Source organism: Fundulus heteroclitus, chromosome 23 (assembly GCF_011125445.2).
Source record: "Fundulus heteroclitus isolate FHET01 chromosome 23, MU-UCD_Fhet_4.1, whole genome shotgun sequence".
NCBI lineage: Eukaryota > Metazoa > Chordata > Actinopteri > Cyprinodontiformes > Fundulidae > Fundulus > Fundulus heteroclitus.
In genome coordinates this window covers 25,388,117-25,460,205 of record NC_046383.1, presented here as the reverse complement: position 1 = coordinate 25,460,205, position 72,089 = coordinate 25,388,117, and the positions used below count along the sequence as shown (strand labels likewise).

General features: G+C 41.1%; 2 protein-coding genes across 2 annotated transcripts; both read left to right on the top strand.

The window, feature by feature from the left end:
• The first annotated feature begins 24,842 nt into the window (after positions 1 to 24,842).
• neurl1b (neuralized E3 ubiquitin protein ligase 1B) lies at positions 24,843 to 40,476 on the top strand. The gene is made up of 6 exons (XM_012862895.3): positions 24,843 to 25,284; positions 30,209 to 30,453; positions 30,522 to 30,855; positions 34,778 to 35,512; positions 37,808 to 37,933; positions 38,264 to 40,476. The coding sequence occupies exons 1-6, from the start codon at positions 25,254 to 25,256 to the stop codon at positions 38,509 to 38,511; spliced, it is 1,719 nt and encodes a 572-aa protein (XP_012718349.2). The 5' UTR covers positions 24,843 to 25,253; the 3' UTR covers positions 38,512 to 40,476.
• A 9,906-nt stretch (positions 40,477 to 50,382) lies between these two features.
• On the top strand, positions 50,383 to 69,066 carry mtnr1c (melatonin receptor 1C). Its single transcript, XM_012874457.3, has 2 exons — positions 50,383 to 50,940; positions 66,958 to 69,066. Exons 1-2 carry the CDS (start codon positions 50,748 to 50,750, stop codon positions 67,821 to 67,823), a joined length of 1,059 nt encoding a protein of 352 aa, XP_012729911.2. The 5' UTR covers positions 50,383 to 50,747; the 3' UTR covers positions 67,824 to 69,066.
• Positions 69,067 to 72,089: the final 3,023 nt, after the last annotated feature.

The following is a 72,089-nucleotide window of genomic DNA, read 5'->3' as shown; positions in this document are numbered from 1 at the left end:
GTGTTTAAGGTTTAATTCAACAACTATACCCCCGCAAGTCTAGCTGACAAAAACTGCTGGAGCAAACTCAAACATTGCTTTTATTGTTAATAAGTAACAGCGCTTGTAGAGAAGAGCTCCAACAAGCCCGCTGCGGGAAATGTCACCATTTAATTCAGTCCATATTTGCTAAAGATAAGGATCAGCATGCTCAGCTTACAACAAGGCCAAAATGTATCCTCAAATGCTGTTTGCGATGTGAAATACAGAAAATTTCATTTTTCTGGCGCTTGATATCTACAGTCGTGGAAGAAAAAGAGCAGTTTATTAAACGTTTAGTTCTTTGTTAGGAAATGTTCACATATTAATGTGCAATCTATGGAAAATAACGTTTTTTTGTGTATGTGTGTTTGTTTCTTTCTATTTGTACAGCCCATTTCAGGTCACCTAACAAAATCTTTAGCGTAAGATAGGATTTGACTTGAAGCAGGACTTCTTGGTGGAATAACTTGCATGTTTTGGGTCAGAGTCATATTGCAGGGTCCAGTCCTGACTTGACATTTTTTCCAGCTTGACTTAAAAAAAAAAAAGCGAGATCTGGCAAGTCCATCATGAACTCTAACATGTATCAATTAGTGCCTGAGGAAAACGCAAGAATAAATAAACTAATTATAATTAAAAAAAGAAATATATATATATATATATATATATATATATATATATATATATATATAATTATTATTATTATTAGTTTATTTATTCTTGCATTTTCCTCAGGCACTAATTGATACATGTTAGAGTTCATGATGGATTCTTAAGTGATGGACTTGCCAGATCTCGCTGCAGCAAAGCATCCCCACATCATGATACTTTCAGCTCTAAACTTCAGAACTGGTATGAACTTCTTTGTTTGGTTTAGGCCAAACATCTTCCGTCATTCTTGTGTTAAAATTATTCCGTTCTAGACTCATCTTTCCACTGGACATTATTCCTGAACGTGTAAACTACTTTCCGTACAGTGAAATTAGTCTTTTTTAATTATTTTTTGAAATCTAGAAATCTCTTATCAGATTCATAAGCTGCTCTTTGGATACCCTCATGGTGTTCACTCCCACTTCAACAGCCTGGAGAACCTTGAACCAAATGTTTGCTGTTCAAACAGTGCAAACCTATTACAAAATGTAGTGAATTTCTTATCATGTGCACCCATGTGATTTCATCCATTTCAATTAGGAATAAATATGGGGATGCTCCGACTGACCAGAAATGTTGCTTTTACATTAATTAAACTTTACAGAAATTCTTACGGTCGTACTTGACTCCACATGAATTTACCAGCAAAATTGATAGTAACCGTTCATATGTAGAAACATGTTAGGAAAACATACAGGCTTGGTGAGAGTTCCTTTTTTCACATGAATGGATAATAATTATGTTGACATGTTACTGAGAGAAGTTAGAAGCAGATCCAACAGCATCGATTAATGATTTCGTCACTTATCCAGAACTTAAAGCTGTCCGCTATGGTGGACAAAGTGGGATGGATGGATAAACCTGTTCAGCTTATGTCCATATAAAATGTCTGACTCCTTACCTTGCTAAAAGCAGCAAAAAACCCTTGTAGGCAACTACAGGACAGGGACAAGGACAGGGTGGCTGTCGTTCACACCCACTCTTACTCCTTCTTAGAAACTGTGATGTGGGGCTGTAACACAGGTCAGCAGACTGCAGCCACGTGAACTTAACGGTTTTACCACACACACACACACACACACACACACACACACACACACACACACACACACACACACACACACACACACACACACACACACACCTTACCGAGGACTGTGCCTTGACTTCCATTCATCTTCAAGCCTTTCTATAACCTAACCCTAACATTTACCCTAACCCTAAACCCAAACCTAACTTTTACTAGTATATGCCTAACCCTCATTTGACACCTTAGCCCTAAACCCACCCTAGCCCAGAAAAAAGCCGAGGACCTTTTTACAGTCCTGACTTTACATCAAAATCCTCACTTTACTAGTAAAATGAGCAAAAAAGTGATCTCGCTCAGCTGCTATTACAAGTACACACACACACACACACACACACATACACACCCACGCACAAACATTTCCCCCACGTGTTAACGTCTGTTCATTCTGAGGTGGGATTTTATTGGTCGAGCCGAGCAGCCAAGCATGGCCACGTGCCCCTGTTTACATACCTTCAAATTTCAGGCGGGATCAGATACAGTAAGTAAAACAGGGCTGTTGTCGCAGAGCAGGCTCAGAAACCCGACACCTTGCAGAGAGACCACCAAAGAAACCCCTCGCTGTAGTAGCAATACCGTTTTTATAGAGGCCGACACGATGGGAAACGGCGAGTCGTCAAGTTCTAAGTTTCCATCTGGTTTCTGCAAACTCCCTTTCCCCAGCACACAAGAGAAACCTGGCAGCAGCACAGATGGTAAGAGGCCTTGTTTATCCCACTTCTTCTGTTTTTAAAATCATTTTGTCCGTTCACTACAGCCGTGTGTGTAGACTGTGTAATGAACAGAATAAAAAAGTAAATAAATTGTAGATGTGATTTAATCCTTTATGTAAATATCCTGTATGATAATATGAAGTGGTTTACATATGTAACTATACACCTTGAAGTCTTCCAACTTTTAAAACCAAAAACATCATGGGATTTTATTGTGATTTTATATGATAAACCAGCCAGCCCAAAGTGCTCTCCAACAGCTTTGCACGTGCACAGACGGAGATTTCTTGCTATCTCTTCTTTGCAAAATAACTCCAGCTCAGTCAGACAGGATGTAGAGCGCCAGTGAACAGCAATCATGCCCCAGACTGAACTACAACGCCTTTGTAACGCATGGCCGTGCTTTGAGGTTAACCAGTTCCCTGTTGCTGTGGTTGGACGTTTAGGGAACTGAACCTCTGCCACAGTCTCAGGTCTCCTGCGACCCTAACAGGTTGTCTTCAAGGATCAACTTCGTCTCCACACATCATGGAGCTGTAGAAACCGTACTGTGAGAATAGTGTAGTTCAGGGGGATGCACCCCCCATGCAGCGTTTATCATGTAGGCCAAAAAGGTTCAGTTTTGGTCTAGTCTGATTAGAGCACCTTCTTCCACATTTCTGATATGTTAAAATGCTTAGTTATGAGTACGGGAGCAAAATGGATGAATACAAATGGACCTAGCCTTTCAAAAAAAAAATTCAATTTCCATACACTGCACAAATGTACTACTTTGTGTTGGTCGACTGCATAACACCTCAATACGGTAAGCTGAAATTTGTGTTTGTAATGTGACAAAATGCACATTGCACTTTAGGATAAGAGCGTCAGAAATAATTATCAGCATTAAGTCGTTCCCATGTAAATGATCTTCTGCTATTGTAGCAGCTGTATGTGGATATCATTTGACAAATTGTGACTTTTCAAATTTGAAAATACAAGAGACATCTGTAGGAAGTCATAAGATACTTTGTTATACGGAGGCAAGAATGATTAAGAGTATTTTATACAGCCTCTATTGTAAAAACTAACATACATATTAACAGGCTTTAGACTTCTATAAAATCTTTTTATTTAATTTTTAACATTGCTACGAGGTACCAGGTGATAGGAACCTGATATGCTGTGAAACCATAAAGCCTGTTGGTGAATCTGTTAAAGATTGATCTTAAATGGATCTCTAAAGCACCCGAAGGAACAAAGTATTTCTTAATCATTTGCTTTTTTTTGCTTAATTTCACTTACAATTAGCATTTGTAACTGTTTATGCTGGTAGCTATTGAATATAAACAAAAGATTGTCATAGAGAAATAGTTATCTGTTGCAAAGAAAAAAATGTACTAAAAAGGATTAATGAGCCGTCTGAAGTTGAAGTTACTGATGAACTCAAGGTATGGATGGAGCAGATACGTATAGTTTTTAAACCGCCTGTTTGTGTTTCAGCGCAGCCGTTCTCACACCATGCTAAAATCCATTCTGCAGCTCCAATATTCAATCTTGATAGTGTCATCTAGCCTTTCTTTAACTGTGTTGTTTTGGCCTGAAGGCAGAGAGGAAATGCCTGTCGCTCATTTGCTGCTGGGCTGAGCAGCGGTTGCGTGGCCCAGGGTGGGTCGCAGAGGCCGTGGCATAACTTTCCCAGACCCCTGGAGACTGATGAGAAAAAGACAAAATGGTTGTGAGAATAGAAAAGGAACTCGCCGGTCAAGAACCAAAAATAATCCACGAGAAAATAAAACAAACCAGTGCAGTGTTGTTTCAAGACTTTTGGTGTTTTCTTTATGTTTCTGTTTCTCCCCCTTTCCTGTGTTTATGGTCTGATCTGTGCTGTTGTTGCTCTTGTATATACTTAACACAACACCCCAGTTTAAGAGCTTTACTGTAGTTTTAAGAAAGCTTTAATAGTGAATTTCTTAGTGATTTTCAATAACCCATGGCAACAAGATGATGTAATGTTTCAGACTAAGTTCACGTTTATATGCTGTTATTCTTTTTTCTTTTTTTAGCTGAAAGTAATCTCTGCGATCAGTTTAAGTGTTTTTTTTTTTTAATCACAGCTAAACTACAGTTTTACACTGAATCCTCTGGGACTGACATCTGATTTAAATGCAGTTTTCATGGCGTTGTGGAAAACTACAGTAGATGGCGCCCCAGTGACACAGTGGTGAGACGGCCACTAGAGGGCACTGCACCCCCTGGAGCAGACAGGGCAAGCACAGCAGATAGAGTCCACTGGGTGTTGCTGCCAAAGCTGAGCAGCTTCTTTCACCAGTTATTCTCCTGCATGAGGTCATGAAGCATCACCTTCGTTCAAACATCCTTTGTCCAAACTTTGCCCAAACGTAAACACGCAGAAGGCAGCATTATGAGGACATGTTCGCGTTGAGGTTTCACCCGTCACGTCTCGTTTCCTTCGAGCAGGTCGTCTGTGCTAATCTGACATTTGAAGGCTGGACGGTTCATTAAAAGCTCTCAGAGGAGATGCGCATGCACATTATGTTTGGGTCTGGTTAGTAAAGTTTGGCACCTATTTCTGAGCTGTGAGGTCGCACAGATGATGGAGTGGGGGAAGTGTTGCTTGCAGAAATTCGTCTGGACTCTTCTGATTACAGTTTAGATGGTTTCATTTGGATGACCTGTAACTGACAGGAAAATGTCATGTGGTTTTGAGAATAACTGAGGTCATATGTCAAGTAATAGGTCAAGTAAAATAGAGGAACTTGAACGTTCACTAAAATCATATTTATCTTAGACTCTTTGCGTGCATACACACTCTTTTAAGACAGGGGTATAAGAAGACACATTTTAACACGTACTGACCAAAATCAAGTCAGTCAGTTCCCATCCAGTGTTTTTTAAGGAGTGGAAGATCTCAATTACTGATAAAATTTGATCGGATTACATCCTAAAATGTTGATAACTGAGAGAGCCACATTAAATGTTTCATGACCCATGTCCTTAACATCTGCAGGAGCTAGTAAATTCGCCACTTCCCTTTTTGGCACACTTGCACATTTTGAACTGGATTTTTCCAGATGAAAACAGGAACTAGCTGTACTCAGCAGGCACCAATTTATACATAAAAGTATCTGTTATGGCACACAACGAGCCTTTAACTGATTCCCTTCACAGGATGAAGACACGATAAGATTGTGAAATTATACAGAGTAATAATGTTAATAATGTTAATGTCAGGCAATATTGCATGCAGTCTGACCGACTATATATTTAGTGTGCATTAGATGTGGGGCAGCAATGCATCAAATTCTCACTGCATGGTAAACTTGAGTAAAGACAAGTGTCATGGTAACACGATTTTAACCCTTAAAGTTGAAAAACAGTATGATATGAAGCAATCCTATTAAGTTTATTTGCTCCTACTCTGATTTTGATATCTAAACTTAAACCTTAGAAATGGTAAAAACACGCTGAATTTCATAGCCGCTGACAGATAAACATGTAGGATTTGGCATTCTGCTCTTAACAGACCAACACTGGTAGCTGATATTAGCTGCTTGATCAGTCAGGATATTGTCTCTGGTAGCCACCCCACAATCAGTTGACTAGTAGACTGAGTTTTAAAAGCAGTATTTCCTCAATAACAGTGACTCCAGTTTATTTCCAAACAAACAAGTGTATCCTTGCCCTAAGCAAAGTAAAGTAAAATAACCTTTAGCTCAGCTGACTGGCAGTGTGCAGCAACAGGTGTGGGAGGGGTAGTGCAGCTTTGTATTCCCTATACCTTTGGAGAACATTAACTCTGGTGCTGTATCTGGCAACCCTGAGAACATATATAATATCAAATATTTACTGTGGCAAAAGTTTTAATAACTTATGCGAGATTCCACTTCCCTTGCAAATACTCCTCCAGGTAAGATCTTTTCTAATACTGCCTCTGTAGTGATAGCCCGAGTGATAGCAGGATGGGCACAAACAGCAACAATGGGTTTGTCCTCAGTTGTCGACTTCCCAGCTCTTCATCGGAAAATGCTCACTACATCAGAAAGTGGAGTCTCTCTGATCGGTTGACACAAAAGTTCAAATTTTCCAATTCCATCACCTGACGCCAGAGTTGGACGCTTGAAATCTCAAAAAAACGTGCCGTACTCCATGGGTGAAACACGCCACAGGATCTCTCGACGCCTCTGTTCCTATTGGGTATAGAGCCTAATGGATCCAAATTTAGTTTGTTATAATGTGTTTAATCTGATAATTTTTGTTACAAGATGTAACAAATCATTAAAATCCAATTTATTTTTACTAAAAAAAAATCCAAAAATGACTTGTTTAATAATCAAAGTTATGGTTTATTCTTTTCCATCCATCCATTTGTAACTTCTTATGTAACTTCAATGGGTTTTGGGGACTTACCAGTACACTGTCTCTAACCAATGACCTAAATTGGGCTAAATCACTTATTTTTCTTTATTTTTAACAATTTTTATTACTATCGCAACATACTTTCCAATAAAAATATGTCCTCTACATGTAACCCATCCCTTGGGAAGCAGTGGGTTGCCACTATGCGGTGCCCAGGGAACAATCCGGGGCTGAGGGTCTTGCTCAGAGACATGGAGTGGCAGTCTGTCGGAGTCGAACCAGGAACCTTGCAGCCTCTCCAGGATGCAAACGCCTTGCTATCTAACGGCTAGGACAGCACTACCCCAGTGTTCTAAATTGGGAGAGAAAAGGAAGCTTTTCTAGAATTCACCAAACTCTTTTGTTTTTGCAGCTACTGCGTATTGCTCCGTCTTGTTGATAATCCTCTTGGATATCAGATATATGATAGGAAAGGAAGTTCTCATATTTACAAGTTCCCAAAATAGGCCCATCACCCAGCACTCTCAGTATATCAGTCTCCTGTCTGAAAGCAGGGGCCCCACAGAAGTTTCCCACAAGTCACAGGCCAATGTCATGACGAGAGAGCTGGGAGGGAAGACGAGGGTCAGGGAAAGAGGGTCTGGGGGGGTTTTAGAGATTAGCTTTAAAGAGGAGCGAAAACCAATAATAACTGAGCTTATGAAGTTCATGGCAGAAAGAGGCCGGGGGTTGCGCTAAAAGGCTGATGGCGACTGATCCAATGGCAGCGGAGGGAAAGGCAGAGCCGGAAAAGAGACACAGATGGACGGAAGTATTCAGCAGGGCGAATGCGGTAAAGGTGAACGGAGTGTCTGTGAAACTGACCTTAAGGTCTTCTCGGTTCAAATCACACAAAAAAGGTTCTGCAACACCCGCGCTTGTCTTTCATCTCCCGTTCCTACCTGTTTCAGGCTGTAGTTGTTTACCTGTTTGAAGCAGCATGCTGTGCATTTTAACATGTCACAGAGTCCTGAGCTCAGCTTACAGAGTGCACTCGCACAGGCCTTCCACGGCACTTGTCTTTGATGTCTGATATGCAGTCTGTGTCTGCAGAGAGTGTGCAGATAGTGGATAGCGCCCAACCCAACACGTTCCACATTTGTGTGATGGACAGTTTACCTTCACATGCTGGCGCTGTTCCTCAACCGATGGCGTGAGATTTATGGAAAGAACAAATACACCCTGCTCAAGACTCCGTAACATTGTTATGAAATCTACTCTACACATTATGAGTAGTTATCGTGTTGTACATATCAAGATGTCATCTTTTTCTCCAAATATTTTTATTAGAAAACCCAAGTTTACTCTGAATAAATTACATCTGCGCTGAGTGATTTTGGCCGCCTGGTTTGTAAACCTCATCCATCATCTGTTTCCGTCTGCAATCAGAGCGGGAACAAAGAATATAATTATGCACAGCGGAATTTTTTTTGACCCTAAAGATAATGCATAGAGTTTTGTTTGTTTTAGCACCGGTCCTGAGATGGTTGAACCAAAACAAAGGCAGCTTGGCTCTGTGGTGCGATTAAGCTGCTGCAAATCAGTCAAGAGGGAGAGGTCTTTCGACATGGCCTATGGTCAGATAGTAGACTGTAAACGTTCTTTGTTCAAAGCCTCTGTTTGTAGTTATAACAACCAAAAATGAAAGCGGCAGACAGTGCATGTAAACAAGGCACGTAACCCATATGAAGGTATGTCAGGGTTTGGGAGATTTTCAAATCTATTAAAATGTTCCCTCCTATCAGCCCTACAGTTTGAATTACTTTTGATAACATGACACAGAAAGTGGCAGAGGGTTTCTCCAGCTGTATGGCTTCTTGTCAGATGATTGAAACAGTGGTGTTACCCTTTTCCTCTGGTTGCACGAACAATGAGTTGATCCCCAGTCAATAAAAACATATACATCCGTGATGTAGAAACTAAAGCAGCACTTCCGGCCACTTTTCTTAAGTTAAAGGTGACCTATTATGAGAAATTAAGTTTTTACATATTTCTATGCTTCCATTTGGGCCTCTACTGCTTCTAGAAACAGTCCAAGTGCAAAAAAACCCACCAAAAAAAAAAAAAGCAAAATCATCCAGCTGTTTTTCTGGCAATAAGTAAATGTTTTGTTGATGTCTGGAAAACGAGCCATTTCAAAAACCTCCTGATTACAATCAGCTGACATTGCCCATCAACTAGCAACTAAAGCGAAGTACGTAACACTGTAACATACAAAAATTTAACAAAAGGCTTTTATTTCACATTGAAGTTATAATTGATATAGGAATAAATCACTTGCACAACCTAATGTTGGCATTAATACATGCAAAAGAAATTTGCATATAATTCCCTTACACTTAACTACAGCTGAAAAGACACGTAGAATTAACGGTTAGCATGATGCTAATTTGCAATGAAAATCTTGTAGGGCTGTTAGCATCTTATTTTTTTCTCAGATTCCTCCGACCTAAAACAACCAAAATACCTCCAAAAAGTAGGCCTATCTTACACAAACTTAATAAGAACATAGCACTCACGCACATATGTTTCTAGACAGTCGAGAAGATGTAACATGATAGTTTAGCACTGCAAAAATGTGGCTTTCACTGTAGCTCTGGAACTCTCTCTAAGGTAGCCCTGTAGTATTAGGGTATTACCATCCAGAAATTGTTGCTACATTCTTGCTGGTTGTGAATGAGGCTTCACTTCTTCAACTTCATAGATCTACTGTTGTATCATTGTACATCTGTTTGCAGTCATTTTCACATCTATAAAGTGCGAGTGTAAAGACTGAGTTGGGGGGCGTGGCCAGCTACAGCTAATTTTGAAAGGAGCTCAAAAGAAGTGGAACTCGTGAGATAAAATCTCATTATCTTAGTATGATTTTGTGAAACAACTGTAATGAACATGTTTTGCATAGCCCTCAGACCTATCCTAGATGTTTAAAAGGAAACATTATAGGTCACCTTTAACTCATACCTCTCAACTTTTGACGACTGTTGTGAGTGAGATTGTTGTCGGGGTGGGGAGGGGGGTGGTGGGCGGCTGGTGCTATCGGTGGATTGAAGACGGTCCAACGGAGGGGGGGGGGGGCTATCGGTGGATTGAAGACGGTCCAACGGGGGGGGGGGGGGGGGGGTGCTGTTGTTCGATTCAAGACGTTCACTATTTTAAACGGACTTTGCTTTCATGTTACAGTTTCTGATAACACATGACGACTTACAAGTGTGTACAAGTGTTTCACTTTGGATGAGGGAAACTTGTTTGCGCGGCGGCGGTCCTTGCAGCTGTGTTACCTCTACTACTGGACGTGCGGAAACCATTGTACCGCAAATTGGTTCCGCCATGACGCGAAGCGCCCGTACGCTTGCGTTTCAAGAGTGAGATTTTCATTGTAAGATTGAGATTTGCAAAGTAATGCGTGTGAGCGTGTGCAATTGATGAAATGCGTGTGTCACATGGTCAATGCGTGAGAGTTGAGAGCTATGGCCTTTAACACTGTTTTAAATATACAATTAGCAAGTTAAGCTAGTAGCAGCCGACTGCAAGCTTGCTACCTGAGCAGACAGCCTAACTGAGTAAACAGCCAATATCTTTCTATTTTTTATAGTGTTTTCAGGGTTACTCAAGAAATAGCAGGGCTGCGAAAAAAGTCTACAATTCTTTAATAGCTTTTTATAATCAGCCAATTTTTTCAGCCTGATGAATACCAGCAAATTGCTGTTTTAAAAAAAGCAGCTGTATTAGATTATTCACGACTGTTTAGTTGTTGTTTTTTTTTTTTTTACCTTCCCAGTCCTGTATTGGTGGCTCAACCAGTCACACAGCAGCAATTTCTTAGTTTGATTATAGAAAAGCATGAATGTATTCAGCGAAAGGCATTTATAGTGTGGTAGTTATCTGAGGAGGCAGGTTCAAGCTGTTCCATAGGAGCTGGGGATGGACGACAGCTGTCTCCCTGGAGACCTGTACTGAAGTAACAGGCCTCACTCTCTAATTACCAGCGCCCACCTAACCCAGTCAGCAACAAGGCGGGGAGTGCACCTCAGCTCAGACCCTTTGCAGAGAAATAAACAATGCCTTTTTATTACATGCAGCTGCTTTGTTCTGAAAATAGCTGGTTAAAGACAAATACATACTAGAAAAAGCTGTTCCTGCGTAACAGCGAGTGAGAATGCTAATCTGCAGAAGGATTTCAGCAGAAGATCCATGCAGAAGAGAAAAAGTAGCTGAAAAACATTGAAGAATTAGAAAAATTTGAAGTATTTGAACAATTTGAAGTAATTTGTAGTAGTAGTAGTAGTAGTAGTAGTAGTATCAGTAGGATCAGTAGTAGTAACAGTTGTAGTAATAGTATCAGCAGTAGTAGTAGTAGTATCAGTAGTAGTAGTAGGAGTAGTATCTGTTGTAGTAGTAGTATCAGTTGTATCAGAAGAATTTGAAGGAATTCAAAGAATTTGAAAGATTTGAAGTATTTGAAAATTTGAAAACAATTTAAAAATTTTAAGAATTTGAAAACTTTGAAGCATTTGAATCATTTGAACAATTTGAACACTTTGAACAATAAGAAGAATTTGAAGGAATTTGAAGGAATATGAAAAATTTGAAGAATTTGAAGGAATTTGCATTAATTTCAATGGGAGCAAAAAAAAGTACAAATACTTTAAAAAGTATAAAAGGTACCATAACCATGAGATATAGCAGTAATGTCAAGAACGAACCAAACGTTTTGGTACAAAAATCGTTGAAATCGGTTGAAGTATGCGGGAGTAGTTAGACGCACAAAAACGTACGGAATAATAATAATAAAGAAAAACAGGAAAACAGTAAGTGAGGAATGCTGTATAGCATTCTCACTGATAAAAGGTTCCTGCCCTGAAATGGCACATAAGCTGTTGCAACAAAATAGCCATTTTGCTGAAAATAACTTATTCAATAGCAGATGCTAGTATGCAGTGACCGTGCGTGTGACATTACGTCCGCTCGGTAATCCCAACCAAGTTTCCCCGGTTCAAGCAGCGAGCTGACCCTGTTGGCCTTCATTAAACCATGAGCTGAAAGAGCTGCAGGCCTTTAAATCGCCCTTGACACCAAAAAAGAACAGTACGTTATTACTGGACCGCGTAATGCAGCTCTGCCAAAGGCCTGAATATCTTTTTGATTCGAGTGACTCATGCAGCGAGGGCTCTGGAAAAACAGACTTGACTTATGTCTCTTCAGTGTTAGTTTATACGTCCTTCTTGATGTACACTCTTGTGGAGGACAAGTTGCTCTGAGATGTGGACTCCACTTTATTTTCATCATGCATTTTTATTCTGGTCGTCCGTGCTGGGAGATTGTTATAGCTCGCAGTCTGGAATGTTTTCATAAAAATAATAACTTGCCGTGAGCCATGAGGTGAAAGTCAAAATTGTTCAAATTCAGAGCCTTGTTAAAGGCTTCGCACCCTTTTAACGTTTCTAACAAAAGTGGAAATCCATACTTAACTTCAGAGCTGCTGTTCATCAGCTGATCAAAAATTGAGGATCATTTGCCAAAAAAAACAAAACAAACAGACCCCAAAATAGAAATAAAAGACTAAAGAAATGACTCAGTAATGAGTAATCCCACTGCTTGTTGACTACTTCAAAAAATGTGTTTACCGGTAGCTCTTAATGTTTGTCCTGCTTTTGTGAACATTGCTGTAGTAATGATGGCTTCATGAAGGGCCTATATGATCTGTTTTATAAGCCTCCTTCAGCATCTATTCTCTAAATATTTTCATCTTAAATTAGACTAGAGGAACATGTAGGATGGTTCAAAAGAGGGCTATTTTCTCCTAGAAGTAGTCCTCTGTCAATAGGCAATTATGTGGTGTCCAGCATGGTTCTGTTGAAAGACCCCGATGACTACCACACAGAAGAGGGTCGTTCACTGCGACATCTCCATACAGCCAGCTGTGGTCTGATCCTGCTTTATTTTTCTGATCACAGAATAAAACTTTCTTCCATCTTTCAATGTCTAATGCTCGATACTCTCTATCAAAGTCCAAATGGGCAGATTTTTGTCATGGGAGCAGATGTGGCTTGCCTTTTGTCCTATAATCCCTGAAGTCTTTTAATTTAAAATTATTGCTTTACTGTTTCCAACAGTACATATTAAAAGAAAGAAAGCATTTTTGCTATTGGGACTGAGAGGGGCTAACATGACTCAGACCACATCACCCTGATTTGGAAACATGGTGGTGGTAGAATCATCCTGTGGGGATGCTTTTCTTCAGTAGGCCAGAACTGGTGGATATGGGGTTGAAATCCTGGATAAAAATCTGTTACAGGCTGCAAAATGCTTGAGACTGGGGATCAGCTTCACCCGTCCTGCATCATGAAAAAAACCCCAAAAAAAAAAAAACATCTCGGGGAAGTCCACTGACATTTGCGGTTGGGAGAAAATGTGAATAACATTTACATCAAATCTGACTGGAGGAGATCACCCATACTTACCCAGAGGAAACGTTCTGGGAAATCTGGAGCCAATCAGCGTGTGTTTTCTTCCAAACTTCCAAAAGATGAGCAAAGAACGTGCAACAAATTAGTTTGACAAGTTAGCAAAAATTGCAGGCAGGATACTGTAGCTGTCTTGCTGTCTCTGAGTGGAAACAAAACAAGCCCTTAAAGGAAGTATTCTCTTATGCAATGTGGTACCTGGATCCTTCAGCTTTCCCTATATGGACTTTCCTTTAGAACTAGGACACAAACCAAGCGCATACAGATGGACAGCATAGAGCAGGAAGGCTGGCGGCTTCTGCTCTTGATCGTCTTTCACTTTGTGGAAACTGCTGAATCTCATACAGACGCTTTGTCCAAGCATGAAAGGGGGCTTAGATGTCTTTTTAAGCTTACAGTGATAGCACAGAGTAATAATAGCAGAGGCATTTCGTGTCATAAACCTCTGTGACCTCAATGGGTCATGAAAGCTTTTGAAGTCAAGCAGTTTGAACCTTGCGGTGTGTCAACATTTTGTTACCTCTAGCAACATGTACATAATATTTAGCTTTGGAAATGATCTCAACATGGCTTCACTCTATAGATACCAGCCATGGGATATGAGAAAAATATACAAAGCACAATAGAAGACAAGGGAACTGCCACTTTTTAAGGAACGTTAAGTTGATCAATTGCTTTTTTAACTTTAGTGCAAAGTTATTTAGTGTAATTGACACATTAAAAAGGCACAACATAAAAAAACGGAGTAAAAGTGTGAAAGCCCATAACCGTATTGCTGTTGAGCACTTCACCCAAACTCAGTCACATTTCGCTAATGAGTTTTTGGATGCTTTTCTGCTGAATATTTGGGAGTGAAGCAATTTAGAGGTTGCAAACTCTGGGAGCCCGAAGGCAAATTCTGACGAGCCTTAAATTGCTCGGGAAGTAACTTCCTTTTGAACAGTGTCATAAATTCTAATGATGTTAACGGGCTTAATTGGGTTTTTCTTAACTATAGGTTTGTTGTTTGATATAGACCACAAAAATTCACTGCCTTCCTGCTGTACAGCCAGCGGGATTTTTGCGAATATGGCACAAGATCCCTTTACGACTGCGGCAAATGGCTGTGGTTCAGTAACGTTTATCCTGTTCTCATACTGTTATCACATGAGAACAAAATTACATCTACTAATTTCTTGCATATATTAATGTTTGCCTATTATTTAGCCTTATATTATGGGGTTCCATCTGCACAGTGTTTCTATATACCCTTTTATAATTATAATTTTTTTTTTTTTTTTTAAAAACTCTTTTAATACGTTTTTCAACACTGAATGAGCTAGGCCCATTTTCTGGAGCCCAAATGTATTTCTTTTGGTGTTCTTTTGGTGTTTGTTGTAGCATAACATAGACCGCGAGATGATAATCAAAGTGGCTTCCTGTTCCACCTCACCCAGAGTCTCAAGACCAGTGAGTTGAAGACCAGCTGCCTTGCTCGCACATGCCTTTTCAGCTCTGCCCAGAAATTATCATTAGGATTGAGATCAAAGCTTTGTGATGGCCACTCCAAGACATTGGTTTTGTTATCCTTAAGCCACTTTGTAACCAGTTTGGCTGTATGCCTCGGGTCATTGTCCATTCAGAAGACCCATTTGTGCCCAAGCATCGACTGTCTTGGTGATGTCTTGACATGTTTCTTTAATCATCTCAAACGTTGTCAATAAACCTATCAGAAGCTCCAAAAGACATGACATCATCATTTGGGCATTCCCAAATTGTTTAAAGACATAGTGATCTGAGTAAACTTCTGAGTATGAAGACAGTAATAAACTAGTCGGTGATAAACTACAGACAGTCAGTCAAACGTAGTGGTGGCAGTGTGATGGTTTAGAGCTGCTGTGCTGGTTCAGGACCTGGACAATTTGCTGTGATTGATGTAACCATGAATTCTACTCTGTAGCAGAAAATGCCGAAGGAGAATGTCCAGTCCGTCAGTTTGTGATATTAACCTTACGCACACTTGGCTTTTTCAGCAGGGCGTATTTGGCGTGGCCTTGTTAAATTCCTGCCATCAATCTGATTGAGATGCTGTGGTATGACCTTAAATAAGCTCAAAACCACCTCCATTGTCCTCAAGTTAAAACCATTCAGCAAAGGAGTGTGGGCTGTGATTCCCTTATAAAAACTGCTTTCTGTGTTTACTACTGGTATCTTTGTCTGATATTGACACATTTAAATGTGACCAAAAATAAATAAATAGAAGAGAGAGGAAGGTGATTGAGCAAACTCTTTTTCACAGCAAAGCACACTTGTGTCTTAAGCCAGAAGAGAAAAGGATAAAAGTTGTCTGTGTTGTTCTGGGCCAAGACTATTTCCTGCATCTCCTTCGGTGGTGCATCCGCTCCTCATCCCTGAGAACACTGAGACAATAGAACAGATGGAGGAAGAGAACTGTCCGTGCATCTGGTTGGCTGCATTGAACGGACATTTTTAGCTTGTCTCCTACTGACAGAGAGGCCTAAAACAACATTTGAGGGGAGCCGTGAAATTTTCCACGTTTCTCTGTCATAAAGTTAGGATTTCATTCTATATGATTTGGCCATAAAGTGATTTAATGACAGTTTAGTGTCTGTTCACCCCCAGAGTCCCTCCTCTGTTTGGGTAGCAGGGGTCATTCATATAAAGTTTTGACATGTTACATAACTTCAAGCTTTAGGCTCTTTTAATGGAAAATCCTTTCAGGGATTTTCTCTTCTAATGACTAACGTACCTGTCTGTGAAAATCATTGCTGTTAGGAAACAGTTTTGTTTTGTTATGTCAAAAATTAGCAACAATTGCTCATTCTTTCAAGGTGTGTTGCTGGCAGAATATCTGATGACCATGTTTGAGCTGAAGCACTAAGGTTAGACTACTTTCTGGTGTTATAAGGAATCAATCATGAATCATCTCCTTTAGGTGGGCCCACCATTTGAAGAAAGAACAAAGACAAACTGTGGTTTAGATATTAATCATGAAAGATGTTGATTGTTTGTAGATGCTAATAATGTTGACAATTTCCCCCCAAGTTTGTTTTTGAATAACTGTGCATGCAGAAGACTGACTTAGCTCGCTCTTCCGCTAGTATGGATCCGGTCTTAATAATTTCCCATCACTTATTACTTATTACTTTCTACTCAGGCCTCCCTCTTCTTCTAATAAACATGAATGTGGTTTGCTTAATGCGACTCTCAGCCATGTTTAAAGTCCACAATGAGAGCAGTGGAGGTACAATGAACGGCTAACCGCTAAGCTAGCCGATAACCTAACCAGATACTTAAACACTAGCAGTGCGCATGTGCAGCAAGCAGAAACTATGAAGGAACAAAGACGGACATTGTCGTTATGTAAGCATGTCAGAATGATTGGCATGTTGGACTACCAATAGATAAGACGATACCCCTGGAACTTGAGGGACAGAGGGGAATGAAAGCAGGAACAAAACTCTGTCCAATCCCTAACCTTTGGACCAAGGGGCATGGATTGGTTAGAGTTTTTACAGGACTGCAGCTTCAACAGAACACAATTTTTTAACCTCCTGTGAAAACATAATGTATTTACTGCCTTCAGGATGGAAGGACCATTTTACCCAGTATTACCAAAAGTGTTTCTGAACAAGATTACCAACTATAGCTTTAAACCCTCAATATTTGAGGTAGTTTGTCATTTTAGCCCACCCAATATTTCCATATGAGGCCCGTGTGTGAGGGATATAGGTTGACCAATAAACCCCGGATTGGATTGCCTTTTGCGTTTTGTATCTGCCCCATGTCAACTGGTTAGATGCAGGTCGACCCAAGAGATGAAGGGGACCAATATGTGCTCTATATGTGCAGTGCAATTTGAGCGAATTTTCCTCATACCCCTTTGTGATCTGTAGATAAAAACCTATGAACACATGTTGGCTGTGAAGCTGAAAATACGTTACTGTAATACCATGTTTAATGGTTTAGGAGCAATAACACACACATGTTGACCTTAAACACTTCAACCTAAAGCTCAGTCCAAAGTCCAAAGCAATCAGTCTAGGAAGAAGAGTCCTTGTACCCCGTATAAACTCTAAGAGAAATTGTGACATTCTGGCAGAAGACAGGTTATTCAGCTGTTGATTTTGGGATTCTACATTAGAACAAAGACAATTTGACGGATTACATTTCTGTTCTTTCCATAAAGAAATTTTGACCTCTAAAGGTAAATAGCAAAATAAGATTACCGCGCTTTTTTTAATCTCCAGGTTCTCTTTGATCAGTAGGTGAACTGTGATACTGAGTGATTTGTTGATAAAGTCTTTTTCATGATAATCTATGATATCATTTTCTCCTGAGACTTTCAAACAGCTATGTCTACATGTTCTGTTTTAAAAGAGGCTGTGATTCCCAAACCTGGATCTCAGGTTTGAGGAAAAGTGCGACTTTTGTCCTAGCTGTGGAACAGCACACCAGATCTTCCATTTTGCAAAATTGCTGAAGGAGGTCATTGACGTCTGATTATTCTAGAGCTGGAGAAGGCTTATAGCCACTCCCCCCAAGACAGTTTGTGTGGGGTGCTTTGGAATACCTGGGTGGATTTTTGGCAGTATCTAGTTTTTGTGCAACCAAAGTAAGGTGTCTGTATTCTTGGCGCCAAGTTAAGCTTCTTACACAGGTAGATGTTTGACCCACTCCCCCCAGGCGCTTCCCCTTGTCTACAGTCCTGTCTGTGGTCTTCATGGGCAGGAGATCATGGAGCAGTAGAGAGGGACTCAGCCTTGCTGTTTGCAGGTCGATGTGATTCTTCTGATATCTTCAAGTCGGGAGAGAAGCAGCCAACATACAGTCTGTTTCTTGAAGTCTGAGAGCATGGTTCTCAGGCAGAAAAAGGTTGGGCTGCTCTGTCTGGGTCAGGGGTCTGTCTCTGCCTCAAGCAACGGAGTTCCAGCAGCTTGGTTACTTCCACATACGTGATGGTAGGATGGAGCATTACATGGATAGACAGATGGGGGGGCATCATTAATGCAACTGCTGCTTTTGGTATGGTGGAAATTGAAAGAGCCTAACAATTGAAAAGCTCTCAATTTACCACCTCGGCTACATTCCCACTCTCACCTCTGATCATTAGATATGGATCATGACCAAAATAACTAAATCCTGGATACAAGCGGCTCGAAAGAGCTCCTTCTGTTGGGTGGCAATGGGAGAGAACGCCTTCTATCTGGACCTTGGAGCAGATCCGCTTCTTCTTTGCATCGAAAAAAGTCCTGTGAGGTGGTTCATGTTTCGGTCAACTCTCTTTTGAGGTTCTCTGGGAATCCCCCACAGGCAGGAGACCCAGAATATTTTTGGATGAACTATGCATGTCTTCTAGCCAAAACACCTTGGGAATGATCTTGAAAGTGTTTCTTAGGAGACGTTTCCCTGGGTTTTCCTCCTGGACCTGTTACCACTGCAACGCGATCTTGGAAGTGGAAGACAATGGATGGATGGATGTTTTTATGGACAAAAATAATATATATATATATATTAAACAGATGAATGGAAAGAACTAATCAGCTGTTCACAATGCACTTTCTTCTCATCTTCTTCTACTGATTGCATGAACCAAAACATGCGCTAAATAAAGGCTGAAATAGTGAAATACTGGAGAATGAACAACAAGCTGTTGCACATTACCCTCTGGAGGCTTGTTTTGATTAAACACCGACCAACCACGAGGCCAAAAGTTAAGTCATTTGAGTCATGATACTGGTAACAGGAAGGCTGCATCCTTTTTTTCTCTCAGAGAAAGAAAAAAAAAGAAGGAAGAAGATTGCATTTCATATAACTTTCTAAATGAAAATGTCTCTTCAGTGGGGGAAAAAAAGCATAAATAACCGAATTTGTGTGCAAATGGGGAAGTGGCGTGTTCATTTGAGGTTGAGATCTCCACATGACTGGAGTTGGAGTTTTTACGACACAAATAGCCTGCTGCATAATCCAACTCGCTCACTTGTTTTTCGGGATTCATAGAAAACTTTCATCAGCGGTGATTAAGTTGTTTTAAACATCGTTGCTTAGACAGAACTAATAAACCTAACTCACTGGGGACAGTGAGACATAGCTGTGTGTTTTATAATGCTGATTTTCATGCATGTAATCTGTAATTCCAAAGTATTTTCAGGAGTTATATGCACATGTCTTGGGGGGTGGGGGGGGGGGGGGGGGGGGGAGCATACCATTCTTGCGGCGAGTTTTGTTCTAACATACCACAATCCCCCTTTAGATACTCAACCATGCAAACACTGTAAAAAAAGCTTGCAGATATGAGATCCGCTACAATACTGTGCACAGTTCATACCCCTGTCTGTGCTTTGTTTTCCCAATTTACACCACTTTCTAGCGATTCACTAACTAGTGGTGTTTTTAATTTACTGAAATCTGAAATTACACATGTGAAACCAAGCATGCATGCACTTTGTCTGCTCCAGACTTCAAGAGCCTTTGCTCTTATGATCTGAGGATTTTGTAAATTAGAACAATCTGCGAGGGCACCGAGCACATGCACATGGCAAGGAACCGACCTCCCAAAAAGAGTCCAATTAAACTCTTTGATTTAAAAACTGTTGTTTAAAAAAAAAAATGGATTCGTCATCTACGTGAGAGAACGGTTTTTACTAATACGATGGCTTTGGCAGGGTTTGAACTCTTGCAGTGTTTTTGAAAAGCAGGTGCTTGACTCGGAACGGGCTGTCAAGAGTCGACCCCATGAAAAGACAGGAGCGCATATTGAGAGCAGATGTGAACGTGCTGTAGTAGAGGAAAGTGCATGCACACGGAGAGAGGTGACCAGAAAAGTGCTGCATGAATGTGGCTCATTGTGCTTGTGTTTCATGGAGATGGCTGCGTTCACGTCGAAGGTGGGTATGACTCACTTCACCCATTAGATCAGTGGCTGAGGTTTGGACAGCAGCCCTCCCCTGATACTGAGACCACCACTCACAAACCGTCCTGAGCAGCCATCTGCTCAACATTTCTGCTTTTGATTTTTTTTTTTTTTTTAAGGGGAGTTGAAATACTGCAAATGTAACACTTTTCTGTCCAAGGATCAGTCATTGCGCTGCTCTGCCAGGCAGCAGCCGCACTGCTGCGGGCCAACTTTCCTTGAGCAAACGGGACATATCTGCCCTCCTTTTCTGGAAATAACTTTAATCGCTGTAGGGGAGGGGCCCTGGGGGGGATGGGGGGGGGGGACTGCTGCATTACAGATGCATGATACCCTGAAGGGGGACAATACAGTATGTTTCAAAGTGGAGCATTACATTGATCTCTGCATTAACGTCAATGGAAAAACAGGGCAGCTTTCACACAGTTTTAATGTTTGAACATTACCGATGTTGACGTATTTTCGCTTCAGTGCAGAAAAAATGTAAATAATTCTGTTTTTAATGTGCAAACCAGCTGAAACTGCACCTTCACATTTAATAACAAATACCCCTTTCTTCAGATTTGTGCTCTTGTTCTCTCTGCATACAGGGAAAGGGAAGACACCGCAAACTCGTTATTAGCCAGAAAAGGAAGCCCAGTCTCATATTTTCCTGTTCCAATATATCTGTCGTCATCTCAAGTTGAAAGTATCCTCCTTTCTTCAAGCTCTTTTGTTACTATGCACATAATGAAAACAGGTGAAATAGAACTTGAAAATTAAACGTTTCTGTTCAACAGTATGATTGTACAGTATGCCTATCAATATTCGCCACAGAACTTATTTAAAATTTGCAGGCATATTTTTGTGCATTCCAACCCGTTTCAGGCTCTTGCAGAGGTAATCATCCCTCTGCAGAACCTTTCCATATTATGTTACATTACAACCAAATTCTTCAGCGTGTCTTATTGGGATTTTATGTAAAATGTCAACACTGTTAGGGGTGTAACGATACATAAATTTCACTAGAACGAGACAAGATTTTAATAATAGTTTAAAGACAACTTCAAAGGTCAAATTTATGCCACAAAAAGGCGTTTATTGCACATTTTAGAAGTTTTGTGACAAACTCAAGTAATATCTTTTTCTGAATTCTTGAATGTCCTCAGACCTTAGAACAATGCTTTCACAATGCAGGACCTTCTAACTCAATATAAAAATATGAAATTCACATGGAACTTTCCAAAGATTTCACATAAGAAAAAAAAATAAGTGAAGCATTCCTTTACTTTATGATTTCTTTACTTATTCTATCTTTTAGTACTTAAATGGCCAAAATATCTCCTGAATGACACTAGACCCTGGTCCCTGGTGGTCTAGTGGTTAGGATTTGGTGCTGTTGATTCCCAGTCAGGAAACTTCCTTTATTGGGGGAGTGGTGTACTTGTGTCCTATAGAACCGATTCTGGGTTAACTGGCACTATGGCTCCCTGAGCATGACCATTAATCCCAGATTGCCTTGTCTGTCACCATTTCGTGTTTCCACCGGAAACCCAAAATGCTGCCAAACAAACGATTTAAAAGTAGTTGGAACATTTTCTATTGCAACTTCAACCGGTGAAGCTAACGCTTGCCAGATAGCAGTTATAGCAACAAGAAATCTCGGGACGTTTTAATATTGTACGAGATATATGTATGAGATCTCATTACATCCCTACAAACTATTGCACAAGTGTGAAGTGGGTGGAAAATGATGTTGGTTTTAATTGTTTTCCCAAGTAAAGATCTAAAATGGTAAATGGCTTGTATTTGTTAGCGGTTTATCACCCATTCACACTCTGACGGTGGTGAGCTATGTTTGTAGCCACAGCTGCCCTGGGGCAGACTGACAGACACATCGGTTTCCCGGACTCTCTGACCGCCACCAGCAGGCAATGTGGGTGAAGTGTTTTGCCCAAGGACACAACTGAAACGGTGAGAGTAGGGAATCAAACCAACAACCCTCCAGTTACAGGACAAACTTCTAACTCTTGCACCACTGTTTACCCACAGAAAAAACAACACACAGAAATGTGTGTCGTGTTTTGGTATTAAGCCCCCCCCCCCCCACACACACACACACACCCCCAAAACAACACTTTGTAGAAAAACCCTTACCTTCCTACCAGCTTTGCACATCTAAAGTCTAAAATTCTGTGTTTTTTTCTTTGCGAATCACATTTAGACAGAATGAAGAGAATCATTCGATTCCTAAGTCTTGCCGCAGATGTTCAGAGTCAGAACTTGGACTAGGCCGTTCTAAAAACACGGATATCAGGGTTTGCCACCTATGATATATATATATATATATATATATATATATATATATATATATATATATATATATATATATATATATATATATATATATATATATATGTGTGTATATATATATGTATATGTATATATGTATATATATATGTGTGTATATATATATATATATATATATATATATATATATATATATATATATATATATATATATATGTGTGTGTGTGTATATTCATTAGTCATGTATTTATGTGATCTTATGAAAGATTGCATTGTGGCTGTGCAGTGTAACCCCTTGTCTGTTAATTTCTCAAGGGAAAGAGGCTTTGACTGTGATGATTGCATTGAATTTCCACAACATAATGTAAATAAAATTACTAGTACTACTTTTTACATCTATTTTTCTAAATAGATTCAAAGCTATGTGCTTTGTTACCACAATTTTTGACAAACACCCACATCCACTACAAGCATTTGCATTCATCCTGATTTTGTAAATGTCTTGTGTTTTTCTTTATCTTAAAACAGAAATACAGACAACATGGTTGTTATTTAAAAATTACACATTTCCTACAATAGATACAACTTCTCTTTTTTTCAAAGGGCCATTTAACATTTGCCACTCTAAACGAGTTTTATTTTGCTGGATTGAGGGGAAAACTGGTTGCAGACCCCTGATCTAAACCATTCCATCTGAAATCTGGAATTATGTTTAGGGTCTTTTTCCCTCTGGAAGGTAAGCCTCCCATTTCAACTCTTTTTGCAGCCTCTAACAGGTTTGATCCAAAGACTCCCCCTGTATGTAGCCCCAAATTCTTCTGTTCAACTCTGACCTTCTGAGAAAAAGCCTCCCAGTAGCATGATGCAGCCACTGCTATGTTTCACCCTTGGGCTAATGTTTTCATGGTCTTAGTCTCCAAACACATGGTGTTTTATCCTGAGGTGACAACATTTCATTTTGTCTCATCTAACCAGAGCACCTTGGTCCACATGTTCTTTTGGCTTTTTTTTTTCAATATGTCTGCCTGCCACTCTTTTCTAAATGTGTGATTTGTGGAGTGCAGACCTTATAGTAGTTGTCCATTCAACATATTTAACCACCTGAGCTGTGGCCCTCTGCAGCACTTTGTGAATTAAGGCATGAAAGGTGCAGTGTGTACAAATATATTCTACTTCCCATCTTAAGATGATTGGTCGTTGTGTTAACGTTGTTCAAAATTTAAGCCATCGCTTTACAACTTTACCCTCTTTCACGAGTTTTCCCATCTCTGCAAATGTCTACAAGGACCTTTAAATGGCTGTACTGAGAATGAAACTGGAAGTACGGATGCTTGCACGGCGACCAACTCTGCAATCATTCTGCTTTCATTAACACCCCTGTAGTCTGGGCTCAGGCAGCTCAGCTAGCGTCAGGGGGAAGCGGCACTTGTTACTGCAGCTCGGCCGCGTTTACAGGGAAAGCCTGATTGCAGACATCGCTGCAGACTCATCTTCACTTCCTGTGTTAATCCCCTCGCCATTGCAGCTCTTTACTTCCGAGGTTTGGGAAAGGGCGTGGGGTGATTTTTTTTTTTTTTTCATTTCTGCCTTGTTTCACCCCAAACACCATTCACCCAAGCCTCTTGTAAGGGGAGCCACGGTATCCGGCAGAAACAAACAGCAAGGACCGGGCAAGAAACAAATGCTTTTGTCTTGGAGTTATATTTAGTTCGAGTCTGGCTGCACCCAGACTTGCCTGGCCTCAGCCTCAGATGTCTCGTACATTTCTAAGTTCTGCGGGCACCTTTTAATATTTTTTATAGCACGTTATCTTCTTAAACGGCAGTCTGTGCTCACACTTTATGACACAAGGCAACTGTAGCACCTCAGGGCCTCTCTCCCCAGCTCTCTCTCTGCTGCAGGAGCTCTGTCATCCCAGATCTGCTTTCAGTGATGCTCTCATTCCTAGAAGCCCTGCAGGCCATGCATGACTCTCCTCTGAGAGCGGAGGGATCCAGAAGACAGGAAACAGCTTGAGAGAAGCCCAGCAGTCAAGGCTGTGGGAGGGCAGAGGATAGGGTGTGGAAAAAAAAAGGGGGATTTCCTCAGATGGCGCTTTGACTTCTATCAGGAGTGTGGAGTCCTTATCTGTTAGTCTTCTTTCGAGTGCATGATTAATTTAAGGGTCCCTTGTAGTTGTAGGTCCATCTGTACGATTGATTTGATCCCATCAGATCTCTCCATCACTCCCCCCCCCAGCCTCAAGGACTTTTCAAAGTTCACAGCATCCTGCCTTGCCTGCCTGACTCAGTCAGGCAGGCATGGAGATGTCTTCACAAGCCCGGCTCCCTTTAGATTATGACATCCTCGGCTTTTAGTAAACCATCTCATTGGCTGCACACCCACTGGTCTTTCATTAGCCTAGATTAATTACCAGAAGGCTGCGTGGGATCTGCGCTCACTGTTTCTTTAAAGTCGTGCAGAGGGGAGCCCGCGATAAAGGAAGGAGGGGGCTGCTGTGCGCCAGTCGGAGGTGTCTGCCTGTCGCAGCGCCTTGGGGTTGACATTAAGAAGAGCGCGTCCATGCTCCATCTGGGGGGGATCGTCGCGAAGCGAAAGGGCGCCGGAGCAGAAGCCGATCGGGGGAGGTGCTCATCGGTCCGAGGATACATGGATGGACAGAGAAACACTGCGATCGGGATTAAGTTGTCAGCCGCCGCTAAGAAGATCTGGATGTGATGGGGAATACAGCGCCTAAACCGTTAATAGGTGAGGCTTTTATTCGTTTTTTTTTTAGGGGGGTGAGGGGGTGCATTATTGGCTTATTAATGTGGAAATCAACAGAGGTGGCTCGTCTTGTGATCGCTGTGCACCGAGAAGAGCTCCGCGGCGTCACGGGGGAGATGAGCGCGATTCCCTGCGAAGCGCTCCCCCAGCAGCCGCCGCGCTCCACGATGGGAGAAAAAAAAAAAAGAAATAATAAAAAAGACTTTTAAGCTATCAGCTTCCGGAGTTACATCATTGATGCAAACTTGCGAAACATGACATTAAAACGAAATAATGAAGTATGTTTTTTTTTATTTTTTTAAAAAGCTTCATCCTGTTACCGAACTCAATCATTTTTGCACAACTGATGTGTTAATTTAAATAATTAAATAACAGCTAAATTATTCTTGCTTTTATGGCTGAGTCAGATTTTAGGACTGGTTTTCAGATCACAACTTTCTATTTCCAATCTCAATGTGATGCTATTGCAGATGGATCGGAAGTCAGAGCTCAAAACACCTAGTCAGGTCAGTGGGAACAAAAGTTAAATATATACAAATAGCAGAACAGAAGCTGGACAAACACCAAATACCCTTTTATTCCAAGTGCCATTGCTTTTTGAGAGCACGCAGTCTCGAGTGATTACCAACGATTTATTCTTGAATGCGCCTGATTGTCAGTCTCATTTTTGCATGGTGATGGGCTCTCAGCTCTGAGCCACTTTGTCATGTTACCTAGAGCCCATTACTTGATAATCAGTTCCCCTATATCACTTTGATTTAACGTCAGTCACACTCCCACGCTCCCAGCAGGCCCGTCTCACCGACTGAATAAGGGGGTGCTGCCATCACAGCAGCTCTCAACAGGGTTTTCCAGAAATGTTTCCTTCTGGAGATTCCGCATAAACTCTGTTCAAGTCTATTCGAAAAAGGAAGTCAAGCTCTGGTTTGTGGATATGTGCACTGACAAAAGAAACCGCTTGAATTCAGGCAAGGAAAGTTTATTTATATAACCCTTTTCGGTAACAAGATGATTCAAAGTGCTGTGCATGAACAGAAAAAACATTACAGACATAGGAAAAACAAAAGATTAAGATAAGTAAATCCTTGACGAGGCTTCTTTCATACATTAACAAACATACAGAAAGACTTAATTGTTTCTATTAAAAATAACAAATAAGCTACCTATATTGGGGATTTCTGATCTAAAGTAATTTTGCCCAACCTTTCCAAAGCTACAAATAGAATAACTTATTTTGTTTCATTGTTTCACTGAAATGAGCTTCATCACTAAAAATTCATAGCTTAATTGTTCGTATCCATAAAGCTACAGCTTGAGGTCTCTGATCTGACCCTTCTGACTCTAAAACAGAAAGCAGCATAGTATGGGAAGAAAGCACAGTCGAGGAAGTGTGTATGTGCCTGGTTGTTTTAGGTTAATCATGTGTTACTCCATAAAAGTGTAACTCTTTGCAATGTGAGTAGATTTTAATCAATACTTCTAAAAGAAAACTATGAAACAGAAACAAATTAGTAAAAAAAGAAAAAAAAAATGTAATATATTGAAATAGTTAAACTTGCATAACATTTTTTAATAATTTTGCAATTTTTATCTTTTCATGTTAAAAAGACACAAAAAAGAAAGATTTATTATTATTATTATTATTATTATTATTATTATTATTATTATTATTATTATTATTATTATTAAAGCACTACTGAAATAGCATTATCTATATAAAATCTATATAAATGCGGTGGCATGTAAACTGTTTCCCTGATATGCTCAGGTAAATTATTGCATTAAAACCTGTTAGATACTCCGTGAGAACCGAGAAACGTGTTTTTGTTCTCCTGGTGGCAAGAACAAGAAAACAAATTAATTTCGGCTCTGACTATACGTACTTCGTGAGAAACTCAGCTGCCAAATTCCTCGACAGTACCGCCCACTGTAGCGTAAGTATAGCGTAATCGTCCGTGAAATTTGACAGACAACACAACACCACAGTGGCAGAGAGGGAAGTTTTCAAATTGATGAAGGAAGAGAAGGAGGAGAAAAATGTATTTGAAGCAGAAGAGGAAGAAGATTCCCTGTTGTTATTCACGATAGCCGAAGAAATTAGGAAAGCAAGTAAATGTAGACGGCATGTTCAACTGCTCAATTCCACCAGAGGCGAATAGGGCGCATGCGGTGTCTTAGTACAACAGACGCATAAGACATTTACTCTTTTCCAACTTAACCACAACCAACCAAATCCTGACCAATCACACAACAGCTATTGGACACCCAGAAAGAAAAAACGTTGAGCCCAGATGTTGTCTCAAAGACAAGCAGCGAGAACTCCCAAAGCAGGGCTGTGAGAATGAAATTTGTTCTTGCAGCTTTGGGTGGGAGAACAAATTTCTTGCTTAGACCTCCACTTGATAGCAACCATGACTTTAGCACTGGTACTTTTGCTAACTAGTTAATCCATAAAACGCTCATTAAACTGGAAACTCAAATCATTCTAACAAGGTGGCACATAAGTCTTCGCTGGGAATCATAGCTAAAATGTGCCATTCTTTTGTAATGCCTGCCTCAGGGTTAAACTCAGCTTGCTAAGCAATTTAATGTTAGCGGTATCTTACACTCACAAAAATAAAATAAAATAATCCTAGCTTGCTCCAAGAGAAACTTTCTGACCCACAAATAGTTTTGATATGGACTCAAATGTAAATGATTTCAATGGCTTTAATTCCCTTGCAAATCTGTTTTTTATAGAGTGCATTCCCTGATAAACACTGTTGTTACTTTTTTAGTAATAATCTAAGCTATATCACAGCAAAGTCATCGTAATTATCTGATGAAAAGTGAATCATTATAATTTAGAATACATTTTGCTAAGATGATCAAGCAAATAAACAGCTTGACCAGCTCATGACCAAAGATGAGTCTGAAGGAGGGTTAAAATCAGTTTTCTATTTTGAAAAGCAGTCCTTTGTGTGACAGTGCTGTGTCTTGTGCAGTCTTGTGATTTTATTTATACTTTTGAATTTTTTAGAAACCCTCAAGGGTAAACTTTTCATAACTGCCCCCTTCAAAAAAAAAAAAAAAAAAAAATACCAACAAAAAACAAGAACACTGATCAGCTACGAGCAATAGCAGATATGATCTGTAAGGCACACGTTCTATTGATGGAAATAGCCTGCAAGCATCGGCTCATCAGTGCTTGACAAGCTGTTCCTGATCAGCAGTTCAAACGAGAACATCTAGTCCCTTTTATCACCTGAATTTCTCAAACACGCCAAGTCCAAAACAGCGTTTGAGCTCTGGATTAAAAAATCCTACATTTCTTTAAGGTCAACCGAGAGCCTCAAACAGCATCAAAATGTGAAGGAGTGGTAGTGCGAGTAGTTACGCATTGTTGAGAATGACCTTGGCCCATTTAATTATTTCAAAGCTCATTCATAATCGTCTGAGTCTTTCTCTAACCATTTCACTCACAGTCAGACAAAATCTATGAAATTCAAGCACCAAATACTTTTTCTACCTCAGAAGATGTGAATACCACATTCCCTTTTCTGTTTTAGATGGAAATAAACTATACACCATAAACAACCAAATATATTAATGTTCTTAAGTATGATTCTTAAGACCAATACAAAAACCTGTTTTCTAGTGTAGTGCAATACTCTTGTGGCAAACAACCCTAGTCGCATAATTTCACGCCTAAGGGCGCTTTGAGACCAATTGACCCAAGTTATGGGTTTGAACCACGGGATGAGGAGAGAAGGCACACTTACACAAACACCATGCAGAAACACCGCAGGCATGGATTTGGACCCAGGACCTTCTTGCTGCGAGGCAACAGCTATACCAACAGCACTACTGTGCAGTTTTTCTAACATACATTTGCCGCCAACAGCAGCGTTACATGCTTTGAGCCTGTTGTGCTTTGTCTTTCATCAAAGTGTCTGCATCACGCGTCGCTGTCAATGATTAAACCTCCAATTCCCTGTTTGTCCGCCTTTACCGCCTTTGTTAAGCTCAAGGCGGTAAAGTCAACCCTGAGCATGTTTTTTTTTTTTTTTTTGTGTTACATTTACCTCCAAAGTATATTTTACTTTCTCAAAACCCACACTGCTTGAGACCGGGCGGGAAGAAGGCACATTATTTGAGAAGTTACAGATGTTCCTGTGCTCCGTAGTTTAGAATATAATCAGTGATAATGCCTAATTTAGTAAATGTGCTGTGGAACATTTCCCTGAGTTATTGTCTTTGCACAAGAACGCCGTAAATTTTTTACAGGAACGTGATCTCTCCGTGGCCTGCAGGAGGAGAGGAGAGACACCGCCTCGCTTTGAGGGTCGAATTCCAGCCGGTCTATACCATAAACACTCATCATTCAAGTCTCATTTCTGCCGGCGCTCCGTTTGTCTTCCTCTCAGTTCTGATCTGTTTATTTTGCGATGCTCGTCAAGGGATTTGCTTTCTTTTTTTTTCTTCTTTTTGCTAACTAGAACACTGACTGCTCCTGTGGAGACGAGATCAAAGATTAGCCCTTTTATTTGGGTATTTTGATCCTATCTTGTCACTGTGTGATTCATGATACCCTTTTGAAGATAACTGGGGGGAAAAGGGGTGTTATTCAGGGTTTGTTGATGCTGTGGGCCAGGGGGGGTCTAAGTATGATGAAGACTCATGGTATTTCAAGCTTTATTTTAAAACATAACCTGCATCCGGTTTCCCAGAGATTGATAGACAAACCTATTTGAGTCCATTAACAATTTTCATGTCCAAGATTGTGGACTCCCTTTTCTCTAACTCTGTCCTCTAAATCAGCTGCTTTTAGTCATCTGCAGACACCTTATTATACACCATGTTCACCGAATCATTAATGGGCTTCTCTTATCTCCCTCTGTAACCCCTGATTTTTTACCATCCACAGATGCTACTCTGCAACCCCGCCCAGTGGCAAGCAGGCAGTATTACACTCTGCCCAACAACGGGTCGGGTGTGGAGAGAAGAACATCAGCCCCCCCGGTCAACATCAACTTAGAGTCGCTGCGCTTTAACCCGCACGCAAGGGGGAAGAACATCAGGCTGGATGGGCAGCTTCGAAGGGCCACTCGCAAGAACAGTTTCTGCAATGGCGTCACGTTCAGCCATCGCCCCGTCCACCTTTACGAAAAGGTTTGTTTCGTGTCTCTATATGGTTCTAATGAGGCTGCAATCAGGTTGTAATAACTTCCTGTGTTCAGGTCCGTCTGCGCCTAACCGGTGTGCACACTGGCTGGAGCGGAGCTCTGCGCTTTGGTTTCACCAGTCTGGATCCAAGTGAGCTGGAGGCCACTGACATCCCTAAGTATGCTTGCCCAGACCTGGTAACGCGGCCCGGTTACTGGGCCAAGGCCCTGCCTGAGAGGCTGGCCCTAAAGGACAACGTGCTGTCGTTCTGGGCCGACCGCCACGGACGGGTGTTCTACAGCATCAACGACGGCGAGCCCATCCTCTTCCACTGTGGGCTCAGCATCGGCTGTCCACTCTGGGCAATCATCGACATCTACGGCATCACCCAGGAGGTCACGCTGCTAGGTAAGGGCCGAGTCATAATGGCGATCAAAGCTGTGGACGCATCATTTTAAAAAAGATGATGTTTTCAGTTCAAGTAGATTCTGAGTAACGTGAGCAAACTCAGCTTCTAGTGGGAACAGTTAGCCATGTACAGTGTCTTGTAAAACCTTTTATACCTCTTTAAATTACTTTGTGTTGCAGCTACAAGCCTTTAAGGTATTTCATTTAAACTTACGGTGATAGACTAACACAAATTAGTGTGTACCTAAGAAGTGGAAGGAAATGGAAAAAGGTTTATTCCTTTATTTATTTATTTTTTGCAAATAAAGATTTTAAAAGTAAGCGGTGTGTATTTGTATTCACCCCAAAGTCACTGTTTGGACTCTATTTTCATAATGAAATTGAATGTCCTTTTAGTCTCAAGAGAACAGGTTTACTTCCAGGATTGAAATAGACCCTGTCTTCTCATCAACTCTGAGCAACTTTCATACCTCTGCTGAAGAAAAGTATCCACACAGCATGATACTGCCACCACAATGTTCAAAAATAGGGATGATGTGTTCGGGTTGATCTGCAAATAGATGTGGTAAAATCTAGCAAATATAGTGATTGCGATAAATGGTGGGCCTAAAAAACGAAATAAAATTATTTCGGTTCTCGGCACAGATTTGTTGAGTGTAGGAGTAATCATTTTTTTATCAACAGATTCTTTCACCTGAGCTGAGGATCTTAGCAGCTCCTCCAGAGTTATCATGGCTCCATCTCCATTTGCTCAGCCTGTCCTTTTAGGTGGACGGCGTAGGTCTTAGGTTTGTAGCTTGTCATTCTTTTCCATGTTCAGCTGAGGGTTTAAACAGTTGCTCCATGAGATCTTCTGACCATGGGATATTATGTCAGGACTTAACCTGCTTTACACTTCTCTAATAAACCACCGAGACTTTCACAGAGCAGCTGGATTTATTCTGAGATTCAATTATACTGAGGTGTTTTATTTAATGATAGCAATTATTCACTACCTTGTGTTTACCTATTCCATAAAAGTCCAAGACACTACTTTGAGGTTTGTGGTTGTTACGTGAGAAAATGTGAAAAATGTCCCGTTTAAGTACTTTTGCAAGGCAATGTAGTACAGAATTATGGATATTTTTTTTTTCTGGATTCGAGTCAGTCAGCTTGGGGCCGTGTGTTTTGACAGCCCAGAAATCTACAGAGATCACATTTTTATAGGTTCAACATATTCGCGGATTCAGTAGAGAGATTCTGGGGAGTTTGGCAAAGCCGTCCGAGCCCCTTGCATCGGTTTGGAAGGAGGTCTGGGATGGCTCGGTGGTGAGGCTCTGTGTGTCAAAACGGATCTGTGTTTGTCTTAAAAACAGGAGCCTCTTTGTTTCAAATTGGCTAACATGACACGAAGAAATGAACAACAGATGTCATGCAGCCTATTCACCCTCCCAGCCACTACTCCTAACACTCTCTTACTATCACTTTCCTGCGTTTACGCTGGCTTCCCTTCCATCTTCATCCTCTTCCCCCTGCTGTCTTCACTCTTACACATCGGCCGTTGTTTGTCTTCAGTCTGACAGAAGATGTAGCCTTGTTTGGTCAAGGCGGCCCATCCCAGGAGCTTTGGTGAGGGGCCGGCGCGCTCTGCTGCTCCAACATCTCTAGAAATAGTGGTAAAGGAATGCATCATAAGTCAGAGGGGGACTACAAGCAGCAGACGTGTTTATATCTGTTTCTGAAGCACAGGGAAGCTGAACTGCACTGTTACTTCAGCGTATAGAGCGTGGAGTAGGGAGAACATGTGTTTGTAAAGAAAGGAACATAATATGGTGATGATGACATTTGTCAAGTAAAGTAGATGTAACTTTGGAACCAAATTCGACATAGATTTCTTTAGTTTTGTTGCTTTCGGGACGCTATCGTCAGATATTCCCAAAAGAAACAACTGTAAAGTGACTTAACACCTGTGAGATGTTCAACATGTGCAAAAATGAAGAACTGAATTAGAAATCGTGTCGTCAGAAAGCATTAGGACACGACGGAATGTGTTTTTTTGTATCCTCCTCTGAAATAGCCACATTCCTTAAAAATGAACTTATCTGTCAATCCTTTGCCATTGATGCAGTGGCTTCAAGCATTTTTACACCCCTTGACCCGTTTCACAGAAAACAGAGTTGCAGTGATGGATGGGGAAAGGTTATGTTATAAACCACATAGCCTAATATAGTTAAACCCAAAATTGAAGAGTTCTGCTTAACTTCAAACCTACAAACATGACATATTAAACACTTTTTCATGGTAAAATGGTAAATGGACTGAACTTATATAGCACTTTTCCAGCCATGCTGACCACCCGAATGCGCTGTTCATGTTTTTGTATTGCCATTTGCTGCTTCTAGAAACAGCCCAAGTGCTAAAAAAACATCCTGCTGTTTTTTTTTACGATCAGTAATTGTTATCTCTGTGTCTTTAAAAACGTCCTGATTATTACGTGACAATCAGCAGGCATTGCCCCTCACTCAGCAACCCCAGGCAAGCCCAACCATTTACCTTGCAACCTGAGCAAAGCTGTGCCCTTTTAATCAGCTGGTTTTATCGCTGTGTGCACTATAAAATGGTTAACAATAGGCTACTGATAGCCTTGTGTCCATTTAGACACCTACCATTGAACAGCTTGGTGCATCCTTGCTGGTTGTGCAGGAAGCTCCACTTCTTCTGGGTCTGACTTGAGGTCAAAGATGTACAGTTTTACTATTGTGCATCTGTTTGTAGCCAATTTTCACGTCAACATTGAGTTGGAGACATGGCCAGCCACGGCTTGTTTGCATAAAAGTGACAGCCTTAGAGCAGCGTATTATGAAAGGACTTCAGAATTGCCAGAACTGGGGAGGTGAAAGCCTATGGTCTGAAAGGATTTTGTGCATAAAATTTAACGAAAATGCTTTGTTCAGCCCATAGACCTATTTTAACTTGTTCAAAAGAAAGCATAATAGGTCTCCTTTAAACCAATAGTTCAGACAACACACAGGAAAAATGTGGAAAAAAGGTGCCTGGGTAGTGTAAAATTCTATGTTTTGTTAAAAACAAACTTTGCATTTACCCAGAATACACCTTAACCACAGTAAAACACGGTGGTGATGGCAGCATCATGGTATGAGGAAGCTGTAATTCAGCGAGGACAGTGAAGCTGGTATAAGGTAGCAGGAGGAAGGATGGATCTAAATATGTGTAATCCTTGAAGAAAACCTGTTTATGAGATAAAACACTCAGCCAGTGCTACAGTGGAACAGTTTAGATGAAAGCAGAGGCATGTTTTACAATGGCCCAGTCAAAGTAAGGACCAAAATCACATTTCAAGACTTCAACATGAATCCTGACGGACGCTCTCCATCCGATCTAACTTAATCTGAGCTACTGTTGCGAAGAAGAATCAGCCAAAACTGGAGTTTCTAGATGTACAAAGCTGGTAGAGACATACTGTTTTACAGCGTATTCCTATTACAACATAATGATGACCGTAGTTGTAACCTGACAACGCGTGAAAAAAAGGGGCAATCTTCTTGTTCCAATACTCTTGTGTGTACTTTCAATACAAACGGAGAGACGAGACAAGCAAAAACAACCAGTTCTCAGAGCCCGTTTCCCGCCAAAGATGTCATATTTCTTCTGGAAAAAGAACTCCTCTGAGAAATCTCTGTGGCTATTACCAGAATTTTTTGCTTCCCTTGTAGTTAATTTTATTTCCAATGCAACAGCTTTCCAGTAAGTGTAAAAATTCAGCTAAGTCATTTTTAAATAATATTCCTGTCAAACGGTGACTGCATTTCTCCGGGTCCTGTCTTGGAAAATAAAGTGCCCCCTGGGGAAGTGATGTTTTAGGACAGATTATACGAGGCCACATATAAGTCATTAACCTTTTTGTCCACATTTTGCTCCACAGACAGCACGTTTGCTGAGAGTGTGGGATCCAGCTGCCTGAGCGCCGCCCGTCTGAGCGCTTGTCTTCCCCAGAGCAGCCACGACTCGGCCAATTACAACAACAATCAGCTGGAGAACAACCAGGCGGCCGCTGCCAAGATGGCCAACCTCCAGCTCAACGGCTACTCTCAGCTCATCCCCTGCTGCTCGTCCTCCTCTTCCTCCTCCACGTCGTCATCGACCGTCTCCGCTGCGTTCCCCAGGGGGGTCCGGGGCCTGCCGACCCTGCTGGACAATGACTTGCACTTTCACCTGATCCGCGGATCCGATGTGATACTCTCGGCAGACCGTTTGGCCGCCTGCATCCATTTCCTGGACAACAGCAGGACTCTGGTGTTCACCGACCGGCCGCTGCACGTGGGGGAGACTCTGTATGTGGAGGTGGGCCATCTGGGCCTGCCTTACTTCGGGGCGATGTCTTTCGGTTTAACGTCCTGCGACCCAGCCTGTCTGCACTCTGCCGACCTGCCAGCTGACCCTGAGGTGCTCCTGGACCGGAAGGAGTATTGGGTGCTGCACCGGGGCTTCCCCATGCCTTGCTCCGGAGACGTTCTCAGCTTCAGTCTGCTGCCCAGCGGAGAGGTGCAACACGGGGTGAACGGAGTGGGACGGGGCCGGCTGCTCTGCGTAGACTCCTCTCAGGTCCTGTGGGCCTTCTTCACCCTCCACGGGGCTGTGAACAGACTCAGGATACTCGGTAAGTGTGTTTGGAGCGACACATAAAGCATGCAAAGCTTTAAAGGAGGCAAAGCACTAAAAACCTCTCGCATTGCAATCGCTGGAATATTCAGAATGAAAGAAAAAGAGGTTTTTATTCAGCGACACTTAGTGGGATGGAGCTGTGAGTGTACGAAGCCTGTGAAAACAGTATATTACTTCAGTACTCCTGTTCTGTTTTTAAATACAAACCTTAATGATACAATCACAACAATGCAATCAACCGAGATGGGATTATCTCTTTCAAGGGAGATAAGATCATATCAGCAAATACTTCCTAAACACTTTTCTGTTTACTATTCTACGGCTGACTCTTACTTCCTCTAAGTGTCTTTCAGTTCCCAAGAGGAGGGTACAAAGTGACAACGTGACAGACTTATGATCTGTTTTTTTTTTTTTTTGCAAATCTCTGACCTTAAAATGCAGAAATTAGCAAATTTCCCTTTAAGAACTTTTTTTAAACAGCATACAAAATATTTATGTTATTTTTAGCCCCCTGCCACAATGCCTCTTCATCCCCTCCCACATAATTCTATTTACCTGTAAACACGCTGTTTCCTACCCAAAGCAGTTAAGCCTCAATGTATAAGTTTACTTCTTTTTTTTAATTGAGTATTTCTGACACATCCTGAAGATAAATAGTCATACAAACACTCAGATCTTGCATATAAGATCATTTAGGTGAGATGTGATCAGATTATTGTTGCTAGACTTTGAAAGAACACAATTTCCATTTTTTTTAAATTATGACCATCATGAAATATGAGAAACAGGGACCCCTGATTAAACCAAAATGAATATATGCAACCTCTTGATTACATATATAGTTTATCTGAGTCACAAAGACACATTGTCTAGAGTAGATAATAGAATATTACTTTAAATTCTCCTTTGTCCAAGCAGATAAGAAACATGATTTTGTACCCAAAGCAGTCAGGCGCAAGTACAATGGTTAAAGGTAACCAAGAAGTCAGTTCACAAGAACCTTTCCCTGCATCAGTGGGGATTAATTATTTATGTTTGGAGGTAAAGCCATATTGTGACTGAGCAATTGCTGTAAACCAGCATATCCATAATATTTCTTGATTTGATTTTGAATTGTCTTTGGTGGCTAAAGATTTTCCGGTTAGTGATTTATTATTTTAGGATTGAGTTTATTTACCATGTACTAGTAGGCCAGACCCTGCCCAGCCCTCACCCCCGCACGTTCCCTAGTCTGCCTGGTATTGCCTTCTTTAGGCACATTTTTTTAAAAATATTAAATGTGGACAGAGCACGGCTCTGGTCAGAAGGTCTTTAAGTATTATCCAGGATGAGTCACAAACATCTCTGCAGAAAATGCTGTTTCCTTTTGAATATCTTTGATGTCTTATTCCCGTAGTAACAGTGTCTGCATCCAAGTTTTAGTATTGTGCATTCACTGAGTCTGGAGTCTGGATTGGGTGCTTTCATCGGTCAGGACCGATCAAGCTAAAAATCTTCTGATTCCAGTTGTCAACCGTTCAAGCTTTTCCCAATACTGCAAATTTAGTCAAGCTAAAAGCCCTATAAAAACGGACAGCTACTTGGTTGAAGTGTTCATCTGCGCTTCACTTCTCTCATTTATGTGGTTGAGTTGCATTTTGGCTAATGTGTATTTCTTCTCATGGCAAGAAGAATTGTGGTAACAAGGAGGATAACTTCCCACCTCATCGGTCTTCATTGCAATAACTCTTTGTAAATCTGACAGCGTTAAAGAAAGGCAAGACGAAAAATCAAAACAGCTGCTTTTTTATTATTAATCACAGTTAGATTAAAATGAAAGTTGCTTCTCCACTTGAAATCACAAACCATACGAATACTTCCTGAAATGATGGCAACCTTTTTTTATTTATTTTTTTCCCAGGCTAAAGGAATTTATCTGAGTAGATTTGGTCTTCCTTCGGCTGTTTAACTTTGAGCTGTGACCTCTCTGCGTCCCTGCGGTCCAACTCCCACATAAACTCCCATCAGACCAGACCCCATTCTTTCTTGTTTTTAATCCGACGATGTTCTGCTATGAATAGAAGACCGTAAGAGAATTGCTCTAATGAATAAGCATGCATATCTAATCAGCCTGGAGAGGGCGAGTCAGGGTAAAGCCTGCAGCTTTGCATTCAGGGACCCAGAGGATGGAAACGTGCTGAAATCATTCGTTTTTTTAACTTATGTTAAATACATCCTCTGAGCGAATCCCACCTTTTATGGGTAGGAAATGTGGAGGTTGTCGGTGTATAATTTTTCCTTTGTGGCACAGGAACACTGCAGTCCAGTCCTCCCTGCACATCCCCCACAACTTCTCAGAGCAGCAGCCCAGATGACAGTGACTCAGACCTGGCTTTCAGCGTCAACAGATCTTCCTCTGCCTCAGAATCCTCTCTGGGTATGATGCCAGATGTTGACAGCATGAATTATGCTATACAGTATATGTGGAAGTCCGTATGAGGTCCCCTCAGGAGGACTTGGGGCCGTAGCCGTTCTGACACGCTACTGCAAAATGTGTTGTGTTCTCTCTTTGTTTCGGACGTTTATCCGTTATAGGAAACCAGGCTAAATATTCTGAGATTTCAAGATTTTTTTTTTTTAATAACGTTTCGCCAGAACTGTTAATTTTTTTGTATTTATCTGACATAAAAAAACATTCCAATAAAAGTAGAACACTCTGCCTTTCATGTGAGCCTTATCTGAAGACGTTCGCTTCTCTTCCTTGCAGTGACGGCTCCCAGCTCCCCTCTCAGCCCCCCCACCTCCCCCTCCCTGACTGCCTCTGAGCTGCCCCCTGCTGGGAAGAACGGAGAGTGCACCATCTGCTTCGACCAGGAGGTGGACACGGTCATCTACACCTGCGGACACATGTGCCTGTGCAACGACTGCGGGCAAAAGCTGAAGAGACAGATCAACGCATGCTGCCCGATATGCAGGAGGCCCATCAGAGACGTCATCAAAACGTACCGGCCGTGAAAGGCGGCTCCCTTCGTTCAACCGGGTGCTCTGCGCGGCAACCACCTGTTCACTCCTTCTCAGGCTTCGCTGGACAACAATCCTGACCTTAAATCTGAAACTGACCGCACCAGGACATCACTGTGCCTCCTTTGATTTCCCTTTCATATTGCGGCCAAATGCAGTCCGGAGTCAGAAGTGAGACGGCTGTCATCCTAATAAACTAGACCCGATGTTCCAGCACCTTTACTTCAGCACCGATATGATGAAACATGCGCTCCGTTTCATGTCTCCCCAACTCGTCTCGACTGTGTTTGTTGAAGCAGAGGGGCTCGTTGTGAATAGTTTGTCCTTATTGCCGTCATTCTGGGGATGTAGTCCTTTGCAAAAATCCAATGAGATCCTGCGCGTTGGAATGTTTCACATTTTGTCACGCGGCTGCAAACTTCGGTGCATTTAGTTTGGATTTTAGAGGACAGACCAGCACTAAAGTAGAACGTAACAGTGAAGTGAGGGGGAAACAGTTGAAAAGTGGGATATTTGTAGAACCAAATCTTATAGAGCCCACCTCCACAAGCTTTGTACATCTAGAGGAGGGGTTCCCAAGCTTTTCAGCGTCTGACCCCCAAAATAACGGCACCAGAGACTGGTGACCCCCTTTTAGCAGGTGGGATATTTTTTTTCTTTTTTGGGGGGCAAAATTATGAGAATAAAGTAGTGTTTTTGTAAACCGTCTCGCGACACCCCAAGAGGTGTCTCGCCACCGCCAGGGGGGTCTCGGCCCCCAATTTGTGAACCCCTGATCTAGACGATAACATTTCCGTCTGTTCTGATCTAGTAGTTTAGCTCAAGCATTGAGTCTTTCCATATATTAACAATCAGAGGTCTAAGACTGTCCCCTAAAATCAGTCTGACCTGACTGCTGTATTTCTTGTCACTCTAGCACCTGGAAGTTCTCTGATCTCAACCATTGCATCGTAGCATTGGTTGGATGCTGGTTTTCTTCATGGATTACCATTTATTAACGGCAAGTCCTAGCTAAACAAAAGGATCCCTAAAGCATAATGCTGCCCCTGCCATGTTTCACTCTGAGGGTGGTGTTTGCTGGAGGATGTGGGTTAGATATTGTGTGATGCATGAGGGCCATAAGCTAAAATTGTGAGTTCAATTTTGGCTTCATCTGACCAAAGCATCTTCTTCCCTCCACACTGGTTCCTTCTTACCACGCTGGCATAAAGCCCAGATGTGTGGAGTTAATCATCTTCACACTATCTGATTTTCACAGCTTATCCGTGGACCTCTGCAGCTCCTCCAGAGTCGCCGTGGCCCACATAGCTGTTCCTCGGATTAATACTCTTCCTGCCTGGCCTGTTAGATGAGGTCGACTGTGACGTATTGGTGGGTTTGCAGCTGTGCTATATTCTTCTCATTTTTGGATGCTGAATAAAACAGAGCTTTCTGGGGTGTTCAGAGGCTGAGTTATTTTTTTATAACCCATCCCTGCTTTGTACTTTTCCAGAACTTTATCCCCTGTCCTGACTGCTGTGTTTCTCGGTCTTCAGCATTGTTCACTGATGTCCTCGACCAAACCTCTGAGGCCTTCACCGAACAGCTGGGTTTAGGCCGAGGTTAAAAATGCACACAGATAATGCGAGAAATGCAGGTGACTTAGTTTCCGTTCGGAAAAGTTTTAGATAACCATGCATCCGTTTCCTTCTACTTCACAATTATGTTGTAATTTGCTGTTGGTCCATCTCATAAATGCACACTAAAACACATTAAGGTGTTTGGCTGAAAAGTGACAAAATATGAAATGGCTTAAGGAACATAAAGAATTTTGCAAGGCACTGTATATGTCCTTTAATAGAACCTGTGGACCATTGACTTTGAGTGCCTTAGATCGTTGTTGTGGTATCTCTAAAAGCAAAAAATGGAAATTAAATGAAAACCCAGCCATATTTTAAGCATCAGTTCTCCCCAGAGGCACACAGATACTGAATGTATGCAGTAAGAGTTGCAAAGGCAGGTGGAGAGAAGGTTGCGACTGGATGTAATACCATGCTTTGAAGAAAAAAGGTAAACCTGGAAAGTCTGGTGAAGGAAAAAAAAAGGGAAGGATTTGGTTTTGCACTCTGAGAGACAAACCGTGTTGTTTGAATAAAGTGTATCTAGTTTTGATTCAAAAAGACTAATTTAAGTGATATTTTGAATTGCACAGTTATAATTTAACCTTAACTTTCCATTGGTGTTTTCCAGAGATGTTTCGGTTCTCTTCAGTAAATCAACTTAGAGTGTGCACAGTAATGTAAATGATAAACGTAGAAGTACACACCATAAATAGATGTTTGCTGTTTATTAAGGAAAATATTGCCACTAGTTTCTACACCTATAATCTATATAGTAAATTCTCTGTTGTATAGAACTCATGAGAATCATGATGGTATTTTTTTGTTTCATAATGAAGTTTTGCTGATTTATACTTTCTTGTAAAATGAGCCATCTTTTTTCCTTTACATTTTAATAAAATATCTATTGGAAGGTGAACAACCCTTAAGAAACAAGTGTTGCAATTTATTTCGTTACTATGTATATTTATGCTGACTGGGGGAGGGGGGGGGGTATTTTTTGGTGTGAAGCTTATTTTGTTTTGACATTTTAGGAAAGAAAATAAAGTGACAATGAAGTAAAAATGTTATTGTTTTATGGTAAAACTTGAAGTCGAAGCCATCAGAACACTGGCTGTTTTTTATTTACTGTTGAAAATACTATTTTTACAAATGGTACTCATTTTATGCTTTATTTCAGTGATAGATACACTTTTATCATTTAGCTACATTATTTTGCCTTGTTGTTTCCGGTGTGATCTTGGACTCACCGCGATGCTAATAAGTAAAACGCCTCTTCCTCCACGGCTTTTTAGCATACGGCTGTAGGTTTCGGGTCAGAACTTCACAATTTAATCCATATTGTTTAATATTCCCCTGCAGTCTGAAGAGAACCTCACAGTGGGAAGCCCCCACTGACTTGATTTCATGGTGACCTTTTGATGAAACACAGTGAACTCTTTTTAAAATAACAACATAATGCATTCTGCCAGAAGCATTTCAGAGACATTAGCAAGATCTGGATGTTGATGCTGCTTGGTCCATGCATTTGATCAATGCAGCAGCTTGTCACTTGTGGAACACGTCTAACACTAGTGGTGTTTTGATAGGGGAAATATGACCCACCCACTCAGCCACCCATCTATCCATCCATCCATCCATCCATCCATCCATCCATCCATCCATCCATCCATCCATCCATCCATCCATCCATCCATCCATCCATCCAGCAAATGGCCTATACACAACCCTTGCAGGCAGACATTAGTGCCTTTCTACAACAATATTTGGGCAAAGTCATGGTACACGCTGGAAAATTGCACGAGTACTGGAATAAAAAAACAAAACAAGAGAGCATGAAAGATTGAGTCTTATCTGCATCTAGCTTATCTGCATATGCACCCACCCTGCTTGCTTCTTACATAAGAGGGAACAGGTTGCCTGCTTTTAAGTGGGTCTGCACAGCATGTTACCCCTCCTCACGTCTTTGAATGGTTTCAAGAGGTACGGCTGTCAATCAAACTGAGCCCATGTGGGGTAAAACGCTAAATCAACCTCTGGCAATCATTACCAAGAGTCCCTCGGCGCCACTATATACTAATAGCTACTAGCGCCACTCAACGGGGAAACTTAAAAAAACAACATCAAACCAAACCAAGACTATTTCTGCAGATGTTTCTAAATCCAGATCACTTACAATCACTCTGACCCTCACTTTGATGCCAGTGAAACCCCACGATCTCATGTTCTTTTACATTGAAGATTGTGAGATGGATGACAAGATAGTTCTGTCCAGATCTGGAATGATTGATGTCAGATATTAGATTTACACAAATGAACTAAGGGAATAGTTAAATAAGAGGAAAGCTCACATCTGAGGTGTCCACAGCCACAATATGCTTTGATGATGGAACAGATAACAACAACAACACAGAATGCAAATAGAACCAAAAGAGTACAGTTATATTATAATATATTATCCATCCATCCATTTTCCAACACGCTTATCCCTATTTGGGGTCGTGAGGGGTGCTGGTGCCTATCTACAGCTGTCAATAATGGGTGAGAGGCGGGTTTCACCCTGGACAGGTCGCCAGTCCATCATATTATATTATATAATATTAAAACATGCCACAAACCCTTCATCTTATTACATTTAAAATCAAGATCTAATGTAACAGTAATCTATAAAATAAAATTTGTGGTAAAGTTTTGTTACGGTTTTGTGGGATCCCCACCATACAATAAAAAAAAACCCTCATTGTCATCTTTTTACTGAAGGATAGAGATGTCCTCAGGTATCCTACCACCACCAGCTTCCTGTAACATTTATCCAGTATCTATAGGTTTATTCCTTGATTCAGCCTCAATACTTTATTAGGATTGTGGAAAGGTTGGAGTCTGTTAACCTGGCAAGCCAGATTAATACTGTGTAACACTCTATGTTCTGCACATCGTCAATCTGGGTTTGCTCCCACCGAATCTGTTTGGGGAAAGGGGGGCCACACAATGGCGCGGGAGTGGGACAATATGGACTCTCGTGTGTTTGTGAACGCTCAAATATCACGGCACTTCAGCTAGCATGCAGGGTTAGGGGTCTGTAACAGCTTGAGGATCAAATCCATACTTGTGTTTCTCCCAAACATTAGACATTAGGCTGTATTTTTTTCTTTTTTTCTTGAGCTTCAGGAAGACATTGTTGAAGAGGAATTTCAAATTTTTCAATTCAGTTCAATTTTATTTATATAGCAGCAATTGACAACACATGTCCTCTCAAGGCAATTTACAAAGTCAAATTCAATCAAATCATACAGATTGGTCAAAAGGTTTCCTGTCTAAGGAAACCCAGTAGATTGCATCAAGTCTTGACAAAGAGGCATTCTCTCCTCCTGAAAGAGCATAGAGTCACAGGGACAGTCGTCTGCATTGCCGATTGCTCTGCAGCAATCCCTCATACTGAGCATGCATGAAGTGACAGTGGAATGGAAAATTCCCAATTAACAGGAAATAAAACCTCCAGTCTGAGAGTGAAGTGCTCTGTTAGGAACATACGGGGTAAATAGATCTCTAATATGACTTAGACTTAGACTTAAACTTAGACAACTTTATTTGTCATTTGGTACGCACAGAGTGCGTACAGAACGATATTTTGTTGCATACAGATTGTAAATTGCAGTAAAAATTAAGTTACAGTATAAGGTGCAGCAGTGATTTAAAAGTAAACAATTTAGATGTAGACAATGCAGGAGAAGTCACAGTGTACAGGTGAGTATTTTTAAAACCATTTGCATGTGCAGAATTAGGGCATTTTTGCAAGAATACAGCTTGTAAATTACAGTAGATTTAAAATACAGTATAAGGTGCAGCAGTGATTTAAAAGTAAACAATTCAAATATAAACAATGCAGGAGAAAGTCACAGTGTACAGGTGAGTATTTAAAAAAAAAAACATTTGTATATACAGAATTTGATTGTGCAAAGGGCATTTGAGTAAGAATGCATTTAAAAACTAAGAGTTCGGCAGCATTTATAATGCTAGATGAAGATGCAATGGTGCAAAATGTGCAAATATGCGAATGTTGTGCAGAGTTTATGGGTTATAGTTCAGCAGTTCAACAGCAGTTCAACAGTCTAATGGCAGCAGGGAAAAAGCTTTTGCAGAACCTGGTGGACCTGCAGCGGATGCTGCGGAACCTTTTCCCAGAGGGCAGCAGGGAGAACAGTCCATGGTGGGGGTGTGAGGGGTCCCTGATGATGTTACGGGCTCGGGACACACAGCGCTGTGATGAGATGTCCTTGATGGAGGGAAGAAGAGCCCCGATGATCCCTTCTGCTGTCCTCACCACTCTCCTCACATTCTTCCAGTCGGAGGCACTGCAGCCTCCACACCACACAGAGAGACAGCTGGTCAGAATGCTCTCTATGGTGCTTCTGTAGAAGGTCGTGAGGATGAGCGGGGGCAGGTGGGCTCTCCTCATCCTCCTCAGGAAGTACACCAGTGACGTGGTGTTCACAGACCAGATGAGGTTGTCCGTGATGTGCACCCCCAGGAACTTGGTGCTGCTGACCACCTCCACAGCTGAGCTGTTGATGAGCAGTGGAACGTGGTGAGGCCGGTTCTTCCTGAAGTCGACGATGATCTCCTTCGTCTTCTCCACGTTCAGGATCAGGCTGTTTTCTCTGCACCAGCCCACCAGCTGCTCCACCTCCTCTCTGTAGTCCTGGTTGTTGTTGTCTCTGATCAGGCCCACCACCGTTGTGTCGTCTGCAAACTTCACGATGTGATTGGTGGTGAACCTGGGGACGCAGTCGTGTGTCATCAGGGTGAACAGCTGGGGGCTCAGGACGCAGCCCTGTTTAATATTAGATTTAAATGTCATGTCTTGGTCAAAAATAACACCAAGATTTTTTAATTGCTTCAAATTTTTGTGGGCTCTTGGTGAACTTGAGATCACAGGCTTGAAGAAAACCTGATTGACTCAGAAAAGGCTAACACTCATAAAAGGAAGAGTGACAAGAATTTGAAAATGATTTATACGCAAGGCCATACAAAAGAAGATATTTTAATTGTCATACACCCAGGTTTATATTATGGCATGTGGAGAAATAACAGGCCTTTCCTGTGATCCCACGTTGCGAGGAATAACAAAATACCATTTTTATCACAGTATAACCAGGAAGAGACCCTCAGGCATCTGAAAACGGACTATATTTGACCCTCGCATTAATCTTTCACTGGCCATCAACAACTGGAGGCGCACTCAAAAAGTAATTTCAGTGCCTTTTATGAACAGAACTCCAGGGCGTTGTCCTAACTGTGGATGTAAAATTTAAAGAGGGAAGTAATCAGCTTTACACACCAATGCAACCTCATGAAATCTGTCTTTTCTTTGCTTATTTTAGAGACACAATCTTTCCTCACAACACTAAGATTAGTTGCGGCAACCTCCATCTTTAAAATAAGACTCAGAAGTCTAAAAATGTTGTAGAGAAATACAGCATCAAAAATACATTACATGTGCAAGTGAAGGTTCCCTTATGATCAAGCAATGAAGAACAATCATAAATGATTGTCTTAATGCTAGTGATTTGAATGCAGAAGATTCAAATCACTAGCAACAGTGAAACGTTCTGTTTTCCAGGAGCTAAAATCAGTAACTGTACTGCATGGTTTTCATCATCAACCAGAGTTTCTGCAGGCACTTGGACGGCCCCTGCCTTTAAAATAATTAGCTGATGATGTGAGCAATGTTAGCTTTTCCTGAAGGAAAGGATGTTAATGTTTGCTAATACCCTAGGGATAATGTTCCAGCTCACCAGTACAGGTGGTCCTCTGTTTCCTTTTCCTTTTGTAATTCTCCAGGGAAATAATAATGAAAAAAAATCACATAAGGAAAGGCTACACGGCTGAGAGGCCACTCAGCTCCTCCATCCTCGCTACATAGGAAAAACCTGCATCTTCTATTTTTATACCGCTGTCCTTTAAAGCTGTGAATTAGGAGAGGAAAGGCTCAGAGCAACGCGTCACTACAAACTCATCATGCTGAACTACTTTTATATAAGTCTTGCCAGAAACTGAAACCATAATCATCTAATCCTCCTGCATGCAGCTCTTTGAACGGCTACAGCTCCAAAATAGCCAACAGTATCGTAATTAGACACAGTGACCCAAAGATGTAACTCTTTTCTGCAATTTGCTTTGCTGAGCTTTGGAGCATTTTTCATCCCTCACTTATTATCCTGCTTGCTCTTGGTGGTGGCAGGATAATTATGAATAAGTGGTTCTGGGCTGGCCGTGTTGATATTGTGCTTTGTTTTCCTTCTCAGCTCTTTGGTATCATCTGCTGCATGGGAATGGGTGCTCCTACTGGTTCCCACTGCACTAGTGACCAATCAGGCTTATCATCTACCTACTTAAATCCAAGAGGCAGGCATTTTTTTCTCGCCTGATAGTTGACTAGAAAGTAAGTTTAGCTAATAGCTATTTCCCTATAACCAATTCCTCACTAATAAATGTCAAAGCACAGCTGCCATGTCTGAATGATGAGGCAGAGGTTTGTTGCCCTTGTCTTTTCTGTTTTGAAGAGTAAGTAAAGAATCATGGAAAAGACCAGAAACACTGATAAAAGTTTTATATCCACTGCAAAGGTGTTTCGATTTTATTCATTTTGGAAGTACTTTATTAGGTTGCTGATTTCTAATATGCAATAAATGAAAGTATGTTTATATTTATTCTTAGGAATCAATCCTGAATTAGGGTTTTTAAATTTTCAAGTAAGTTTTAAACAAAATAAACGTGTCAGAGTCATAAATTTTGGTTCATCATGGTGTTCTTTCTGATTTAAACAGCCGGATCTGGGGTGAGCCCAGCTTGTTGTTACCTCAAGCGGACACGTTTAATCTATTGTAAAACAAACCTTTAGGCACAAAACATTGCTGGGTTAGTTCTTTAAACCAATGTTACATTCATGGCTTGTGGGCAGAAGTTAGGATGTTTCACTGAACATTGGGTAAAAAAGTCAGGTTACATAAGAGATCAGACGGGGTCAACGACCTTTACAATCTAAAAAGACCGTTGATTAAATATTATTCGTGTAGAGCAACAAAAGCTAAATAACCATTTGAAAAGAGAGGAAAAAAAACAACTACCATAAAATTCTCATTGACAAATTTCATGATTTCAAAGTGAAGAATAACCATTTTATTCCCACTTTAAGTTTTTAAAACAAATAAGAACATAAAGCTTCACGTTATTAAGAGCCGCTTATGGCTCTGGAGCAGCAGGTTGCCTCGTCATTCTTCACAGATCATCGTTATGAACCCCTCAACATTGCTGCTATTAGCATGCAACTACCAGGCTGCATGCTGCCCTGCTAGTCTAATTAAAAACTAAAGCCCCACCGCTGCAGGGGTCTCTGTATTTATGTGCATGAACACTGGTGCAACCACTGAACAATCATTGATAAACACTACTCCCTGACGTCGAGTAGGTTACATGTCTGTTAGATATTGGCATGTTTTCCTTTTGAGGGCGCTAACGGCAGTCATCGTCACAGCTGTTTATATCCCACCAGACGCCACTGTTTTGCAGACATTCTCTCCTACTGATAATGATAAACACACAGCGGCGGGCCCAGCCTGATGGTGTTCCCATCATTGCTGGAGACTTTAATGCTGGCAATCTAAAAAAAAACTGATCTCCTGAAATTCCACCGACGTGTCAGATGCTCCACAAGAGGGAAGCAAACTCTAGACCATGTTTACACCAGTATCCAGCCGTACCCTCTCCCACACCTCGCTCAGTCAGCCCATCTCTCCATCCTGCTTACCGCAACCACCATCTTAACTCCACACCACCAAAGCCTGCAATGAATTTGCTAACTTCTTTACGGAGAAAATCCAAAATATTAGAGGTGCAGTCTGTGCATCCATATTCAGTACCAAAGTTGTCTTCAACTAGAGCAGATTATAGACTTAACCCCAAGTTGCTTACTGATCTGCTGTTGCTGTATGAATGCTGGAATGTGATTGGGTGAATACGGCTTTTAATATAAAGTGCTTTCAATTGTCAGTAGGACGAGAAAAGTGCCTAAAGAAATTCAGTCCATTTAGGTTCATCATTACAACTGCGACCAAAGAGTTGGTCATAAAGTCATAGTAGACTGATCTCTTTATAACATGTGAAAGGATGTAAAAATATTGACAAACTGAGCACCTAGGCATTTCATATTAGAAAGTTGTCTTCATATTTCATCAGTCTGTTTTTCAAAGTGATAAAACTAAAAAACATATATAATTTCTATTCCAAGTCCTGCTTGTTTTTTTTAACATGGTGTATGGTTTTCTTTTCAAAACACTCTTTCTTGTAATGTTAGACATGCTCCAGTGATTCAGTGAGTGTTAAATAACACAATTGTTTTTAACCCAGCAGTTTCACGGTGAACTAACTATTGTAGAAAATTAACACTAATTGACATAATTGACAAAATTATAGGAAAATGCAGAAAAAGCATCTCATTTTTCTTTTTTGCTATGTTTTTTTTTCAAATCCCAGGTTCCAATTATTCAGCACAGTCTGTGTGTTACACAAATATCAAAGAACTCTTTTCATACCTTGAAATTAAAGGCTTCACCAACAGCTTTTCAGGTTGAATGTATTCTTGCAGAATGCTTAAAGTGACTGAAATAATAATAAAAAATGACAGGCATTTCTTAAAGTGCTATTAAAATATTTTCATTGATGCTATCACAGAATAAATTAAGACAAAACGCATATTTGGATTAAAGCCCAACTACATTTATCATGTTACAGCAACAAACTTCAATAAATGAAAGGATTTGATGTTGGAACAACAGAAGGTTGTGCATACTTGTAATGTGGAAGAAAAATAATTTGATTAACTTCTTTTTAACAAATACAAGTCTGAAAAGTGTGTTGTGTATTTGTTTAAAGCACACTTTAATATTTCAGGAAAACATTTAATAGTGTACTTCACATGTCTGGACTTTCTGGTGAGGCAGCAATAAAGTCTCGAGAGTAAGCTGTGAGAAGTCCCGCTTGCTGTTTGCCACAAACCAACAAAGATGTAGAAGGTGCACCGGCCAAAACTGGACTCTTTGGACTGCATGCAAAATGCATCCCACAGAAAAAACTGTGATGGCAGCATGATGCTGTAGAGTAATGGAAGCTGGTCATAGCTTGATACCGGGAAGGCCCGGAAGAAACTCTTAAACCGGACTTACACTGAAATGGACTTGAGACTGGTGTGGAGGTTCATCGCTCAGCAGGTCAATAACCCTAAACATGCTGTTAATCTATTGGGCTGGATCAGCTCAAAGCATGCTTATGTGTTAAAAAGGGCCATGTTAAAGTTCAGACCTACATCAAATCAAAAACCTGTTGTCAGACTTTAATACTGCTGTCACAGAAGCTCTGCATGCAACCAGGCAGAGCTTGAACAGTTTTTTTTAAAGAAGAACGGCTGAAATCTCTGAGCCCAAGGCTGGTAAAGAAATTCCAAAAGGCTTGCCGTTGTAAGCAAAAGGTGGTATTACAAAGTTTTGGAATCAAGGGGACCGAGTACAAATGTGTTCCCACAGATTATTTATAACAACTTGAAAGCCGTGCATCAAAATGATGAACTATGTCTACACATTAAATTGCAATAGATGTGGAAAGGTTCAAGGGACGTGGAAACTTTTGTAAGGTTATGTGCGCCGCACCTTCCGTTTCAACTGTATATTGAGCTAAATATAAGGTTTACTAAAATATAAAAAGATAAACTTAAAAAATATCACATTTACCGGAATTAATCGAAACTCCTGTATGTAAAGAAGTCCAATCATTTTAACTGCAAGGGTGTCTGCTGGACACATGAAGGCGCCATTTCCAAGCACATGACACTTTCTTTAATGAACGAGTTTCTAACTAATGCAAGTCCTTCATGGTAACAATTTCAAAGCACTCAGACCAAATGAGGGAAATTATTTTCGCCCGGACCAGGCATCACCAAGTTCAATCGGATCCCTGAAGTACAGTGGCACGACGGAGAGGGTCGGGCGGAAGCTTTTACTAAGCAGCTTGTAATTTTAAACGTTGCAGGTTCTTTTAATTTGCCTTAGCAGGAAACGGATGCAAATAATTTGATATATATATATATATATATATATATATATATATATATATATATATATATATATATATATATATATATATATATATATATATATATATATATATATATATATATATATCAGACCACACCGTGTTTAGACTCGAGCCTGAAATCCTCGCAGTTCCATTACGCACAGGGGAGCGCTCACATGCTCCACCGGACGCGCTCTCCTGTCAGAATGGAGCAGCGCGGAGCAGCAGCGACGGTGACTGATGAGCCTTCAGCAACTCCAGCACCTTGCAAGGCCAACACTTTACTTCCCGACTGTGCGTAAAGCGCATTAGTGTCCAAACGCTCATGATATGGCTTGCGTCATTCCGGGACTTCGCGGAGGGAGGAGCGCGTCTTCGCGTCCAATAAAGTTCTATAACCTCTCCTGTGAAGACATTTAGACTTTTTCCTCTCTCTTTTTTCTTTCTTTTTTTGCACTGAACATTGGGGAAGCGCTGCCCATCATGGCCGCTGCATCCTGAGGGGAGATGGATTTGGAGGTGAAGGATGCGAACGCCTCGGACTGCCCGCGGAATGAGAGCGGCTGCGAGCTGAGCGCGTCTTCCGGCGGAGTGTCCACAGCGCTGGCCAGCGTGCTGATCTTTACCATCGTGGTGGACATCCTGGGAAACGTGCTGGTCATCCTGTCCGTGTACAGGAACAAAAAGCTCAGGAACGCAGGTGAGGAGCATGGGCACGATGAATGTTGTGCAGGGTCAAGAAATAAGCGAAAAAAAAAAAGTTTTCCCTTGCAGAATAAATCTGTTAATGTACAGTTCACGCAGAAAGATACACTTTGATTAGAGGGCTTTCTTTATTGAGTCATCATTTTTCTCAACTTCATTAACGGAAGTGGTAAATGAACATGTCTTGATTAGGTCCAACCCGCTCTCCTTGTTTCATTCATAACTAAAAATGATGTAATGAGGGGGGTCACATGTACCCTGTGACCCCCTTGCTGAACAATCAGCCTCCAGTCTCAGCGTGATACACTTTCTCAGCCTTGCATGCCAGCCTTCATATCAGTCTATAACAACACTCTCCTCCCTCTGGCTGCCTGGCTGCTGTACCCTTGGCTTCTCTGGCCCAGATAAATCACACCCCTCCTTATATCATGACCTGAAGTCTCCCATGAACAGCCAAGGTGAGAGGCAGTGCCATTCTGACTATAGCTGCCATAGCCTCTCTGGACATGTTTTAGATCAGACAGATATGTTTCCCCTCCTGCTACATCTGCAATGCTCTGACTGGGCTTGTCCAATATTTCCGCATGCTTTTCTACCCCTTCTTGCAATAGGCCTACAGTTAAAATATCTCTAGTGGAATAGATGATGTTTTGTGTGTTAGGAAGTATAAAGGTGCTCATTTATGTAGAAAAACAACAGCTCTGTTTCTTTCCTTGTTTTTTTTTTTTAAATTCACAATCTTCTTTTTCCATCTTTGTCAACAAAGAGAAAGACACAGGGGGACCTTATTGGCGAGCGGAAGCAAATGCAACTTCATAAAAAGTCCCCCTTTTGAACCTTTAAGACCCATTTAGGGATATTTTGGGAGTCTATACAGGAGCAAAAGACACTGTTTGTGATATCATCTTTTGATTTCTATTTTGGTTAGATTTCATTGGGTGAAGAAGTAACATAGAATCAATTTATTTGTTTTATTCATTCATTATTTTGTGAGCTAAAAACAATTAAAGTCAGAAAATATTTGATTTTAAACTAAGACAAAATCCTCTTTTTTTTTTTTTAAAGTTTAGCACACTCGTCTCTCATTATTGTTGAAAAAGAGATTCACACTGTTGGTGTATCTGGTCTCCATGGGTTAAAACCTACATGTATGTTGTTAGTGTGGTTTCAAACACATTCAGCGTGTCTCAAAAAGTGTTTTAAACTCCTCTTGAGGCAGCGTAAAGCATCCATACAGAGCATAATGACCTCATTTGCTGATGTAACGTTTATTTGATCTCTGTAGGCCTGCTCGTATTATTTTATATAGTTTTAATGAATATTGAACCGTTCCGTGACCCAATGTGTGTCATTGTCATTTTCAAAAGCACAGCACTCCCATGGGGAAGCAAATGCTCAAGCATAAAATTAAGGTGATGAGACATCCTGGCTGATTTGCTGCGATTCCTTCCCTCTAAGGGTGACAAGTGGCAGTAAAACACAGCCCAGACCAAATAAACCTTTGACTTTTGGAGTCAAGGATTCAGTTTCATCTTAATTTGTTCATCCTCTTGTGGCTGTGTCCAGGATGAGTTGGATCAGATGCAAATACCTCCAGAATTCATGTGCAGTTGACAGTTATATGTTTTGTAGTTTGTCTTGGCATCTCTGTAAGACACAGGTGGCTTATTTACAGTGAGTGCTGAAGCAACAAAAAATGATAGGAACCAGTGACAGAATGTAAAATGTACTCATTTCAAAATTACATTACATAAGGCCCCTTCTCGATATTCTACAGACTGTGTGAAAAATATGTTAAACTTTAAAATAAATTCTTTGTTTTGCATCGGTCGTCCTTTACCCACAACGGAAACGTTTTGAGAAAAACAGCCTTTAACTGGAGTGGAAATTCTAGTCATTTATTTGCACTTACAACTTGTTTCCCGCGGGTAAGTATGTGAAAGGAGCCCTAATCTTTTAGAAACTGTTCAAAATCGGAAAGACGGGAAAACAGGCCATTCAATGAAACAAATGTTGATCTTCAATCAGAAAATAGCTAGAGTAAAATAGCTCCTGGTCCTAACCTGTTCATGTAGTCGGCAGCTGTTTTTGAAATGGGCGATATGACTTGCTGTCCGGGTACCCTGAGGCATCAGTTTTGCATATTTAGTGTCCCACAGTGTCATGGTGAAAAAAAAAGGGCCACAAGATGTAAATGGAGTTTGAAGCTAAAGGAGCATTTCAGTATTTTTTTTTTATTTCTTAATAGTGAAACTTTTTATCAACTGTGTTTACTAATCAAACACCACTATTCTACGCAAAGCGACACTGTTTAAATGATTTTAAATGTACAGAAAATAGTTTATTTGTAATAACACAATAAGAGCATTTTACGCTGTTTTAGAATCAGAACAAACTTAAATTGAAACACGCTTAAAAATGGCAATATATAGACTGCTCAAACATTTACATTATCTAATATGATCTATCATCAAAAACTCTCTCTCTCTCTCTCTATATATATATATATATATATATATATGTATATATGTATATGTATATATATGTGTATATATATATATATATATATATATATATATATATATATATATATATATATATATATACATATATTTATATTTCAGTAACCCACTAAAGGAAACTCAAATAGAATTAAAGCCTTTGTATCTGTTAATTCATCAGACGAATAAAAAAAGCTTTTTCATCCAGGAATAAAATGGGGGCTTAATAAAAAGTATCTTTAATACCAGTTTAAAGGTTGTTGTTGTTTTTTAAAAGGTACTTTTAATCTGTCAAACAAAGCCTACTAGAAAAGCCTTTTGTAACGATTTTAGGCGTTCAGCCAAACACAGGGTTAGTAAAAGGAAGTTTATTGGAAATGTTCAATGCAGACAGATCAGGAGCTGCAGGTAGAGCCAGACTTGACCAGATGCAGGTGGAGCACACAAGAACTTAAAACACTGCAGCGGCAGAGCACAAGTGAAGTGATGCGACGATCTGGCAGCGAGTGGGTGAGTGAGGCAGCTATATGAAGGCTGGGGAATAGGTGAGCAGAGTAGGAATTAGTGATTAGTGCCACTGATTAGTGGCAGCAGGTGGAACTGGGCTGATGACTTGTGACTGAGCTAACGGGAGGGTTTCTGTGGCTGAAAGGTGACAGAGATGAAACTTTCAGTCCAGATAAGTCCAAAACAAACAAACAAAAAACCTAAATGATGACCGTTTTCTAATTTATTGAATATGATTATATCTATGCAAGAATATAAACGAAAACAAACATGGTGATTTAAGCAACAACACAACAAAACAATGACATACTTTTGTCAGTGGATTTTCTTATGATACTCACAATCACAATTAATCTGTTAAAACTTAGATTATTTGAAGATCACTGCAAGGTAGGAAAATACGGTTTCACCAATACGGGCTTTGAAATTAGGGCCACACAAATGGTAGCTACTAGAACTGACAGAAAGTAGGTTAGTTAGGTATGCTGGGAGTTTACCCAGTGGAGCTTTATGCATGAAAACATACCAAAATGTTGTCTACGAATAATTAAAGACACCCAAGCAAACGAACCATTGAGAATGCAGTGATGAGTCAATGATTTATTCTATGAAGTAAAAGTTAAACTAACAGATGCACAACATCGAGGCTTCTTAAAGATGAAGGAGCTGCATGCAAGTGCAGTCTCTCAACATAATTAATGCAGGACAGAAGGGTGTCTTTAGCCAGTTTTTGATTTGCAAGTAATGATTTGCAAGTAATGTTATACATGATTTATTTCATAATTTTACAGTAGCGATATTGCTGAGAGTGCCTACTTCCAAAGCCAGACTAAAGAAACTAAAGCAGGAATCTGCTCATCCAAGAAGGAACTGAAGGCAAAACTTTACTCAGCACCGAAATTCTCCATGTATTCAGTTAGACACGTCAATGTAATATATATATATATATATATATATATATATATATATATATATATATATATATATATGTAATATGTGTATATATATATATATATATATATATATATATATATATATATATATTTGATCAGGGACGCCTTCTGCTCAGGGAGGGGCAGAAAACTCAGTGAGCCCAACATAACGCTAGTAGAGCATGTAAATAAAGCTGCTGGAATGGGTTGGATAGTGTTTTGGAATAATGAGCTCCTAATTGAAATTTCAAATACATTACGTAACACATCTTATTAATTCGGCCTCGGTCCGTTCGGTGAGAAGTTTAGAAGTCCCTAAATGAATAATTTCATTTTATGGTTTGGAGCAATGACATAGCTGGCCGGACTCAGACAAAGGGGCAGGAGTGAATAACCTCACGCTGGTTGACTGCAGACACTGCAGTGATTGCAAACTTCAGTGCTCCCCCCTGCTCTAATTGGGCGAAGCGCAGGGGTGAGCTGGAATGAGAGGCACCCTGAAACTCCAGCCGAGTTTTAGATGCATCTCTACTTTAGCACACCTAATTCAAATATTAGCAGAGCTCCATGCAGCTTCAAGGCATGCTAGAGCCATTTGATTCAAGTGTGTAGGACAAGGGACACATGTAAAAATTTGCAGGACGCCAGCCTTTGAGGATCTGAATAGGAGACCACTGCCTCAGATGCCTCCTTTTTTTCCCCCTCCAAGAGTTTACTTAAGTGTCTGAAATTGTTACCGCTGTAAACAATCTCCGCTCTGTTCTTATCAAGCTATTTATAGCCGGGTTTAGCTCCCCTAGTATGAAAGTTTAATTGAACCGAGCGTTCTAACGGACACAGCTGAATAGCTCCAAACAGCTGTCTGCCATGAAAACCCCCGTCTCTGTGATGGATGGACGCATTGTGGGGCACATTAGGAGAAACGGGCAGCCTCTCGGTGCACAAAGGATGGAAATTATCATTCACAATACGTGAACAACAACACTCGGACTTGTTTATTTATTCATCAACTATTGCTTTTGTTGTTGCTGTGGATCACAAAGCTGAAAATCATTTCCCCTATTTTTTGCTCGGTGATACGCATTGCTGGGGCAGCTGGTTCTGGTCCTCGGCGCACACAACAGCAGCAGGAGCGTTCCGCTCGGCTGCACGTTACACGCCGCGTCTCCCCGTCTTCCACCACAACAGACACAAACATGTGCACACATCCGTTCTGCGCAGCTGCCCGGTTACCTCCTGATAGAATCTGTATCAGGGGCACCAACACGGAGGAGTAACTCATGTTCCATCGCGTGAATCTTCAGCATCCTCTGAGTTTTTAACGGGGCTCTGTAGGACCGCCAATGGGATGTTAATACTAGAGTTTCCCCTATGGGGTTAGCCATGCTAAAAATACACGCACAAAACGCAGGAGAGAGGAGGATGAAGGGAGCAGATGGATGAAGAAAACTCATAGCAAGAGCCAAGTGCCTGTGCGTGTCTGCGGACGTGTGTGTTTGGCTTGTGCCACCGTGCTGAGAGCTGTGGGTCATGGGGCATGTAACGTTCGGGATGGAGTGGAATTCTGTGAAATCATGCGTTACATCCCCGCGTCTCTGCGGCGTCATGAGCTCCTTGCTCACCCCTCCTGCAGAAAAAAAAAAAAATAGAAGAAGGAAAAAAGTCCAGAGGGAGGGTTAATTGAGTCAGTGGACTTAGTGAGTCAGACCAGATGCCAATTTATATTGACAGCACAAATCCATGGGGAGTATCACTTTGCACACTACGTTTAACATGTCTTCTTCTTCCCGACAATAAATTCATGGCAGGCATTTTGTCGTACAGGGTAAGGACGGCGGCTACCGGATTATCTGACTAAAATCTGCAGTCTGGTCTCCATCTTCATCTGGACGAGGTTCCTCATTAAAATTACTGCACATTTTCCCCTTTATGGACGTGCTTAGTAAACATGCTTGTGTCCTGAGTCTCATTTGCTGAAACACATTGGCTTTGGTCTGTCTGTTGGACTCCCACGATGACGGTGATTTTCTTTGGCCGGGCTCATTGCAGGCTGCAGCACTTCAAGGCAGCTCACGTCAGTTTAATCTTAAACTTCTCCAAATCCCCTGGCTCCCCCCAAAACACAACTCTCTGCAGCAATCAACAGCGTCTCATCAGCTCTAATGTCCTTGCTGAAAGGTTGTTCCCTCATATTTATCCGAACTTGAATGAAGCGAATGTAATCTAATCGGAGATTAAGTCATGCACTGCTGACAGAATGATTCAAGCAATGCCACCACCACCCCTACGTTTTGTCCCCCCCCCCTCCTTATTTTATTTTATGTTTTTGCAAACAAATCTCTCTTTCAAAGGTGTTTAGGATATCCGGGCGAATCAGAGCAAAGCACAGTGTGTCATGTTTCCAGTAAGAACAGTAAGATGGGATGGGATGCAGGCAGTGGGAAGGACGCAGGAACAAACACCCATGTGGAGAACGTGTGTGTACAGCCATGGAAGTGATGAGACAGAAAAGCTTTTTGTCTGGCAGCCTCTCTGTTTACCTCATTCCTCTGAATCGTCAGTCCCGTCTCTGGGGTTCTTTTCTACAGTGTCCTCCCATTGTTCCCATTGTGATGTGAATAAGTAAAGGTATGACAAAAGGTTTAATCTGATTTGCTAAATTACCCTAGACCATTCCAATGACCAAAAACCCTCTTTCACAGTATCAACGCATTCACATCACTTTGACTGTTTTTTGCATGCTGCCACGTTACCTGTTTTGTTTGGATATTATGTAAAAGACCAACACACAGAAAGTAGAGCTCTATCACGAAGTGAATGGAACCAACATCATTTTATTTTTCTAATGTAAAATAGAACAAGTGTGGTGTGCATTTGAATTTCTCCTCCTCAGTCAAAATTCTTGCTTCCATTGCAGCTGCATGGTTGTTGTTGTTTTTTTTCTTGGGTATGTCTGAACCAGCTTTGAACATTTACTGAATTCACTGATATGTTCTTCTTTGCAGAAAAGTTAAAACAACACGGAGAGCACACGTGAACAGCAATTTTCCAGTCTTGTATTTAGGTCTGAACTTTGACTAGACACTTTGACAATGACATTGACTGTACATTAGGGGTCGTTGTTCTGCTGTCAGGGGAACCTCACAGTCTCATGTCTCTTGCAGCCTCAAACAACATTTTTTCAGGGCAGTCCTGTATTTTGCTCCATCCATCTTCCCATCAACCTTGTCAATCTTCCCTGTCTCTTGTCAATAAAAGCATCCTCACAGCATGATGCTGCCACCAGTTACAGTGGGAATGGTGTCTTCAGGGTGATGTCCAGTGTCACCTTTCTGTTGCACTTTTCATGCAGGGTAAAATTAAATAAATCACTTTTTGGTCATACCTGACCAAAGTACCTTTGTCCACATGTTTGCTGTGTGTCCTTACTTGTTGCAGACTGCAAACAGGACTTATTCTGGCTTTTTAAACAGTTATTTCTGCCACTAAAGGACGGCTTTGGGGAGTGCGTTAACAACAGTCAGCTCCTCCCACCTGAGCTGTGGATTTCTGCAGCTCCTCTTGCTTCTCTTGGCTGCTGTGCTCTGCTTACCCAGCCAATCAGTTTAGATGGATGCTCTGCGACATATATGCATAGTGGAACGTTGTTTTATCTCCTAGCTCTGTTTTAAACTTCTCTCCAAGTTTATCCCTGACCTGGCTGCCTTGTTCCTCCCTGAGACCTTCACAGAGCAGCTGCTTTTATACTGAGATTAAATTACACAAAGTGGATACTTGATATTTAGGTGGCAACTGAAAGCTAGTGGTTTAAAAAAAAAAAACATGCACCCTACTTTTTCTAGACTATTATTGATAGAACAATTGAAAACTCCTTTGTTTTCCTTTCGCTTCAAGATTTTGCGCTATGTGAAATATGAAAAGGAGCACTAGCACAGAGATGAGTGAGAAATGACTGATTGTGTTTGGTCACCAAACAAAGAGGGTGGCCTGGGGAAATTAGCCGGGTGGCTCCATCAGCTACCAGGAGACACTAAAAGCAAGAGTCAGTTGGTCTGATGGGGAGTTTCGCTTGGCTGACAGATTTGGTGTGGGTGAAGGCCGCTGTGAAATCAAAAAATTACAGAGCCATGTCAGAAAAAGTCAAAGGCCCCGTGTCAGCTGTCCCTGCCGGACTGCAACCAAATCAGCGTTCAGGCAGAGCTGCTCGCAAGTCACACTCGATAATTATAGCTCCAGAAGAGGTCAGCAGGCGCGGCCCCCTCCTTGTATGCAGGTGTGAGAAAAAGTTTGTCGGTCGTCTGTTCTGTACTATAGCAACAATTTGCGCTGCGGCTCTGGGCGTGCTGAGCATCATTCCGGCCAGGTTGGCTAATCGCACACACGAGGAGGTAATGGTGTGTCCAAATGTTTTTCATAATGAATGCCAGAAAAAAACAAAGTCAGTCATCTGGCCGCCGCACAGTGATCCTCTCGGTGGCGTTTTAGCACTTAACTCACTCTCCTGACGATAAGTGCTAGAGAGGGGCTTGGCCGAAGAGAGCTGAAAATGCCCTGCCCTGTGCAGCAGGCGAGCATGATAGCATTGGGCTGCATGATGCCGGCGAGGAATCAAACCTCTGCACAGTGACAAATGCGCACGCCGAGTGCTGCCAGCAGCACAAATGCAATCTGACAGATTTGCCCACTGAGCTGACTCGAGGATGAGGAACAAATGCTTTTATTTTTATCTCAGTAGACCTCAGAGATGGCTTTTAGGGAGCTGAAAATTTGCAGTTCCTGACAACTCAAGTGGTTGGGGGGGGGGGGGGGGGGGGGGGGGATGCACGATGAACATCTAATTTTCCTCTACATGATAAAGACCAGAAAAGTTGTCCTTCTGGGAAAGTAGGATTTTAAAACCACTAAATTGCTGTTTCTTTAATTAATCTTGTTGAGGAAAGTAAATTGTCATTAGCCCTGTGGTCCTTGGGGTGCAGGTTGTGTATCTATATGGACTAATGCTCGACATGTGTTTCACATCGACTCCCATCATATCTGTCACTGAGTGCTGTTGTTTCAGCTGTCTGAGTGACCCAACCTGCAAGGCGTCTTTCCAACATCCCAAACTCAATTATAACTCTGCATGCATAATTTACAGAGGGGATATTTTTGCTCATGTTATGTTGCATGGGATAATAAATTCTGGGTAATGATTGCGACAGACACATTCTAATCAAATTTTCATCCACTTTTTTTTGAAGGCTTCAAGTGCTGGGTGGACTGGAAGACCGTGTTCAATAGTGATAAATCATTTCTCTGTGCGGTCAACAGGTTCTAATTCATGGTGAAGTTCACCTTAAATAAACGGCTGCTTTACAGAATGTAGTCCTTGCTTTACAAAACCCATTCATGACATGTTGGGCGCCGAATTGTGCTTTGCAACAGAGCCGTCTTGGCGTGCTGCTATATGTTTATGTTATCAATCTCCTCATCTGACACGGGGGTTATAGTTAGATTCCTGTCCACCCAGAACAGCTGCGCTGTAACAGTATTAAATGTCATTTTCGATAATTCACGTCCTGTGAGAAGATCCAGTGTTACACCAGCACCATTTCCGATCGTGTTTTAGGTGATAGTAAAAGGCAGTTTCTGGGAACAAAGTCAGTCTGAAACTAATAGACATGTTTACCGCGATGCTTCCTGTCTTTTGGTTTTCTCTGAATCATTTTGACTAAAACTTCTGACGATTTTGTGGGGAGAAACCAACACAAAAGCATATAAAGTGGTCAACCCCAGGCTTACACTGAATACCATGCATGCAAGTACGGTTTTGGCGCCGCAGGGAGCCCAGATAGTTGAAAGATAACGTGTTCACTCACATCAGTTACATGTGGTTGCGATTCCACTTACTGACGCCGTGCAGAGCTAAAAGAAATTCCACAAGAAGGAAGTTTGACTGGACGCCGCAGTGTCCAGTCAAACTTCCTTCAGTCAAAGGAGCAGTGTGTGTGGGGTTTGCGGCAAACCGGAACTGGATCAGGACCATAACCCACATCGTAATCAGTGTGAGCCCCTGGTAAAAAGTTTACATCCTGGGATGAATCTCAGTGCCTCATGATAAACGGTGTTCAACATCTGTAAAGAGTCCATGGAAACATTTCTAAAAGCATTATCACCATAATCAATATGAGGTAAGAAGGCACCTGTGACAATTTTATTTTCACGTTGTATGAGAAACATGATTAATTTCTAGTTGAACGAGTCATATGTTGTTTTGAAGATCTTCCATATCTGATGGAAAGGAAAAAAAATCAATATATGAAAGTACCAAACAATGTATAATAACCAAAATTGTATGGGGTACCTTGTGCAGATATATTTACAGGGACATCAGGGTGACCAGACGTCCCTGATTTCCGGGGGGGACCCCGGCAAAAGCTGTCCCCGGAAATGTTCCAGATTTCAATCTACCATGATGGAGTAAGACAGTTTTGCGCAGCAGGAGGTTTTAACTCGGTCCTGCCTTTGTCCCGATGTAGTAGAACCCACCTTCACCGCCCCATTGGCATTGCAGAGCAGGCAAAACAAACAATCCCCCAGGCAGAGATACTGCGTCCCACCATGTTGGCTTTACAGTAAATAGCTGTGTCGTCAGCGTAGAGATCATGAGATGGATCATGTACGTTCTGCTCCTATGATTCAGATCAATATGGAACTTTAGGAGGAACTCACTTTCGAATCTCTGACAAGCTGCTTTCTGCTCGGTCTGGAGTGATTTCATAGCTGTTCTGTCTCATTGGGCTGCACAAGTATTCATCATGGTGCTCCATGTTCAAAGCTCCTCAAATTTGAACTTTGACCTGAGCATAATGTGAGGTTAATGAAGTAGCATGCACCTCCCATGCCAGGGTGGGAGTTCCACTCCACTTGCTCTTTGCCCAGAGTAGCGTAAAGCCATTGTTGTGCGGAGCAAAATAGCTTTGACACATTTAGTGTGCGAGCTCCATGACAATGTGATGCTATCCACCAGCACCAGATAACACGAGTAAAAGTAAATTGAAAACTAATTTTAAGATTAAACTTCACAGATGATTGTTATTACAGAGGCCCAGTGAGCCATGCAAGACCATATTGCTTGTGGAGCTCACTGTCCCGTGGGAGGAGGGGATGGAGGCTGCCAGCAGAAGCGTTCCAAGTACGCAGACCTAGAGGCAGAATGTGGGGAGGCAGGCTGGAATACCATCACGTGCACTGTTGAAATTGGATCTAGAGGCTTTGTGGGGTGCTTCAACTGTTCGTGTGATCTGTGACATGGGGTGTACAGCAGCAGTGTATTGGAAAGCCATTAAAAAAAACTGACTAAGGAGGGGGAGAAAGGCATCTTGTGGCTGGGGCTAAGGAAGAAGCAAAAGAGTTGAGGGTTGAATAACATTTGGCAAAACATCTACGATTGACCCTTTTTGTGCCTACAAAGGTGTTTGTGGGTCCTGCAGAAATTCATAGCTCAGGTGGGAGAATCTGTTGAAAGAAGAACCATTGGTTGTGCACTTCACGAATCTGGACTTTATGGAAGAGTGACAAGTATAACAAATCCAGAGTAAAGATTCTCAAAAGTCTTGCAGGGGACACAGCAAACATGTGAGGAAAGGTGCTATGGTTAGATGGTACCACAATCTAATATAGTAAAGATGTGGAAACGTATTCTTACAACCTCTGTTCACCCAGTCTGTCAGAGCTTGTTCCTATCAGCAAATAAAAATGGGCTAAAAACTCTGTCTCTGTAAATGCAAAGATGGCAGAGACATACCCCAAAAGACTGGAAGCTGTAAAACCAGCAATAAGTGTTCCTTAGACTACTTTGTGTTGGGCTATTACACAAAGTTTGTGATTGCAGAATGATAAAATGGGAATATGTATGTGCTTCATCTAAAATATTCTCATTGCATGACTTTTCATGTTAACTTTTGAGTGTAGTAAATGTACTGACTTACTTTAAATGCAGATAATAGTAAAGTATTTCTCAGAGCTCCTTTAACACATTTAAGAACTAAAACATATTGTCACGCACTGCAATATGTCCAAACACTATTACATTAACTGAAGCTCACAATGTTCCCAGTGTCAAATTGATGTTTCATACAACAAAACATCAGAGGATCACCAAAGTCAGACAGAAGACCAATATCAGTATCAATCATAGCCGTTTGAAAAACGTTGACATTTTTCCATTAGTGCTGAAAGAACAGACCAACAGACAATTGAAAAAAAGAAATGCCATTAGTGACCATGATGACATAGCATGAAATAGAAAAGAAGATCTTGTGACACAGATAACTTTAATCCATTTACATGGACATGGGCTGAACAAAGTCAAAGACTTAAAATCAGTCTGTTTTAGTTGCTGTTTAATAATGGCAAATATGCAGCCACCCCTCCAGCAAGAAAAAGTTCAGCATTGTATAATGAGACAACAAGTTGGAAAAAGCAGACACTAATAGACACTAATCACACAGTTGTGTTCTGCTACTCTCAGTTTGTTTTGCGCTGCTCTCCGAAGTCAGGCGCTGCTTTGTATCAGCTTGCTTCTTTAAGTCGGTTATCTCTTTATTACACAATTGCTTCGTTATACATTAAGTGTAGACCTGATGTCAGGGGACCAGGTTCTATGAGTAGTGCCATAAACATACAAGAAAACAAACCACAACACCTACTCTGTAAAACGTAATCACTGGGCACAGTTGTTGCACAGGAGTAGAGCCTGCGACCAATGTTTGGTCTTCCCAGTAACCCGGCTAAATTATTTAATCAATGACTGTTCTTTGAGCAAGAGGCCCTGTTTACACAACAACATATTCTGGTTGCATTTGAAGTGTTCGTTTACACAAGAACAAACTTTTCATATAGGGCTCATGCGTAGTATGACAGAAATCATTAAACATTGGGTGTGTCTCAATTCAGGGGCTGCATCCTTCGAAGGCCACATTGTAGATCGGTTTCTTCGTAGCACTGCGACAAAGGCTACCCCACTTCACGACTACTTCAAAGGCAGTCGACAGATGTGTACTTTCACCAGATGAAGGATGGGACCGGTGTATCCTTCGTGGCCCACCCTATCCTGTCAATAAAAGCTGTCAATAAAGTTGGATATATCACGCTTTCTGTGACGTAAAAGTAACTTTTAAAACATTTTTAGGGTGAAAGGTTAGCTATGTAAACCCGAAATATCTGCTTGATGTGCTGACATATCACTTAGTTTTAAAAGCGCCTGAACATGTCCGCTGTCGCTACACTAACAACCGGATCTTTCAGGTGACCGGTCGGTTGAGGCTCGCTATGCTGAGAGAAAACTCCTGTCTCCCGGCACATTGCTGTCAAACTCCTGCTGGCTTTCCGCAATGAGTTAAAGGCATAAATAATTCAGTCAGATGATGTCAGTGTTTGGTTAATTCGTTATTAGCCTATTGTGCTCTACAAAGTAACTCATTAAAACTTTGCTCAGAAATTTATGGCGTTAGTGTTTAGATTGTTTTAAAAGTTTTACTAATAAATTATTAAAATAGTATGTGTTATCAACGGATTTTATTTCGTGGTATATCTCTATATCAACATAAACTTACTTTAAACATCTGGCTGATTGAAGAATGAGGGGGAAAAAAAACAAGATTTTAAAGGAGAAGTCCGGTCAAAATCAGAATTCAAACTGCTGAAAGTACTTTAAATATAAAATTATTACAAACTGTTCAATAAATGATAAGCTTTTTTAATTAAGAGTAATTTTCATTTGAAGGTCCTTTTATGGGGGCCACCATCTTGGTGAAGAACAGTACTGCCACCTCCCAGTTTGTGACGTTTTGTCATGGGATCGACTGTAGAGCAAGTCCCAATGCCCTATCTGTCCCAAAATATTTTTTTAACCCCTTAAACAAAGATAGACATGGTATTCAGCATTTAAATTTAAATTAATACTAATTTTACATTTTAGAGACATAAAAAGACAACAAATAAGCATTAAAGTACGGTTTATAGGTTGGGTTCTGCAATGTTATAAGATGAGTATAAAACTCATCTTTAGAACCAATTTCTGCTCAAAATGGTGATCTGCACCGCGTAATCTACTTTCAGCAGTTATCATCAGTTATTGCAACCTTAAACTGCAGAAAATACGGGCAAATCGGCTCATTCTGAGTTTTCTCTCTGCTCCTGTCATGATGAGCTGCAGCGCGTTATAAGGCGGAGGGATATTTCATCGTCACTTAGTTTAGAGCCAAAACAATCGACTTCACTTTCAGAAACAAGCCCAAAAAAACTGCAACAAACAACTCATGAAAGTTACAAGTGACTTTAGAAAAAATAAGACCAAAGTTGCATAAAATAAGTGGGCTTCACAACAGTGAACATACTTTCTAAGTGTGTCGTATCCCTCCGCCACTCTGATCGGGTAATGATCGGGTAATTTATGATGTAGAATTTGTTAATTCTATTTCATAAAAAAGAAAAACCTACTGAAAAGTCTCGCTCTCATGTCATCTTGAAGACATTCTTCTTCCAAATGTTGGCTACAAACGATGTGTTTTCTCTCTGGCCAGAAGCACGATGGCAAATCCTCCCTCTTCACGTTGGTAACCATACATAGTGATCCAGACGACAATTTATGCATTTTTTTTTTTTTATTGATTAATGCTAAATTCATTAAATAACCACAAACATATTAGTTTTAGGTATAGCTAATGATCCCCTGATTTTCCCCTGTTGACCGGACTTCTCCTTTAAACAGACGACTGTGTGTACAGTTATTCACTGTGGCATTGATTTTAGGGCTCCATTTGTTTTGCTTCACTGCTGCTTCACACCGTGTCGGCTAGGCAACAGGAAGTACCCTGAGGTAAGGGTGGGGACAGCTGGTGAAGACCAGACCATCCCAATTCACAAACCAATCTCTTATGGTCTTCTCTTTTTCCGCAACCTAGGAAGGACCCAACCGACGTAGAATGGGTCCTTTGAAGGATGCAGCCCCTGAATTCAGATTAACCTAAATTGCACACAAGCACAATATTACAGCTACGTGCAACTTTAAAAACCACAGAAGAAGCAAAAAACCGCATATAGCAGAGTACTGTTCTGGCTGCTGACTCCTCAATATACAACCACAGCTCGGCACGGCTATAATTCAGGTGAACCTCCGTCGTCTGTCCATAGGAAACTTTATTCTCTACCATCTCAAATGTTTATTTGCATCGGCTTTTAGGCAGTACTCACGTGCATGTTGAGTTTCGAAGAACATGGTACCACTGGTCGCGTGGTGTGGGAATTACACCGTTTTTGAAGTTTCTACTGTTAAATAAAACAAATAAATATTTCCATTTATAGCCCCACAGAGTGGAAATTAGTCTCTGTGATTAACCCATCACTTAGGGAGCGGTGTGCTTCCATGCTGAGTGTCCTGTGGAGAGCGATCTGTGATTAAGGGTCTTGCTCATGGACCCAGAGTGACAGACCGAGGCTCGAACAGCGTCTCCAAGCTGCAAACGCCTGGCTCCCTAACCATGAGGCCACCACTCCCACAGTGTAAACAGAGATTTTAATTAGAACGTTGTCATGTAAACGTCTTAACAAAAACAGGAAAAGAGTGCCGTTTTCAATGGATCGTTGTTGCGTAAACAGCGCCTGAGATAGGTTAAGCAAAGAAAGACACTGGGGGGGTACAAAAGGAGTCTACACATAAAGGCTCTGTTATATCCTGTTATAATTGGAGTTATATATTTGGATTCTTTAGTGATTTTCAAAATCACAATATTTATTTGCTGTCAAAACTTCTCTAATCCACACCAGCACAAGTACACTCATTATAACCTCTGATTAAATGTTAGTGAATGAATCTATTCATTTAAGCCTTTATACACTGGAATAGTAAAAAGTTCATAATGAGTTCTAACTTTTACACCCAATTCCTTTTTAAATAATTTAATCGTTATGTACTTATTCCATCCTGGAATAGGAGCAGCTAAGCTCCACCCTTAAATGTCAAAAATCACGATAGTAACTTGTAAAGAATCATGCCTCATGCTTTGCTTGTTACCTCCTTCTTGTTTCCAGGTAACCTCTTCGTGGTGAGCTTGTCTGTAGCGGACCTGGTGGTAGCGCTGTACCCGTACCCTCTGGTGCTAACAGCGATCTTCCACAATGACTGGACCATGGGAGACCTGCACTGTCAGGCCAGTGGCTTCATCATGGGCCTGAGCGTAATAGGCTCCATATTCAACATCACCGCCATCGCCATCAACCGTTACTGCTACATCTGTCACAGCCTCCACTATGACCGCCTGTACAGCCTGAGGAACACCTGCTGCTACCTGGGCCTCACCTGGTTGCTCACCGCCATCGCCACAGTGCCCAACTTTTTCGTCGGCTCTCTGCAGTACGACCCCCGCGTCTACTCCTGCACCTTCGCTCAGACCGTCAGCTCGTACTATACCATCTCAGTGGTGGTCATCCACTTCCTGATCCCGCTGCTGGTCGTGTCCTACTGCTACATGCGGATATGGGTTCTGGTGATTCAAGTGAAACATCGGGTGAAACCGGAGCAAAGGACGAGACCGAAACCGAGCGACGTGAGGAACTTCCTGACTATGTTTATGGTGTTTGTGTTGTTCGCTGTGTGTTGGGCTCCACTGAACCTTATAGGTCTGGCAGTAGCTATAAACCCTGCAAAAGTGGCACCCAACATACCCGAGTGGCTCTTTGTCACGAGCTACTTTATGGCGTACTTCAACAGCTGCCTCAACGCCATCATATATGGACTACTGAACCAAAACTTTCGAAAGGAGTACAAGACAATCCTCCTTGCCCTTTGCGTCCCGCGTTTGCTCCTCATGGAAACCTCCAGGTGCGCCACAGAGGGGCTGAAGAGTAAGCCTTCACCGGCTGTAACAAACAATAATATAGCTGAAATAAATGTATAAATTGATGTTGTACTGGGCAATTAATTGTGCCATGTTTCACTCAGTGCCTGTTCTGGATGTCAATGTTTTTTTTCTTGTTTTTATGTGTGGAGTGATTCAGATGTCCCCCAAATCTGTACCCAGTGGAAACCTCACAAAAACGACTCAGTTTTAAAGTTTCATAGACCAGTGCCTCTCAATAACCATCATTGAATCGTTGAAAAGTAAATTCATTTCTGTAACTTAGTTCAGAAACAGAGATTCATCCATCACGTAAGGTGATCTAATTCAAGTTTTTCTGTTCATTTTGACGGTTATGGCTTACAGTAAATGAAAACCATGAATATTTGTCTCTAAGAAAGAGTATTGAAATAAAAAAGGTTTTGTAACACCAAAAATGTCAGCCAAAGCAAAGGTATGTCCATGTATTGTACAATATTTGCAAACAATACTTGAACAGGACTACTTTTACATGTATGTCCACATCAATGCAGCTTGGCGTATAGTTTATCCTTGTCAAACCTTTATTTTGCCTGCACATTTGGATCTGGTACTTCATCTTCCTCTTGACAACCCTACATAGATCAATATAAGTTCAAGTGAGCCTTGTTTGCTGACAAGTAGGGGCAGTGATGCCATGGTCATTAAAGCAGGAAATGGTAATTTGACAGTATGGGTAGGTGAACCAACACCAACAGATGACATGGCACCCAAAATCATCACTGTCTTTGGAAACTTCACACTTCAGCCTTGATTCTGTCCCTCTCCACTCTTCCTCCACACCCAGTTCTAAATTAAATGCAAAATGTACTTTTATTTGAAAAGAGTGAGCAAAAGTCAGGTTTATTTCCTCCTTTGTCCAGGTAAGATGTTTTTGATGTTTGTGCTTCAAGATGTGGCTTAACATATTGTATGTGACAGTTGTGACCCATGGTTTGGATACATCTGTGTGTGGTGGCTCCTGAAGCTCTGATTCATCTGCATTCCACACCTAGGGAATTACCCCCAAAATTACTGAATTACCTTTGCTTCAGAGTCCTCTAAATTCTGGTTATCCCTGTTTTTTCATCACACTTTTCCCATTCACTCAGTTTTTCCATTAACAGGCTTAGATACAGCACACTGAACAGCCAGCTTCTTTGAGAATTACCATTTGTGGCTTACCTGGCTTCAGTAACTGCCAGATGGACATCTGTCAACTCAGCAGTCTTCCCCATGATTATGCACACCATATATGCACAAAATATAACATTTCTGCACTGAAGGTTCTGTGTTTTTATTCTTGTCTTATGCAATGTTATTAATTATTGTGCAAAGCAAACTTTAAAGTTTTTATTAACTTTTAAGTAATAAATCAAAACAGCTGAATAACATTTCTTTAAACACCAACAGCTCGTACAAGATTCAATGTTCACTGGAGGAACCAAGTAATATATGACTTCAGTAATATCAGATATCTCCAGACAAATATTTTTGTTTCAAACACAAAAGCTCATAATTTTGACCCTGGAAGTTGTGCATGATTCGTGATTTCTGCTTATGCTTTTTGTATTGTTTACAAGTACAAATCCGATATTCAACCAACACAGAGCTACGTTTTTAAAAAGTTTATTGAATGATGAGGAGTGGATGATAAGGCAGGCAAGAAGGACCAGACTTGACGAGATGCAGGTAGTGACAGGCCAGAAGGCAGGAGCTGACCAGAATAGCGAGCAGCTGGAACTCATAGGAAAAGAGGCAGACTTGTGCAGCACGCAGACACAGGCAACATTTAGCAGAAGAGTCCAGCTGGCTGAGCACATAGGAACTGGTAGGCCACTGTCGGTTCGTGGCCTTTTGAGGCTGGAGTTTCAGCAGGAATGATGACAAAGTGGCAGTATGTGGAAGCAGCAATACATTTATTTGTTGGTAGCAGCATTCACTCTGCCAACCAACTACCAACCAACCAACAACCAACTTGTTTTACAGACACAATCACTGCCTTAAATACCCTCTGCTGATTAAGGGTCAAACCATTCTGCACTAAACAATTTACTATTAACTTTACCTATAAAATACAATATTTACATAATACAAATACACATACACATTCCCACCTATTTTTTATAAATATTTTATCTTTTAAACCCACACCTAAAAACCCCTTAAAACAAATGTGCAAAAGTTCCCCCCTGCTTTTCCCATGGTCTCTCCCGGAACCTATAAATGGTGTCTGGACCCCCGGGGAAGCATTTGTCCAAACACCCTGGAGAGGACATAGAAAACAGGTAAGTCACCAACTTCTAACACTTTGTTTAGTCTCACTTCTCACAGATTCTACACCACCATTTGCTTAAGTTTCCTGACAGTAGACCTTAGCTCTAAATAACAATTCTTCTTTTCACAGAGCCCACACCATTTCCCAATGAGGAGCAGCTGTGCAGAACCTGAACAAAAGGCTACATGCTAATTATTAAAATATCCAATAAATATTCAATAAATAGTTAAAACTTCTTGTGTGCAAATGGTTATTTCTGTGCAAAGTCATGCTTAAAGTGCTGTGCAAAACAAAGTGCTAATTAAGGTGCAAGTTTACAGTGCAAAAGTATTCTTAAAGTGCAATACCAGTTACTTTTCCTAAAAACAGTCCCAGTAATGAAGGCATCTTCATTACAGCCACATTACACTAGACGAGACAAGATGACATGTTGTGGCAGGGATGAGTTGGCTGAGGCAGGTAGGTGAACAGGTGAACCGAGTTGAATGCAATTAGTAGCAACAGGTGGAGCTGTTCTAGAGCAAAGTGGTGGCTGGAGGGAGACTGAGCTGATTGGATGATGGCTTAGAGGTGAAGTTTGATCCAAGAAAAGTCCAGAAAAGTCCAAAGCAAAACAAACAAACCTAAATCATGACACTTTTACTGAAAATAATGAACTTTCGAGAGCATTTCGTGGATATAGATTGTTCCAGATGTTCCTATTTGAAACCAGTAGTTGACAACAACTGGGTCAGGACACATTCCTTCCTAACTGTGATTGCCTCCCTACACTGGATTAAAATACAGACGAGTTAACCGGCCGAAGAAACCAGATCCACAGATTAAAAGCAACTGAAAACATTTAGTAAACTACTTTGTTATATATGAGTTCACTACAGCCTATTTTATGGACAGAATTTTTTGCATTGAATGATTTAGTCAAAAACACAACACACACACACAAATGTTCTCTTGCTACTCTTTCTCTGCTCTCCTAAATACAGCATTATTGAAAGAACCCCCCCAAGGTTTGCAATTTCCTCTCAAATACAATCCTTTTCAGCTTTAAGGCTAAATCAATTACCAAGGACTTAATGGTCTTATCTGGATTAAGTGGCTTAGAGTATTAAAAGAGGGTAGGTGCCAGTTTGGAGAGAAGTTTTAAGTTGTTTTCAATCAAAGCTACAGAGAAGTTGGAGTCATAATTCATCCATGGTTAATGCGAACGTCTCAGGCTCATTTTTATGGAGAACGTAGGTTTATTAATTTACCACAACATGGTAACACCCTCAGGCATGCCACATGTACCAGTCACACTCACAGAGACACAGGAAAATATTGCGGAAAGCTTTATTATAGTTTTATATAAAGATGAGAAATCTCAAGAGGCTTTGTGTGTGAATAGAAAATGCCCTTGCAGTTTAAGAACCAATTCTCCTAACCGTTTTACCTCATCTCATGTAATGACGTATTAGCCTGACGGGCTCAAAGCCATTTTTCAAAATTATTCTAAACGATTTAGAAACTGTCAAAAGAGGAAGAGTAGCCGATAAACAAGGCTGGCCCTCTTGTTTATTAAATGCCTGCGAGGCATGATATGCATCAGAAGCCAGAGAGATGTAATTTCATGATAATGCAAGTGTGCCTGAGCGCATGTCACCCTGCCCGAGATGAGCTCTGACAGCCTCCCAGCGAAGCTTCCACCCCGCACAACAAACTATGAGCATTTCACCTCACGGGGAGGCTCCCAGACGTCTGCGTGACACACTCTCGCAATCATGCACTGCTGGTTGAAATATTAAAGCGATTATGTATTTCAATTGATGCATTCAGGATTTATCAACTTTCTAAGAGTATATATCATTTCACGTTTACTCAGAGAGCTGTCCTCTGACTTTTTGACACTTGGCTGTGGTTTATAGCCCCTAAAGCTTAGGTAGGTGGTTAGATGTCAGAGGCAAGCGAGTCAAGCGTAAAGAGCCAGGTGCTGTCAAGTTTCCGAGCTGCAAAAAAAAAGGTGGGGGGGGGGCACATAACTCTTCACCTCTGCT

Excerpts from the sequence above, each read along its gene's own strand:
- neurl1b (XM_012862895.3), top strand. The coding sequence starts at position 25,254 with ATGGGGAATACAGCGCCTAAACCGTTAATAG. Across the intron at positions 25,285-30,208 it reads AGCGCCTAAACCGTTAATAG|ATGCTACTCTGCAACCCCGC; the intron begins GTGAGGCTTTTA and ends TACCATCCACAG. Across the intron at positions 30,454-30,521 it reads CCGTCCACCTTTACGAAAAG|GTCCGTCTGCGCCTAACCGG; the intron begins GTTTGTTTCGTG and ends TCCTGTGTTCAG.
- mtnr1c (XM_012874457.3), top strand. The coding sequence starts at position 50,748 with ATGGATTTGGAGGTGAAGGATGCGAACGCCTCGGACTGCCCGCGGAAT. Across the intron at positions 50,941-66,957 it reads CAAAAAGCTCAGGAACGCAG|GTAACCTCTTCGTGGTGAGC; the intron begins GTGAGGAGCATG and ends TCTTGTTTCCAG.